The sequence below is a fragment of the Vigna umbellata genome, chromosome 6 (assembly GCF_029865625.1).
Source record: "Vigna umbellata cultivar VRB3 chromosome 6, Vumbellata_1.0, whole genome shotgun sequence".
Lineage (NCBI taxonomy): Eukaryota > Viridiplantae > Streptophyta > Magnoliopsida > Fabales > Fabaceae > Vigna > Vigna umbellata.
The window spans coordinates 40,064,716-40,136,130 of record NC_142170.1 but is presented as its reverse complement, the minus strand read 5'-3'; the positions used below and the strand labels follow the sequence as shown (position 1 = coordinate 40,136,130).

The 71,415-nt window shown below is 44.2% G+C and overlaps 1 protein-coding gene across 4 annotated transcripts; it reads left to right on the top strand.

Moving 5' to 3' along the window:
• Positions 1-45,069: 45,069 nt before the first annotated feature.
• LOC148197469 (uncharacterized) lies at positions 45,070-54,749 on the top strand. 4 transcript variants are annotated; one of them, XM_088092414.1, is made up of 7 exons: positions 45,070-45,543; positions 45,705-46,101; positions 46,210-46,378; positions 46,807-46,898; positions 48,461-48,511; positions 48,986-49,068; positions 49,281-54,749. In XM_088092414.1, the coding sequence occupies exon 7, from the start codon at positions 51,137-51,139 to the stop codon at positions 52,739-52,741; it is 1,605 nt and encodes a 534-aa protein (XP_087948540.1). In that variant the 5' UTR covers positions 45,070-45,543; positions 45,705-46,101; positions 46,210-46,378; positions 46,807-46,898; positions 48,461-48,511; positions 48,986-49,068; positions 49,281-51,136; the 3' UTR covers positions 52,742-54,749. The 4 variants fall into 4 exon arrangements, with proteins under 4 accessions (XP_087948540.1, XP_087948539.1, XP_087948537.1 ...); XM_088092413.1 differs by having other exon boundaries at positions 45,074-45,543; positions 45,943-46,101; positions 48,986-54,749; XM_088092411.1 differs by having other exon boundaries at positions 45,075-45,543; positions 48,986-54,749.
• The last annotated feature ends 16,666 nt before the right edge of the window (positions 54,750-71,415 follow it).

Here is a 71,415-nt window from a genome sequence, read left to right as displayed (position 1 = left end):
ACGAAGTGGAGGAATTGGAGGAAATGGAGGAAGTTGACGAAGTGGATGAAATGGACGAAGTGGACGAAGTTGGCGAAGTTGACGATGTGGAGGATGTGGAGGATATGGAGGAAGTGGAGGAAGTGGACGAAGTTGAAGAAGTGGACGAAGTGGATGAAGTTGATGAAGTGGACGAAGTTGGTGAAGTGGAAGCAGTTGACGAAGTGGACGAAGTGGAGGAAGCGGAGGAAGTGGACTAAGTGGACGAAGTTGACGACGTCGACGAAGTGGAAGACGTTGACGAAGTGGACGAAGTTGACGAAGTGGACGAAGTGAAAGAAGTGGACGAAGTGGACGAAGTTGCGAAGTGGAGGAGGTGGAGGAAGTCGACGAAGTAGACGAAGTTCACAAAGTGGACGAAGTTGACGAAGTTTACGAAGTGGACGAAGTCCAGGAAGTGGGGGAAGTGGAGGAAGTGGAGGAAGTGGAGGAAGTAGACGAAGTTGAGGAAGTTGACCAACTTGATGAAGTGGAGGAAGTGGAGGAAGTGGAGGAATTGGAGGAAGTGGAGGAAGTGGAGGAAGTGGAGGAGGTGGAGGAAGTGGACTAAGTGGAAGAAGTTGATGAAGTTAACGAAGTTGACGAAGTGGTGGAAGTGGAGGGAGTGGACGAAGTTGGTGAAGTGGAGGAAGTGGAGGAAGTGGACTAAGTGGAAGAAGTTGATGAAGTTGACGAAGTGGTGGAAGTGAAGGAAGTGGAGTAAGTGGACGAAGTTGACGTAGTTGAAGATGTTGACGAAGCGGACGAAGTGAAAGAAGTTAACGAAGTGAAAGAAGTTGACGAAGTGGACGAAGTTGACGAAGTTGAGGAAGTGGAGGAAGTCGACGAAGTGGACGAATTTGACAAAGTGGACCAAGTTGACGACGTTTACGAAGTGGACCAAGTCCAGGAAGTGGAGGAAGTGGAGGAAGTTGACGAAGTTGACGAAGTTGACAAAGTTGACGAAGTTGACAAAGTTGACGAAGTGGACGAAGTGGACGAAGTGGAGGAAGTGGAGGAATTGGAGGAAGTTGACAAAGTGGACGAAGAGGACGAAGGTGACGAAATTGGCGAAGTGGACGAAGTTGACGAAGTTGGCGAAGTGGTCGAAGTTGACGAAGTGGACTAGGTGGACGAAGTTGACGAAGTTAACAAAGTGGAGGTAGTGGAGGAAGTGGACGAAGTTGACGAAGTTGAAGAAGTGGACGAAGTGGACGATTTGGATGAAGTGGAGTAGGTGGATGAAGTGCAGGAAGAGGAGGAAGTTGAGGAAGTGAAGGAAGTGGACTAAGTGGACGAAGTTGACGAAGTGGAGGAAGTGGACAAAGTTGAAGAAGTGGACGAAGTTGACGAAGTTGACGAAGTGGACAAAGAGAACGAAGTGGACGAAGTGGAGGAAGCGGAGGAAGTGGACTAAGAGGACGAAGGTTACGAAGTGGACGAAGTGGACGAAGTGGAAGAAGTGGACGAAGTGGCTGAAGTGGACGAAATTGACGAAGTGGACGAAGTGGAAGAAGTTGAGGAAGTTGACGAAGTGGACGAAGTGGATGAAGTGGACGAAGTGGAAGAAGTGGAGGAAGCGGAGGAAGTGGACTAAGTGGACGAAGTGGACGAAGTGTAAGAAGTTGACGAAGTGGACGAAGTGGACGAAGTTCACGAAGTGGACGAAGTTGACGAAGTGGATGACGTGGACGACGTGGCGGAAGTGGAGGGAGTGGACGAAGTGGACGAAGTTGGTAAAGTGGACGAAGTCGACCAAGTGGAGGAAGTGGACGAAGTGGACTAAGTGGAAGAAGTTGACGAAATGGTCGAAGTGATGGAAGTGGAGTAAGTGGACGAAATGGACGAAATTGACGAACTGGATGAAATGAAAGAAGTTGACGAAGTCGACGAAGTTGACGAAATCGACGAAGTTGACGAAATCGACGAAGTTGACGAATTTGACAAAGTGGACGAAGTTGACGAAGTCCAGGAAGTGGAGGAAGTGGAGGAAGTGGAGGAAGTGGAGGAAGTGGGCGAAGTTGACGAAGTGGACGAAGTGGACGAAGTGGACGAAGTGGACGAAGTGGACGAAGTGGAGGAATTGGAGGAAATGGAGGAAGTTGACGAAGTGGATGAAATGGACGAAGTGGACGAAGTTGGCGAAGTTGACGATGTGGAGGATGTGGAGGATATGGAGGAAGTGGAGGAAGTGGACGAAGTTGAAGAAGTGGACGAAGTGGATGAAGTTGATGAAGTGGACGAAGTTGGTGAAGTGGAAGCAGTTGACGTAGTGGACGAAGTGGAGCAAGCGGAGGAAGTGGACTAAGTGGACGAAGTTGACGAAGTCGACGAAGTGGAAGAAGTTGACGAAGTGGACGAAGTTGACGAAGTGGAGGACGTTGACGAAGTTGACGAAGTGGACGAAGTGGACGACGTGGACGAAGTGGAGGAAGTGGATGGAGTGGAAGAAGTGGACAAAGTGGAAGAAGTTGACGAAGTTGATGAAGTGGTGGAAGTGAAGGAAGTGGACTAAGTGGACGAAGTTGGCGAAGTGGTCGAAGTTGACGAAGTGGACTAGGTGGACGAAGTTGACGAAGTTAACAAAGTGGAGGTAGTGGAGGAAGGGGACGAAGTTGACGAAGTTGAAGAAGTGGACGAAGTGGACGATTTGGATGAAGTGGAGTAGGTGGATGAAGTGCAGGAAGAGGAGGAAGTTGAGGAAGTGAAGGAAGTGGACTAAGTGGACGAAGTTGACGAAGTGGAGGAAGTGGACGAAGTTGAAGAAGTGGACGAAGTTGACGAAGTGGACAAAGAGAACGAAGTGGACGAAGTGGAGGAAGCGGAGGAAGTGGACTAAGAGGACGAAGGTTACGAAGTGGACGAAGTGGAAGAAGTGGACGAAGTGGCTGAAGTGGACGAAATTGACGAAGTGGACGAAGTGGAAGAAGTTGAGGAAGTTGACGAAGTGGACGAAGTGGATGAAGTGGACGAAGTGGAAGAAGTGGAGGAAGCGGAGGAACTGGACTAAGTGGACGAAGTGGACGAAGTGTAAGAAGTTGACGAAGTGGACGAAGTGGACGAAGTTCACGAAGTGGACGAAGTTGACGAAGTGGATGACGTGGACGACGTGGCGGAAGTGGAGGGAGTGGACGAAGTTGGTAAAGTGGACGAAGTCGACCAAGTGGAGGAAGTGGACGAAGTGGACTAAGTGGAAGAAGTTGACGAAGTCGACGAAGTGGACGAAATCGACGAAGTTGACGAAATCGACGAAGTTGACGAATTTGACAAAGTGGACGAAGTTGACGAAGTCCAGGAAGTGGAGGAAGTGGAGGAAGTGGAGGAAGTGGGCGAAGTTGACGAAGTGGACGAAGTGGACGAAGTGGACGAAGTGGAGGAATTGGAGGAAATGGAGGAAGTTGACGAAGTGGATGAAATGGACGAAGTGGACGAAGTTGGCGAAGTTGACGATGTGGAGGATGTGGAGGATATGGAGGAAGTGGAGGAAGTGGACGAAGTTGAAGAAGTGGACGAAGTGGATGAAGTTGATGAAGTGGACGAAGTTGGTGAAGTGGAAGCAGTTGACGAAGTGGACGAAGTGGAGGAAGCGGAGGAAGTGGACTAAGTGGACGAAGTTGACGACGTCGACGAAGTGGAAGACGTTGACGAAGTGGACGAAGTTGACGAAGTGGACGAAGTGAAAGAAGTGGACGAAGTGGACGAAGTTGCGAAGTGGAGGAGGTGGAGGAAGTCGACGAAGTAGACGAAGTTCACAAAGTGGACGAAGTTGACGAAGTTTACGAAGTGGACGAAGTCCAGGAAGTGGGGGAAGTGGAGGAAGTGGAGGAAGTGGAGGAAGTAGACGAAGTTGAGGAAGTTGACCAACTTGATGAAGTGGAGGAAGTGGAGGAAGTGGAGGAATTGGAGGAAGTGGAGGAAGTGGAGGAAGTGGAGGAGGTGGAGGAAGTGGACTAAGTGGAAGAAGTTGATGAAGTTAACGAAGTTGACGAAGTGGTGGAAGTGGAGGGAGTGGACGAAGTTGGTGAAGTGGAGGAAGTGGAGGAAGTGGACTAAGTGGAAGAAGTTGATGAAGTTGACGAAGTGGTGGAAGTGAAGGAAGTGGAGTAAGTGGACGAAGTTGACGAAGTTGACGTAGTTGAAGATGTTGACGAAGCGGACGAAGTGAAAGAAGTTAACGAAGTGAAAGAAGTTGACGAAGTGGACGAAGTTGACGAAGTTGAGGAAGTGGAGGAAGTCGACGAAGTGGACGAATTTGACAAAGTGGACCAAGTTGACGACGTTTACGAAGTGGACCAAGTCCAGGAAGTGGAGGAAGTGGAGGAAGTTGACGAAGTTGACGAAGTTGACAAAGTTGACGAAGTTGACAAAGTTGACGAAGTGGACGAAGTGGACGAAGTGGAGGAAGTGGAGGAATTGGAGGAAGTTGACAAAGTGGACGAAGAGGACGAAGGTGACGAAATTGGCGAAGTGGACGAAGTTGACGAAGTTGGCGAAGTGGTCGAAGTTGACGAAGTGGACTAGGTGGACGAAGTTGACGAAGTTAACAAAGTGGAGGTAGTGGAGGAAGTGGACGAAGTTGACGAAGTTGAAGAAGTGGACGAAGTGGACGATTTGGATGAAGTGGAGTAGGTGGATGAAGTGCAGGAAGAGGAGGAAGTTGAGGAAGTGAAGGAAGTGGACTAAGTGGACGAAGTTGACGAAGTGGAGGAAGTGGACAAAGTTGAAGAAGTGGACGAAGTTGACGAAGTTGACGAAGTGGACAAAGAGAACGAAGTGGACGAAGTGGAGGAAGCGGAGGAAGTGGACTAAGAGGACGAAGGTTACGAAGTGGACGAAGTGGACGAAGTGGAAGAAGTGGACGAAGTGGCTGAAGTGGACGAAATTGACGAAGTGGACGAAGTGGAAGAAGTTGAGGAAGTTGACGAAGTGGACGAAGTGGATGAAGTGGACGAAGTGGAAGAAGTGGAGGAAGCGGAGGAAGTGGACTAAGTGGACGAAGTGGACGAAGTGTAAGAAGTTGACGAAGTGGACGAAGTGGACGAAGTTCACGAAGTGGACGAAGTTGACGAAGTGGATGACGTGGACGACGTGGCGGAAGTGGAGGGAGTGGACGAAGTGGACGAAGTTGGTAAAGTGGACGAAGTCGACCAAGTGGAGGAAGTGGACGAAGTGGACTAAGTGGAAGAAGTTGACGAAATGGTCGAAGTGATGGAAGTGGAGTAAGTGGACGAAATGGACGAAATTGACGAACTGGATGAAATGAAAGAAGTTGACGAAGTCGACGAAGTTGACGAAATCGACGAAGTTGACGAAATCGACGAAGTTGACGAATTTGACAAAGTGGACGAAGTTGACGAAGTCCAGGAAGTGGAGGAAGTGGAGGAAGTGGAGGAAGTGGAGGAAGTGGGCGAAGTTGACGAAGTGGACGAAGTGGACGAAGTGGACGAAGTGGAGGAATTGGAGGAAATGGAGGAAGTTGACGAAGTGGATGAAATGGACGAAGTGGACGAAGTTGGCGAAGTTGACGATGTGGAGGATGTGGAGGATATGGAGGAAGTGGAGGAAGTGGACGAAGTTGAAGAAGTGGACGAAGTGGATGAAGTTGATGAAGTGGACGAAGTTGGTGAAGTGGAAGCAGTTGACGTAGTGGACGAAGTGGAGGAAGCGGAGGAAGTGGACTAAGTGGACGAAGTTGACGAAGTCGACGAAGTGGAAGAAGTTGACGAAGTGGACGAAGTGGACGAAGTTGACGAAGTGGAGGACGTTGACGAAGTTGACGAAGTGGACGAAGTGGACGACGTGGACGAAGTGGAGGAAGTGGATGGAGTGGAAGAAGTGGACAAAGTGGAAGAAGTTGACGAAGTTGATGAAGTGGTGGAAGTGAAGGAAGTGGACTAAGTGGACAAAGTTGACGAAGTGGACGAAGTGGACGAGGTGGACGAAGTGGACGAAGTGGACGAAGTTGCGAAGTGGAGGAGGTGGAGGAAGTCGACGAAGTTGACGAAGTTCACAAAGTGGACGAAGTTGACGAAGTTTACGAAGTGGACGAAGTCCAAGAAGTGGGGGAAGTGGAGGAAATGGAGGAAGTGGAGGAAGTAGACGAAGTTGAGGAAGTTGAGGAAGTTGACAAACTTGATGAAGTGGAGGAAGTGGAGGAAGTGGAGGAATTGGAGGAAGTGGAGGAATTGGAGGAAGTGGGGGAGGTGGAGGAAGTGGACTAAGGGGAAGAAGTTGATGAAGTTAACGAAGTTGACGAAGTGGTGGAAGTGGAGGGAGTGGACGAAGTTGGTGAAGTGGAGGAAGTGGAGGAAGTGGACTAAGTGGAAGAAGTTGATGAAGTTGACGAAGTGGTGGAAGTGAAGGAAGTGGAGTAGGTGGACGAAGTTGACGAAGTTGACGTAGTTGAAGATGTTGACGAAGCGGACGAAGTGAAAGAAGTTGACGAAGTGAAAGAAGTTGACGAAATGGACGAAGTTGACGAAGTTGAGGAAGTGGAGGAAGTCGACGAAGTGGACGAATTTGATAAAGTGGACCAAGTTGACGACGTTTACGAAGTGGACCAAGTCCAGGAAGTGGAGGAAGTGGAGGAAGTTGACGAAGTTGACGAAGTTGACAAAGTTGACGAAGTGGACGAAGTGGAGGAAGTGGAGGAATTGGAGGAAGTTGACAAAGTGGACGAAGAGGACGAAGGTGACGAAATTGGCGAAGTGGACGAAGTTGACGAAGTTGGCGAAGTGGTCGAAGTTGACGAAGTGGACTAGGTGGACGAAGTTTACGAAGTTAACAAAGTGGAGGTAGTGGAGGAAGTGGACGAAGTTGACGAAGTTGAAGAAGTGGACGAAGTGGACGAAATGATGGAAGTGATGGAAGTTGAGTAAGTGGACGAAATGGACGAAGTTGACGAACTGGATGAAATGAAAGAAGTTGACGAAGTTGACAAAATCGACGAAGTTGACGAATTTGACAATGTGGACGAAGTTGACGAAGTCCAGGAAGTGGAGGAAGTGGAGGAAGTGGAGGAAGTGGGCGAAGTTGACGAAGTGGACGAAGTGGACGAAGTGGACGAAGTGGAGGAATTGGAGGAAATGGAGGAAGTTGACGAAGTGGATGAAATGGACGAAGTGGACGAAGTGGACGAAGTTGGCGAAGTTGACGATGTGGAGGATGTGGAGGATATGGAGGAAGTGGACGAAGTTGAAGAAGTGGACGAAGTGGATGAAGTTGATGAAGTGGACGAAGTTGGTGAAGTGGAAGCAGTTGACGAAGTGGACGAAGTGGAGGAAGCGGAGGAAGTGGACTAAGTGGACGAAGTTGACGAAGTCGACGAAGTGGAAGAAGTTGACGAAGTGGACGAAGTTGACGAAGTGGAGGACGTTGACGAAGTTGACGAAGTGGACGAAGTGGACGACGTGGACGAAGTGGAGGAAGTGGATGGAGTGGACGAAGTGTACGAAGTTGGTGAAGTGGACGAAATCTACGAACTGGAGGAAGTGGAGGAAGTGGACTAAGTGGAAGAAGTTGACGAAGTTGACGAAGTTGATGAAGTGGTGGAAGTGAAGGAAGTGGACTAAGTGGACAAAGTTGACGAAGTGGACGAAGTGGACGAAGTGGACGAAGTGGACGAAGTGGACGAAGTGGACGAAGTGGACGAAGTTGACGAAGTGCACGAAGTGGACGAAGTGAAAGAAGTGGACGAAGTGGACGAAGTTGCGAAGTGGAGGAGGTGGAGGAAGTCGACGAAGTTGACGAAGTTCACAAAGTGGACGAAGTTGACGAAGTTTACGAAGTGGACGAAGTCCAGGAAGTGGGGGAAGTGGAGGAAGTGGAGGAAGTGGAGGAAGTAGACGAAGTTGAGGAAGTTGAGGAAGTTGACAAACTTGATGAAGTGGAGGAAGTGGAGGAATTGGAGGAAGTGGAGGAAGTGGAGGAAGTGGAGGAGGTGGAGGAAGTGGACTAAGTGGAAGAAGTTGATGAAGTTAACGAAGTTGACAAAGTGGTGGAAGTGGAGGGAGTGGACGAAGTTGGTGAAGTGGAGGAAGTGGACTAAGTGGAAGAAGTTGATGAAGTTGACGAAGTGGTGGAAGTGAAGGAAGTGGAGTAAGTGGACGAAGTTGACGAAGTTGACGTAGTTGAAGATGATGACGAAGTGGACGAAGTGAAAGAAGTTGACGAAGTGGACGAAGTTGACGAAGTTGAGGAAGTGGAGGAAGTCGACGAAGTGGACGAATTTGACAAAGTGGACCAAGTTGACGACGTTTACGAAGTGGACCAAGTCCAGGAAGTGGAGGAAGTGGAGGAAGTTGACGAAGTTGACAAAGTTGACGAAGTTGACAAAGTTGACGAAGTGGACGAAGTGGAGGAAGTGGAGGAATTGGAGGAAGTTGACAAAGTGGACGAAGAGGACGAAGGTGACGAAATTGGCGAAGTGGACGAAGTTGACGAAGTTGGCGAAGTGGTCGAAGTTGACGAAGTGGACTAGGTGGACGAAGTTGACGAAGTTAACAAAGTGGAGGTAGTGGAGGAAGTGGACGAAGTTGAAGAAGTGGACGAAGTGGACGATTTGGATGAAGTGGAGTAGGTGGATGAAGTGAAGGAAGAGGAGGAAGTTGAGGAAGTGAAGGAAGTGGACTAAGTGGACGAAGTTGACGAAGTGGAGGAAGTGGACGAAGTTGAAGAAGTGGACGAAGTTGACGAAGTTGACGAAGTGGACAAAGAGAACGAAGTGGACGAAGTGGAGGAAGCGGAGGAAGTGGACTAAGAGGACGAAGGTTACGAAGTGGACGAAGTGGAAGAAGTGGACGAAGTGGCTGAAGTGGACGAAATTGACGAAGTGGACGAAGTGGAAGAAGTTGAGGAAGTTGACGAAGTGGATGAAGTGGACGAAGTGGAGGAATATGACAAAGTTCACGAAGTGGAGGAAGTGGACGAAGTTGGTGAAGTGGAGGAAGTGGATTAAGTGGAGGAAGTGGAGGAAGTGGACTAAGTGGACTAAGTGGACGAACTGGACGAAGTGGAGGACGTGGAGGAAGTCGAGGAAGTGGACGAAGTGGAGGAATATGACAAAGTTCACGAAGTAGAGGAAGTGGAGGAAATGGACGAAGTTGGTGAAGTGGAGGAAGTGGATTAAGTGCAGGAAGTGGAGGAAGTGGACTAAGTGGACTAAGTGGACGAATTGGAAGAAGTGGAGGACGTGGACGAAGTCGAGGAAGTGGAGGAAGTTGAGGAAGTGGACTAAGTGGAGGAAGTTGACGAAGTGGAGGAAGTGGAGGAAGTTGACGAAGTGGAGGAAGTTGAAGAAGTTGACGAAGATGACAATGTTGATGAAGTTGACGAAGTGGATTAAGTGTACGAAGTGGACGACGTGGACGAAGTGGACGAAGTGGACGAAGTGGACGAAGGGGACGAAGGGGACGAAGTGGACGAAGTTGACGTAGAGGACATAGAGGACGAAGTGGACGATTTGGACGAAGTGGAGGACGTGGATGAATTGGAGGAACAGGAAGAAGAAGAGGGAATGAAGCAAGTGGACTAAGTGAACCAAGTGGACGAAGTTGACGAAGTGGAGGAAGTGGATGAAGTGGAGGAAGTCCACGAAATGAGGGAAGTGGACGAAGTAGACAATGTTGACGAAGTGGACGAAGTAGACGAAGTGGACGAAGTGGACGAAGTGGACGAAGTGGACGAGGTGGACGAAGTGGACGAAGTGGACGAAATGGAAGAAGTTGACGAAGTTGACGAAGTGGACGAAGTTGACGAAGTGGACGAAGTGGAAGAAGTTGACGAAGTTGACGAAGTGGACGAAGTGGAGGAATATGACAAAGTTGGTGAAGTGGACGAAGTGGATTAAGTGGAGGAAGTGGAGGAAGTGGAGGAAGTGGACTAAGTGGACTAAGTGTACGAATTGGACGAAGTGGAGGACGTGGAGGGAGTCGAGGAAGTGGAGGAAGTTGAGGAAGTGGACTAAGTCGAGGAAGTTGACGAAGTGGAGGAAGTGGAGGAAGTTGAAGAAGTAGACGAAGTTGACGAAGATGACAAAGTTGACGAAGTGGACAAAGTGGACGAAGTGGATTAAGTGTACGAAGTGGACGAAGTGGACGAACTGGACGAAGTGGACGAAGTGGATGAAGTGGACGAAGTGGACGAAGTGGACGAAGTAGACGAAGTGGACGTTGAGGGCATAGAGGAAGAAGTGGACGAAGTGGATGAAGTTCACGAAGTGGACGAAGTTGGTGAAGTGGAAGCAGTTGACGAAGTGGACGAAGTGGAGGAAGCGGAGGAGGTGGACTAAGTGGACGAAGTTGACGAAGTGGACGAAGTGGAAGAAGTTGACGAAGTGGACGAAGTTGACGAAGTGGAGGACGTTGACGAAGTTGACGAAGTGGACGAAGTGGACGACGTGGACGAAGTGGAGGAAGTGGATGGAGTGGACGAAGTGTACGAAGTTGGTGAAGTGGACGAAATCTACGAAGTGGAGGAAGTGGAGGAAGTGGACTAAGTGGAAGAAGTTACGAAGTTGACGAAGTTGATGAAGTGGTGGAAGTGAAGGAAGTGGACTAAGTGGACAAAGTTGACGAAGTGGACGAAGTGGACGAAGTGGACGAAGTTGACGAATGGGACGAAGTTGACGAACACTAGTGCAGCGAGGGGCTTTTACCGCGGTTCATTTTCACTATACGTCGCGGTTCTTGAACCGCGGCATATTCAGCCGCGGTAGTAAGTCAGACACTTTAGGCCGCGGTTCTAACCGCGGTATATAGGTTGCGGAATATGCCGCAGTTGTCGAGGGAACCGCGGCCTAAAGCCATTTTTTTAAAAAAAAAAGACACTATATGCCACGGTTCAACCGCGGCAAAAGAGTGTAGAATATGCCGCGGTTAGTGTCAAAACCGCGGCCATATGTCTCGTTTTTTAAAAAAAACTAAAAAAAACGAATCACTATATGCCGCGGTTGTGGTTAGAACCGCGGCATATTCCCCTGCAGTTTTTTAAAATTGCAGGTCTGTTTTTGTGATAACCACTACCACAAAAACAGACCTGCATATAAAAACATGTACAGAAATTCAATTTCAACATAACAAACACATGTTCAAATGTATTTCAACATCAAATAAAGTACAAAGTCTAAGAAAATTCTATCTAATCAAATGCATTGTTTAAATCTAAATCTAAGAGCTATTGTATAATCTAACTATATACTTCGCAGCAGCGTTCCTAATGAATAATAGTGACTTCTCAGGAACTGGTGTAGTAGTCTTGAATCTCTGCAAAAGACAATTCATTTTAATTAGTGTATATGAATTCAACATTTGTTAAAAAATCAAAATTTGTTAAAGTTAAATATTACTGTTTCCCAGCGACTTGTGATGTGAGAACGAACAATATGGGTCATCCAATACATTACATAGTATCCACACTCATATGACCCATTTTGTCTGTTACACTACAATATATCATCACAGTTGATAATAGTTAGTGAATAACATTTGTTATAAAACAATTATAACAAAGTATGACTTTAGCATATGTCAAACCTTGAGAGAAATCCAAGCAATCTTTCTACTATTAACAATTGATCTCCCGTCCATCATCATACTTGCTGGAATAGAACTGTATATAAAAAAAGGTTTTAGCATTCAGTTATATAACAAAGAAAGTCCAAACATTGAGGTTCTTACCAATCAATTGCTTGTTTGAGTTGTGTGGGAGGAGGCCTGTGCAATGAGCAGAACCACAAAGCATAGTTGTCTTGCATAGACATAACAAGAAGTTGCCAATGGCGCCTGAAATTCATAATAACGTAACTATTAAATATTAAAATCACATATGGAACATTATTATGTTAACAAAGTTGACTTACCCGGATATATAAGGCAAAAAGTATATTTTCTTGCCCCTTCGAAAACTGCTTATCAGACTCATGTTGATATGCTCAAAATCATTTGATTGATGAATTGATTGGGGATCAATGAATCCATAATCATCAGAACGCCCCAACTTATTAGTGACCCCTAGACATATACCTGAAATCAAAAATTAACTTTGATATAAGGATACTTGATATATAAATCAATTTTATATATAAATAATTGGTCATAGACTTACATCGTCCATAGTTGAATAATTGAAATATTCAACTCTTGTGTTCCCGACGCAAGCTCACGGACATCTTGGCTATTAAGGTATATTGGGACCTCAGAGCCATGCCCAAATACATTAGCATCATACTGAACCTCCAAAGGCTTATCATCAAGGATGTCAGCAAGTAGATGCAATGAAGAAAGAGGGTCATCCTCAGATAGAGGAATCTTCTGTTGTGCCTGCGTCTGTTGTTACATGAAAAGATAAGATAAGTTTTGACATCAAAAACCTTTAAAATTGAGAAGTGTAAAGAAGAATTTCATACCGAGGGGTCAGAAACTGGTTTAACCAAAAATTTAGGCCAAGTGATAAACGACTTATATGCTTGTTCCACAGTGAAAATCTCTTCCGTGGACAGTGGAACCGAGGCATCTGGCATGATCATTTCATCCACTGAGACCTTCACCTCATCCTCTAATAGTTGCATACCATGACATACAGTCGCTGACCTAAACTCTGTTCCACGAGCTACCAGCACCATCTCAGTATCTTCTAAAATGTATAGCAGACATGGACTACCATCGGATGCTTTTACTTGTAGAAAATTTATTCAACCATGCTGTGCGAGGAACTCCTATTGGATTCGTTGATGTCATGTAATCTGAACAAAACTCGATACTTTCTTCAGCAATATACCTTTCAATCATCGAACCTTCAGGACGATATGGATTTTTAACGTACCCTTTCAAAATCTTCATATAACGCTCAATTGGATACATCCATCTTAAGTATACCGGTCCGCACAACTTGATTTCTCTAACCAAATGAACAAGTAAATGTACCATGATGTCAAAAAAAGATGGAGGGAAAAACATCTCTAGTTGACACAAGATGATAACAATCTCGCCTTGAAGTTCATCTAACTTTGTAGGATCGATGGCTTTACTACATATTGACGAGAAAAATGAACACAACCTGTTTATGGTGTGCCTAACATTTTTGGGCAAAATTCCACGAATAGCCACCGGTAACAACTGTTGCATTAAGACGTGACAATCGTGAGACTTCATGCCAACAAGCTTTAAGTCCTGCATTGACACTAAACTCTTCATATTTGAAGAGTATCCTTGTGGTACTTTGATACTCTTTAAACATACACAAAAACTTATCTTCTCTTGTCTAGACATTGTGTAACATGCAGGGGGCAAATAAGTACGTTTACCAATCTCCTTGGGTGCCAACTCTTCTCGGATATTCATGTCAACCAAATCCAAACGAGCATTCACTCCATCTTTTGTCTTTCCCTGAATGTTGAGTAATGTACCAATCAAGCTATCACACACATTCTTTTCTACATGCATCACATCTATGCAATGTCGAACATCTAACTTTGACCAATATGGAAGATCAAAGAATATTGATTTCTTCTTCCAAGGGGTCGTTACAGATGACTTCTTCGATGTTTTCCCAAATACATGATGTATTTTATTAACTTTTTCAAGAACTTGAAGGCCAGTAAGTGGATTTGGTGCTTCGTCCCTCTCTTGATCTCCATTGAATGCTTTTTTTAACCTTCAATATGGATGATTACGTTTTAGAAATCTCCGATGACGCAGATACACCGTCTTTCTTCCATGTTTCAATTGATGAGCTGCAGTGTTTTCTTCACATATAGGACACGCTTTATGACCCTTGACACTGTATCCTGACAAATTACCATAAGCAGGAAAGTCATTAATGGTGCAAAATAACATTGCACGCATCATACAAGTCTCTGAAGCGAATGCATCAAATATTTCAACCCCATCAACCCACAAAACCTTCAAGTCTTCAACTAGTGGGCTTAGATAAACATCTATGTCATTTCCAGGCTGCTTTGGACCAGATATCATCATAGACAACATCATGTACTTCCTCTTCATGCACAATGCAGGAGATAAGTTGTAAATTATCAATATAACTGGCCAACAACTGTGATTGGTACTCAGATTACCAAATGGGTTCATTCCATCAGTGGCTAAACCAAGCCTAAGATTTCTACACTCTTTACCAAATTCGGGGAATTGTCGATCAATATTTTTCCATTGCTTTGAATCAGCTGGATGACGAAGCAGCCCGTCAATTTTTCTCTCATCTGCATGCCATCTAAGATTTTTAGCATCTTTGGGATTCGCAAACAAACGCTTAAGTCTGGGCACTATTGGAAGGTACCAAACTACTTTCAAAGCAGATCCATTTTTTTCTATCCGACCATTATCTTCACTATTGTTTTTTGACTTGTATCGTGATAAGCCACATTTTGGACACTTTGTCAAAAATTCAAACTCTTTCCTATACAAAATGCAGTCATTGGGACAAGCATGTATCCTTTTATACTCCATACCCATTGGACAAAGAATTTTCTTCGCATCATAATTACGAGTGGGCAGTGTATTTCCATCTGGCAACATTTCATTCAACAACGTCAACAGTTCTGTAAAACTCTTATCAGTCCATCCATTGCTCGCCTTCAAATTCATGAGCCTTAACACCGCTGATAAACGTGTGAACTTAGTTGAACCGACATACAAAGGTGTTTCTGCATCAGTCGACATCGTCTCATACACATGAGCTTTGGCAAAATTTTCTGCTCCAACATCGCGGATCATGTCCTCCAATTTGTCTTCATCCGGTCGATCTTCTTCCATGGTGGAATCAGTAACATTTACACTTTGAGAGTCAGTGGGAAAATCCATTTCTTCGCCGTGCCAGATCCATGTTGTATAGCATCTTAGAAAACCATCACATATAAGATGTTCTCTAATTTGAGTTGCGTTCAACTTTCTCCCATTCAAACAGTTCACACAAGGACATCTAAACTTCACTTCATCATCAGTTCTCCCCTCATTACGTTGCGCAAATTGTATAAATTCCTCTACACCTCTCTCGTACTCAGCACTAATACGTGGTAAATTAATCCAATTTCGATCCATATTCCTAAATATTACATAAATAATATTTTAAGGTTTATAAATAATACAAGAACTACAACACACATTACCAAAACTATAGCAAAAACCATTCCATACATTACCAAAACTATAACAATTTCATGCATTATCAAAATTAAAGCAAAAATTATACCATACATTACCAAAACTATAGAAACTTCATACATTATCAAAACTATAGCATTATGCAAAAACTAATGAAGAAATCACGTTAAGAATGCAAAAGGACATAAATACCTGGAAGAGGAACGGCGGCGGAGAGGGTGAAAAACGCAACACAACGGCGGCGGAGAGGGTGAAAAACGCAACGAAATCACGATTTTGATCGGGTAAAACTCGTTTTTATCGTCAAAAATGAATAATGACCGAACAATCTTGAGTTTAAACGGTGAAAAACGCAATATCTGAGATGATTGGTGGTTCGGAGAAGAAGAAAACGCGAAAACAGTGAGGCACGCGAAGAAGACGATTACTGTTCAAAGTTTTAATTTTTAACTCTGAACGGGGGAATCTACCGCGGTTCACTACTTAACCGCGGTATAATATAGGTATATGCCGCGGTTTCACGCCCAACCGCGGCATATACTGATTAAATAAATAATCCTAAATGGCATTTTTGAAATTATATTCAAACTATATGCCGCGGTTCAGCGGGCAACCGCGGTATATACCTCGAAATATTTCAAATACATATTAAATTAATTTCAGATAGGAGAATATGCCGCAATTGCTCGTAGAACCGCGGCATATACCCCCTGTAACTTTTCAAATTCTCTGACCCAGTCAGCACCTGCAATAAATTGGTAGGGTATATGCCGCGGTTGTGCAGAGAACCGCGGCATATACTCTGTTATTTAATTTTTTATTCATACGTGGCGTCAAAGGCAATGGTTGACTGGAGTATATGCCGCGGTTTGGAGCAGAACCGCGGCGTATATGTTCGATTTATTTACAAAACTGCCACCGCGCACCATTATGCTGCGGTTTTCGTTGAACCGTGGCATAATGTGCGCTGTAAAAACCCAATTTTTTACTAGTGGAAGTGGACGAAGTGGACGAAGTGAAAGAAGTGGACGAAGTTGACGAAGTGGAGGAAGTGGAGGAAGTCGACGAAGTGAAAGAAGTTCACAAAGTGGCCGAAGTTTACGAAGTGGACGAAGTCCAGGAAGTGGGGGAAGTGGAGGAAGTGGAGGAAGTAAACGAAGTTGAGGAAGTTGAGGAAGTTGACAAAGTTGATGAAGTGGAGGAAGTGGAGGAAGTGGAGGAAGTGGAGGAAGTGGAGGAAGTGCAGGAATTGGAGGAATTGGAGGAAGTGGAGGAAGTGGAGGAGGTGGAGGAAGTGGACTAAGTGGAAGAAGTTGATGAAGTTAACGTAGTTGACGAAGTGGTGGAAGTGGAGGGAGTGGACGAAGTTGGTGAAGTGGAGGAAGTGGAGGAAGTGGAGGAAGTGGACTAAGTGGAAGAAGTTGATGAAGTTGACGAAGTGGTGGAAGTGAAGGAAGTGGAGTAAGTGGACGAAGTTGACGAAGTTGACGTAGTTGAAGATGTTGACGAAGTGGACGAAGTGAAAGAAGTTGACGAAGTGGACGAAGTTGACGAAGTTGAGGAAGTGGAGGAAGTCGACGAAGTGGACGAATTTGACAAAGTGGACCAAGTTGACGACGTTTACGAAGTGGACCAAGTCCAGCAAGTGGAGGAAGTGGAGGAAGTTGACAAAGTTGACGAAGTTGACAAAGTTGACGAAGTGGCCGAAGAGGACGAAGTGGAGGAATTGGAGGAAGTTGACAAAGTGGACGAAGAGGACGAAGGTGACGAAATTGGCGAAGTGGACGAAGTTGACGAAGTGGGCGAAGTGGTCGAAGTGGACGAAGTGGACTAGGTGGACGAAGTTGACGAAGTTAACAAAGTGGAGGTAGTGGAGGAAGTGGACGAAGTTGACGAAGTTGAAGAAGTGGACGAAGTGGACGATTTGGATGAAGTGGAGTAGGTGGATAAAGTGCAGGAAGAGGAGGAAGTTGAGGAAGTGAAGGAAGTGGACTAAGTGGACGAAGTTGACGAAATGGAGGAAGTGGACGAAGTTGAAGAAGTGGACGAAGTTGACGAAGTGGACAAAGAGAACGTAGTGGACGAAGTGGAGGAAGCGGAGGAAGTGGACTAAGAGGACGAAGGTTACGAAGTGGACGAAGTGGAAGAAGTGGACGAACTGGCTGAAGTGGACGAAATTGACGAAGTGGACGAAGTGGAAGAAGTTGACGAAGTGGACAAAGTTGACGAAGTGGAGGAATATGACAAAGTTCACGAAGTGGAGGAAGTGGCCGAAGTTGGTGAAGTGGAGGAAGTGGATTAAGTGGAGGAAGTGGAGGAAGTGGACTAAGTGGACTAAGTGGACGAACTGGACGAAGTGGAGGACGTGGAGGAAGTCGAGGAAGTGGACGAAGTGGAGGAATATGACAAAGTTCACGAAGTAGAGGAAGTGGAGGAAGTGGACGAAGTTGGTGAAGTCGAGGAAGTGGATTAAATGCAGGAAGTGGAGGAAGTGGACTAAGTGGACTAAGTGGACTAAGTGGACGAATTGGACGAAGTGGAGGACGTGGACGAAGTCGAGGAAGTGGAGGAAGTTGAGGAAGTGGACTAAGTGGAGGAAGTTGACGAAGTGGAGGAAGTGGAGGAAGTTGACGAAATGGAGGAAGTTGAAGAAGTTGACGAAGATGACAATGTTGACGAAGTTGACGAAGTGGATTAAGTGTACGAAGTGGAGGAAGTTGACGAAGTGGACGAAGTGGACGAAGTGGACGAAGTGGACGAAGTGGACGTAGTGGACGAAATGGACGAAGTGGACGAAGGGGACGAAGTGGACGAAGTTGACGTAGAGGACATAGAGGACGAAGTGGACGATTTGGACGAAGTGGAGGACGTGGATGAATTGGAGGAACAGGAAGAAGAAGAGGGAGTGAAGGAAGTGGACTAAGTGGACTAAGTGGACGAAGTTGACGAAGTGGAGGAAGTGGATGAAGTGGAGGAAGTCCACGAAATGAAGGAAGTGGACGAAGTAGACAATGTTGACGAACTGGACGAAGTAGACGAAGTGGACGAAGTGGACGAGGTGGACGAAGTGGACGAAATGGAAGAAGTTGACGAAGTGGACGAAGTTGACGAAGTGGACGAAGTGGAAGAAGTTGACGAAGTGGACGAAGTGGAGGAATATGACAAAGTTGGTGAAGTGGACGAAGTGGATTAAGTGGAGGAAGTGGAGGAAATGGAGGAAGTGGAGGAAGTGGACTAAGTGGACTAAGTGTACGAATTGGACGAAGTGGAGGACGTGGAGGGAGTCGAGGAAGTTGAGGAAGTGGACTAAGTGGAGGAAGTTGACGAAGTGGAGGAAGTGGAGGAAGTTGAAGAAGTAGACGAAGTTGACGAAGATGACAAAGTTGACGAAGTGGACGAAGTGGATTAAGTGTACGAAGTGTACGAAGTGGACGAACTGGACGAACTGGACGAAGTGGACGAAGTGGACGAAGTGGACGTTGAGGACATAGAGGACGAAGTGGACGATTTGGACGAAGTGGAAGACGTGGATGAAGTGGAGGAACAGGAGGAAGTGGAGGAAGTGAAGGAAGTGGACTAAGTGGACGAAGTTGACGAAGTGGAGGAAGTGGAGGAAGTTGAGTAAGTGGAGGAAGTTGAAGAAGTAGACGAAGTTGACGAAGATGACAAAGTTGACGAAGCGGATTAAGTGTACCAAGTGGACAAGTGGACGAAGTGGACGTAGCGGACATAGAGGACGAAGTGGATGATTTGGACGAAGTGGAGGACGTGGATGAAGTGGAGGAAGTGGATGAAGTGGAGGAAGTCCACGAAATGGAGCAAGTGGACGAAGTAGACAAAGTTGACGAACTGGACGAAGTGGACGAATTGGACGAAGTTGGCGAAGTGGTCGAAGTTGACGAAGTGGACTAGGTGGACGAAGTTGACGAAGTTAACAAAGTGGAGGTAGTGGAGGAAGTGGAGGAAGTTGACGAAGTTGACGAAGTTGAAGAAGTGGACGAAGTTGACGAAGATGACAAAATTGACGAAGCGGATTAAGTGTACCAAGTGGACAAGTGGACGAAGTGGACGTAGAGGACATAGAGGACGAAGTGGATGATTTGGACGAAGTGGAGGACGTGGATGAAGGGGAGGAACAAGAGGAAGTGGAGGAAGTGAAGGAAGTGGACAAAGTGGACGAAGTTGACGAAGTGGAGGAAGTGGATGAAGTGGAGGAAGTCCACGAAATGGAGGAAGTGGACGAAGTAGAGAAAGTTGACGAACTGGACGAATTGGACGAAGTTGACGAAGTGGACGAAGTGGAAGTAGTTGACGAAGTGGACGATGTTGACGAAGTGGACGAAGTGGAAGAAGTTGACGAAGTTGACGAAGTGGACGAAGTGAAGGAAGATGACAAAGACGACGAAGTGGAGGAAGTGGAGGGAGTGGACGAAGTTGGTGAACTGGACGAAGTGGATTAAGTGGAGGAAGTGGACTAAGTGGACGATTTGGACGAAGTGGAGGACGTGGACGAAGTTGACAAATTGGACGAACTTGACGAAGTTGACCATGTTGACGATGTGGAGGAAGTAGAGGAAGTGGAGGAAGCGGAGGAAGTGGACTAAGTGGACGAAGTTGACGAAGTGGACGACGTTGAGGAAGTGGACGACGTGGACGAAGTGGAGGAAGCTGAGGAAGTGGCCTAGGTGGACGAAGTTGAAAAGGTGGACGAAGTGGAGGAAGTTGAGGAAGTGGAGGAAGTTGAGGAAGTGGAGGAAATCCACGAAGTGGAGGAAGTGGACGAAGTTGACGAAGATGACGAAGTGGACGAAGTGGACGAAGTAGACATAGTGGACGAAGTGGACGAAGAGGACGAAGTGGACGAAGTTGACGAAGTTGACGAAGTTGACGAAGTGATAAAGTGAACGAAGTGGAGCAAGTGGAGCAAGTGGAGGAATCGGAGGAAGTGGACTAAGTGGACGAAGTTGACGAAGTGGACGAAGTGGAAGAAGTTGACGAAGTGGACGAAGTTGACAAAGTGGACGAAGTTGACGAAGTGGACGAAGTGGACGAAGTGGAGGAATATGACAAAGTTGATGAAGTGGAGGAAGTGGAGGAAATGGACGAAGTTGGTGAAGTGGATTAAGTGGAGGACGTGCAGGAAGTGGACTAAGTGGACGAATTGGACGAAGTGGAGGACGTAGGGGAAGTGGAGGAAGTGGAGGAAGTGGAGGAAGTTGAGGAATTGGACGAAGTTGAGGAAGTGGAGGAAGTGGAGGAAGTTGACGAAGTGGAGGAAGTTGAAGAAGTAGACGAAGTTGACGAAGATGACAAAGTTGACGAAGTGGACTAAGTGGACGAAGTGGACGTAGAGGACGTAGAGAACGAAGAGGACGAAGTGGAAAAAGTTGACGAAGTTGACGAAGTGGATGAAGTGGAACAAGTTGACGAAGTTGACGAAGTGAAGGAAGTGGACTAAGTTGACGAAGTGGAGGAAGTTGACGACGTGGAGGAAGTCCACGAAGTGGAGGAAGTGGACGAAGTAGACGAAGTTGACGAAGAGGACGAAGTTGACAAAATGGACGAAGAGGACGAAGTTGACGAAGTTGACGAAGTTGACGAGGTGGACAAAGTGAACGAAGTGGAGCAAGTGGAGGAATCAGAGGAAGTGGACTAAGTGGACGAAGTTGACGAAGTGGACGAAGTGGAAGAAGTTGACGAAGTGGACGAAGTTGACAAAGTGGACGAAGTTGACGAAGTGGAGGAATATGACAAAGTTGACGAAGTGGAGGAAGTGGAGGAAATGGACGAAGTTGGTGAAGTGGATTAAGTGGAGGACGTGCAGGAAGTGGAGGAAGTGGACTAAGTGGACGAATTGGACGAAGTGGAGGACGTAGGGGAAGTGGAGGAAGTGGAGGAAGTGGAGGAAGTTGAGGAACTGGACAAAGTTGACGAAGTGGAGGAAGTGGAGGAAGTTGACGAAGTGGAGGAAGTTGAAGAAGTAGACGAAGTTGACGAAGATGACAAAGTTGACGAAGTGGACTAAGTGGACGAAGTGGACGTAGAGGACGTAGAGAACGAAGAGGACGAAGTGGAAAAAGTTGACGAAGTTGACGAAGTGGATGAAGTGGAACAAGTTGACGAAGTTGACGAAGTGAAGGAAGTGGACTAAGTTGACGAAGTGGACGAAGTTGACGACGTGGAGGAAGTCCACGAAGTGGAGGAAGTGGACGAAGTTGACGAAGAGGACGAAGTTGACAAAATGGACGAAGAGGACGAAGTTGACGAAGTTGACGAAGTTGACGAAGTTGACGAGGTGGACAAAGTGAACGAAGTGGAGCAAGTGGAGGAATCGGAGGAAGTGGACTAAGTGGACGAAGTGGACGAAGTGGACGAAGTGGAAGAAGTTGACGAAGTGGACGAAGTTGACGAAGTGGACGAAGTGGAAGAAGTTGACGAAGTTGACGAAGTGGACGAAGTGGAGGAATATGACAAAGTTGACGAAGTGGAGGAAGTGGAGGAAATGGGTGAAGTTGGTGAAGTGGACTGATGAGTCAATATTTTATTCACTTCACTTAGTTTATTGTACCGAATTTAATCGGGGAATTGTGCTTAATTGTCCGGTATTTTCCCGTTTTTGCTAATTGTGCTTAATTTGACCAAAAATTCTTATTTTGGTTAATTTGAATTATCTAAGCTAATTATTTGCATTATAAATTTCAGGAAAATTTTGAAAATATATTTTGGGACAGTTGAAGGGTTTTTGGCTTAAAAAAATGAGGTACCATGCTGTCACGGATGAGGGGGATTTTGAGGTCCAGCAAGTGAAGGGGTTACGAAAAGAAGAAAAGCATTGCTGGACCCATTTTGGGTTTGAACGGAAGCGGTGCAAGAATGAGAAAAGAAGGAGAATTGAAAGTGCTGATTTCATTTTGAGAAAGCAATGTTACGGGAAGCAAAGGAGAAAAAGGGAAGTGGTGTTACGGCCCACAATTGAAAGGGCAGCCCATGAGCATTAGGTTGTTACGGTGCTTCAAAAAGCAATGGGCTGGAGTGTCATAGCTTGGGCTGGAAGGAAGCAGGACACGCTGCTGTCTCACGTCCAAGTAATCACACGGTGCTGGAAGGAAAGAGAAGCCACGGCCCAGCACACTCCACACACACATACATGGCAGCAGAGAGAAGCCTTCACGATCCAACAATGCACGGAGTTGAGGGAGTTCTCGGTCCAACTTGAAGCACAGCACATGGAAAAGAAGTGGCAAAGAGAAGAAACATCCAGCAGCAACACGGACAGCCCATGACAATTTTTACGGAGCATCCAACAAGGGCAGGTTTTAGTTGGCTTTTAGGAGGACGTTACAGGTGTGCTGTTGGGAGGATGGTGACCTAGGACGTGGGGGTTACGAGAGAACAGTGAGTAGCCACTCACCCTGGGTCTCGACCCCTTTAGTTTTGGGGGACTATTGTAGTTTAGAGGAAAAAAAGAAAAAATGCTTCTGAGGGGGCTGGACGTGTGATGAGTAGCCGCCACCCTCACGGAACTTGAACTGGTTTTATTGAAAATGAAAGCTTTTGCTGCTGAAGTTCTCTGCAGAAAAGAAAACAATTTGGTTGGAGAGCAAGGGAGGAGAATTGCGTTAGCTGCTACTGATGCAAGAACTTCTGGTGGAATCTCTGTCAGCACAATGTGGAATGGAGCTTAGCTTGAATAGGTTCTGCTGTATCTTGAACAAAAAAAAAAAACAATCATCTTATTATTATTCTACATGTTGGATAGCTTTGTTCAATTGCTGTTACCGTTTTCTTCCTATGCCATTTCTACTTTGCCTTGCATTTAATGTTTAGTTTATTCCTTGCATCTTTACTATTCCATAAGCTTTGTCTTTGCACGGTTACATCCAAAAAAAAATTGCTACAATGGAAAGAATATAATATTTGTCAATTTGCTTTAAAGAAAGACTAGGTCTTTGGTTTTGCTTGAAGTGTAGTACGGTGACGAGACAGGGAGTGGTCATGGAAAAGCACATTTCATTCTATTAAAATTAGAAAAAGATGGTCTAGGAGTGTCACACGCCGTGATGGATTAAAAATTGTAGGTGGAGATTAGATTGGAGTAGGTGTCACGGTTTTGGGGGGAAGAAGTACTTTTATATTCCATTTATTTCTCATGATGCAGCACGTAATGGGTAGAGCTTCAATTGTTTATTTTATCTCTTTCTTAGTGATGTACCAGCTGCAACGTGGTGGTAGTTGCCACTTGGAAGAAGTTCAATTGTTGGGTAAAAAGAAATGCTGAACGGAGATTAAGGGAAGAGATTAATATTTTATTCCATTTCTTTTAGCCAAGCACATTTCTTTTACGGCTGATTTCTCTCAACAAAGAAGCTTACATTTTTTTTAGGAGAAGATCATAACCATCACGCTGGCTGTACTGCACACGGTTTACTCACAAAATTTCTTTTCTTTTCTTCCTTTCTTAGCATGGACCGAGACACATTATTCATTAAGCATTTATTTCTTTTTAATCATTAGTACTCTGATGAATAATATTTCAAGTAAGTGTTTTCTTTTGCATTGTTGATCATCATTTTTCGGCTTAAGTAACTGAGTGTTTCAAATTTGAATTAAAGTTTATTAGCTAAGTGTGTTTCTTTATTTTCACTGTAGTGAGCATTTTAATTATTAGCCAAACTTTGTTTCTTTTATTCCCGAGACTTTGTGCTTCAATTGGTCAGCATTCTTGTTTCTTTTAATTTATATTCCAAGTGCATTTCATTCTTAATTTAGTCCTTTCCGAATCACAAAAACACAATCAAAACCCCCCCACTACGTGTTAGATCTGAGACTGAACCACATTTGGTCCTTGTGAGACGACCTAGGAGTCACTTCCTAGCACTATACTGCATTCTTTTATGCATAACTTTTGTGGGAGGTGCGACCCTCTCATCATGGACGAAGAGGATTAAGTGGAGGACGTGCAGGAAGTGGAGGAAGTGGAGGAAGTGGACGAAGATGACGAAGTGAATGAAGTAGACATAGTGGACAAAGAGGACGAAGTTGAAAAAGTTGACGAAGTTGACGAAGTTGACGATGTGGACGAAGTGGAGGAAGTGGAGGAAGTGTAGGAAGTGGACGAAGTTGAAGAAGTGGACGAAGTTGACGAAGTGGACGAAGTGGAGGAATCGGAGGAAGTGGACTAAGTGGACGAAGTTGAGGAAGTGGACGAAGTGGAAGAAGTTGAGGAAGTGGACGAAGTTGACGAAGTGGACGAAGTGGAAGAAGTGGACGAAGTGGACGAAGTGGAGGAATATGACATAGTTGACGAAGTGGAGGAAGTCGAGGAAGTGGGGGAAGTGGAGGAAGTGGACGAAGTTGAAGAAGTGGACGAAGTTGACGAAGTGGACGAAGTGGAGAAATATGACAAAGTTGACGAAGTGGAGGAAGTGGACGAAGTTGCTGAAGTGGATGAAGTGGATTAAGTGGAGGAAGTGGAGGAAGTGGAGGAAGTGGACTAAGTGGACGAATTGGATGAAGTGGCGAACGTGGAGGAAGTGGACGAAGTGGAGGAAGTGGAGGAAATTTAGGAAGTGGACTAAGTGGACTAAGTGGACGAAGTGGACCAAGTTGACGAAGTGGAGGAAGTTGACGAAGTATAGGAAGTTGAAGAAGTAGACGAAGTTGACGAAGATGACACAGTTGACGAAGTTGACGAACTGGACTAAGTGGACGAAGTGGACGAAGTGGACGTAGAGGACGTAGAGAACGAAGAGGGCAAAGTGGACAAAGTTGACGAAGTGGACGAAGTGGATGAAGTGGAAGAAGTTGACGAAGTTGACGAAGTGAAGGAAGTGGACTAAGTTGACAAAGTGGAGGAAGTTGACGAAGTGCAGGAAGTCCACGAAGTGGAGGAAGTGGAGGAGGTTGACGAAGATGACGAAGTGGACGATTTTGACAAAGTGGAGGAGGTGGATGAAGTGGAGGAAGAGGAGCAAGTTGAGGAAGTGAAGGAAGTGGACTAAGTGGACGAAGTGGAAGAAGTAGAGGAAGTGGACGATGTTGAAGAAGTGGACGAAGTTGACGAAGTGGACGAAGGGAACGTAGTGGACGAAGTGGAGGAAGCGGAGCAAGTGGACTAAGTGGACGAAGTTGACGAAGTGGACGAAGTGGAAGAAGTTGACGAAGTGGACGACGTGGAGGAAGATGACAAAGTTGACGAAGTGGAGGAAGTGGAGGAAGTGAACGAAGTTGGTGAAGTGGAGGAAGTGGATTAAGTGGAGGAAGTGGAGGAAGTGGAGGAAGTGGACTAAGTGGACGAATTGGAGGAAGTGAAAGACGTGGAGGAAGTCGAGGAAGTGGAGGAAGTTGAGGAAGTGGAAGAGATGGAAGAAGTTGACGAAGTGGAGGAAGTGGACGAAGTTGGTGAAGTGGACGAAGTGGATTAAGTGGATAAAGTGGATAAAGTGGAGGAAGTGGAGGAAGTGGACTAAGTGGATGAATTGGACGAAGTGGAGAACGTGGAGGAAGTGGACGAAGTCGAGGAAGTGCAGGAAATTGAGGAAGTGGACTAAGTGGACGAAGTTGACGAAGTGGAGGAAGTGGAGGAAGTTGACGAAGTATAGGAAGTTGAAGAACTAGACGAAGTTGACGAAGATGACAAAGTTGACGAAGTTGACGAACTGGACTAAGTGGACGAAGTGGACGAAGTGGACGTAGAGGACGTAGAGAACGAAGAGGACGAAGTGGACAAAGTTGACGAAGTGGAGGACGTCCACGAAGTGGAGGAAGTCGACGAAGTTGACGAAAATGACGAAGTGGACGATTTTGACGAAGTGGAGGAGGTGGATGAAGTGGAGGAAGAGGAGGAAGTTGAGGAAGTGAAGGAAGTGGACGAAGTGGAGGAAGCGGAGGAAGTGGACTAAGTGGACGAAGTTGACGAAGTGGACGAAGTGGACGAAGTGGACGAAGTGGACGAAGTGGACGAAGTGGACGAAGTGGACGTAGAGGACGAACGTGACGAAGTGAAGGAAGTGGACTAAGTTGACGAAGTGGAGGAAGTTGACAAAGTCGAGGAAGTTGAGGAAGTGGAAGAAGTCTACGAAGTGGAGGAAGTGGACGAAGTAGACGAAGTTGACGAAGATGACGAAGTGGACGTAGTGGACGAAGTGGACGAAGTAGACATAGTGGACGAAGTGGACGAAGAGGATGAAGTGGACGAAGTGGAGGAAATGGAGGAAGTGGACGAAGTTGAAGAAGTGGACGAAGTTGAAGAAGTGGATAAAGTGGAAGAGGTTGACGAAGTGGACGAAGTCGAGGAATATGACAAAGTTGACGAAGTGGAGGAAGTTGGTGAAGTGGACGAAGTTGATTAAGTGGAGAAAGTTGAGGAAGTAGAGGAAGCGGAGGAAGTGGAGGAAGTGGACTAAGTGGACGAATTGGACGAAGTGGAGGACGTGGAGGAAGTGGAGGAAGTGGAGGAAGTGGAGGAAGTTGAGGAAGTGGACTAAGTATACGAAGTTGACGATGTGGAGGAAGTTGAAGAAGTAGACGAAGTTGACGAAGATGAGAAAGTTGACCAAGTTCACGATGTGGAGAAAGTAGAGGAAGTGGAAGAAGTGGAGGAAGTGGAGGAAGTGGAGGAAGTGGATGAAGTTGAAAAGTTGACGAAGTGGATGACATGGAGGAAGTGGAGGACGTGGACGAAGTAGAGGAAGCGGAGGGAGTGGACTAAGTGGACGAAGTTGACAAGGTGGACGAAATGGAAGAAGTTGACGAAGTGAAGGAAGTGGACTAAGTTGACGAAGTGGAGGAAGTTGACGAAGTGGAGGAAGTTGAGGAAGTGGACGAAGTTGAAGAAGTGGACGAAGTTGACGAAGTGGACAAAGTGATCGAAGTGGACGAAGTGGACGAATCGGAGGAAGTGGACTCAGTAGACGAAGTTGACAAAGTGGACGAAGTGGAAGAAGTTGACGAATTGGACGAAGTTGACGAAGTGGAGGAAGTGGACGAATTGGACGAAGTTGACGAATTGGACGAAGTTGACGAAGTGGACGAAGTGGAAGAAGTGGACGAAGTGGAGGAATATGACAAAGTTGACGAAGTGGAGGAAGTGGACGAAGTTGGTGAAGTGGAGGAAGTGGATTAGGTGGAGGAAGTGGAGGATGTGAAGGAAGTGGAGGAAGTGGAGGAAGTGGACTAAGTGGACTAAGTGGACGAATTGGACAAAGTGGAGGACGTGGAGGAAGTGGAGGAAGTTGACGAAGTGGACGAAGTTGAAGAAGTAGACGAAGTTGATGAAGATGACAAAGTTGATGAAGTTGACGAAGTGGACTAAGTGGACGAAGTGGACGAAGTGGACGAAGTGGACGAAGTGGACGAAGTGGACGAAGTGGACGAAGTGGACGAAGTGGACGAAGTGGACGAAGTGGACGAAGTGAACAAATTGGACGAAGTGGACGAAGTGGACGAAGTGGACGAAGTGGACGAAGTGGACGAAGTGGACGAAGTGGACGTAGAGGACGAACGTGACGAAGTGAAGGAAGTGGACTAAGTTGACGAAGTGGAGGAAGTTGACAAAGTCGAGGAAGTTGAGGAAGTGGAAGAAGTCTACGAAGTGGAGGAAGTGGACGAAGTAGACGAAGTTGACGAAGATGACGAAGTGGACGAAGTGGACGAAGTAGACATAGTGGACGAAGTGGACGAAGAGGATGAAGTGGACGAAGTGGAGGAAATGGAGGAAGTGGACGAAGTTGAAGAAGTGGACGAAGTTGAAGAAGTGGATAAAGTGGAAGAGGTTGACGAAGTGGACGAAGTCGAGGAATATGACAAAGTTGACGAAGTGGAGGAAGTGGAGGAAGTTGGTGAAGTGGACGAAGTTGATTAAGTGGAGAAAGTTGAGGAAGTAGAGGAAGCGGAGGAAGCGGAGGAAGTGGAGGAAGTGGACTAAGTGGACTAAGTGGACGAATTGGACGAAGTGGAGGACGTGGAGGAAGTGGAGGAAGTTGAGGAAGTGGACTAAGTATACGAAGTTGACGATGTGGAGGAAGTTGAAGAAGTAGACGAAGTTGACGAAGATGAGAAAGTTGACCAAGTTCACGATGTGGAGAAAGTAGAGGAAGTGGAAGAAGTGGAGGAAGTGGAGGAAGTGGACGAAGTTGAAAAGTTGACGAAGTGGATGACATGGAGGAAGTGGAGGACGTGGACGAAGTGGACGAAGTAGAGGAAGCGGAGGAAGTGGACTAAGTGGACGAAGTTGACAAGGTGGACGAAATGGAAGAAGTTGACGAAGTGAAGGAAGTGGACTAAGTTGACGAAGTGGAGGAAGTTGAGGAAGTGGAGGAAGTTGAGGAAGTGGAGGAAGTCCTCGAAGTGGAAGAAGTGGACAAGTAGAAGAAATTCACGAAGTGGACGAAGTGAACGAAGTAGACATAGTGAACGAAGAGGACGAAGTTGACGAAGTTGACAAAGTTGACGATGTGAACAAAGTTGAGGAAGTGGACGAAGTTGAAGAAGTAGACGAAGTTGACGAAGTGGACAAAGTGAACAAAGTGGACGAAGTGGAGGGAGCGGAGGAAGTGGACTAAGTGGACGAAGTTGACGAAGTGGACGAAGTGGAAGAAGTTGACGAAATGGACGAAGTTGACGAAGTGGACGAAGTGGACGAAGTGGACGAAGTGGAAGAAGTTGACGAAGTGGACGTAGTGGAGGAATATGACAAAGTTGACGAAGTGGAGGAAGTGGACGAAGTTTGTGAAGTGGACGAAGTGGATTAAGTGGAGGAAGGTGAGGAAGTGGACTAAGTGGACGAATTGGACGAAGTGGAGGACGTGGAGGAAGTGGAGGAAGTTGAGGAAGTGGACTAAGTGGAAGAAGTTGACGAAGTGGAGGAAGTGGAGGAAGTTGACGAAGTGGAGGAAGTTGAAGAAGTATACGAAGTTGCCGAACATGACAAAGTTGACGTAGTGGACTAAGTGGACGAAGTGGACGAAATGGACGAAGTGGACAAAGTAGACGAAGTGGACGAAGTGGACGTAGAGGACCCAGAGGAGCAAGGGGACGAAGTCGACAAAGTTGACGAAGTGGATGAAGTGAAAGAAGTTGACGAAGTTGACGAAGTGAAGGAAGTGGACTAAGTTGACGAAGTGGAGGATGTTGAGGAAGTGGAGGAAGTTGAGAAAGTGGAAGAAGTCCACGAAGTGGAGGAAGTGGACGAAGTAGACGAAGTTCATGAAGATGACGAAGTGGACGAAGTAGACATAGTGGACGAAGTGGACGAAGAGGATGAAGTGGACGAAGTTGACGAAGTTGACGAGGTGGACGAAGTGGAGGAAGTGGAGGAAGTGGACGAAGTTGAAGAAGTGGACGAAGTTGAAGAAGTGGACGAAGTTGAAGAAGTGGACAAAGTGGAAGAGGTTGACGAAGTGGAGGAATATGACAAAGTTGACGAAGTGGAGGAAGTGAAGGAAGTGGACGAAGTTGGTGAAGTGGACGAAGTTGATTAAGTGGAGAAAGTGGAGGAAGTGGAGGAAGCGGAGGAAGTGGAGGAAGTGGACTAAGTGGACGAATTGGACGAAGTGGAGGACGTGGAGGAAGTGGAGGAAGTTGAGGAAGTGGACTAAGTGGAGGAAGTTGACGAAGTGGAGGAAGTTGAAGAAGTAGACGAAGTTGACGAAGATGAGAAAGTTGACGAAGTTGACGAAGTTGACGAAGTTGACGATGTGGAGGAAGTAGAGGAAGTGGAAGAAGGGGAGGAAGCGGAGGAAGATGACTAAGTGGATGAAGTTGACGAAGTGGACGATGTGGAGGAAGTGGAGGACGTGTACGAAGTAGAGGAAGCGGAGGAAGTGGATTAAGTGGACGAAGTTGACAAGGTGGACGAAGTGGAAGAAATTGATGAAGTGGACGAAGTTGACGAAGTGGACTAAGTTGACCAAGTAGAGGAAGTTGACGAAATGGAGGAAGTCCACGAAGTGGAGGAAGTGGACAAGAAGACGAAATTGACGAAGTGGACGAAGTGAACGAAGTAGACATGGTGGACGAAATGGACGAACTTGACGAAGTTGATGAAGTTGACGATGTGAACAAAAGTGGAGGAAGTGGACGAAGTTCACGAAGTGGACAAAGTGAACGAAGTGGACGAAGTGGAGGGAGCGGAGGAAGTGGACTAAGTGGAAGAAGTTGACGAAGTGGACGAAGTGGAAGAAGTTGACGAAGTGGACGAAGTTGACGAAGGGGACGAAGTTGACGAAGTGGACGAAGTGGAAGAAGTTGACGAAGTTGACGAAGTGGACGAAGTGGACGAAGTGGACGTAGTAGAGGAATATGACAAAGTTGACGAAGTGGAGGAATTGGAGGAAGTGGATTAAGTGGAGGAAGTGGAGGAATTGGACTAAGTGGACTAGGTGGACGAATTGGACGAAGTGGAGGACGTGGAGGAAGTGGAGGAAGTTGAGGAAGTGGACTAAGTGGACGAAGTTGATGAAGTGGAGGAAGTGGAGGAAGTTGACGAAGTGGAGGAAGTTGAAGAAGTAGACGAAGTTGACGAAGATGACAAAGTTGACAAAGTGGACGAAATGGACGTAGAGGACATAGAGGACGAAGAGGACGAAGTCGCCAAAGTTGACGAAGTTGACGAAGTGGACGAAGTGGATGAAGTGGAAGAAGTTGACGAAGTGGACGAAGTTGACGAAGTGGACGAAGTTGAGGAAGTGGACTAAGTGGACGAAGTTGAGGAAGTGGACTAAGTGGACGAAGTTGACGAAGTGGAGGAAGTGGAGGAAGTTGACGAAGTGGAGGAAGTTGAAGAAGTAGACGAAGTTGACGAAGATGATAAAGTTGACGAAGTGGACGAAATGGACGTAGAGGACGTAGAGGACGAAGAGGACGAAGTCGACAAAGTTGACGAAGTGGACGAAGTGGATGAAGTGGAAGAAGTTGACGAAGTGGAGGAAGTTGACGAAGTGGAGGAAGTTGAGGAAGTGGAAGAAGTCCACGAAGTGCAGGAAGTGGACGAAGTTGACGAAGTTGACGATGTGGACGAAGTGGAGGAAGTGGAGGAAGTGGAGGAAGTGGAGGAAGTGGAGGAAGTGGAGGAAATGGATGAAGTTGAAGAAGTGGACGAAGTTGAAGAAGTGGACAAAGTGGAAGAGCTTGACGAGGTTGACGAAGTGGACGAAGTGGAGGAATATGACAAAGTTGACGAAGTGGAGGAAGTGGAGGAAGTGGACGAAGTTGGTGAAGTGGACGAAGTTGATTAAGTGGAGAAAGTGGAGGAAGTAGAGGAAGTGGAGGAAGCGGAGGAAGTGGACTAAGTGGACGAATTGGACGAAGTGGAGGAAGTGGACGAAGTGGAGGAAGTTGAGGAAGTGGACTAGGTGGACGAAGTTGACGAAGTGGAGGAAGTTGAAGAAGTAGACGAAGTTGACGAAGATGAGAAAGTTGATGAAATTGACGATGTGGAGGAAGTAGAGGAAGTGGAAGAAGTGGACAAAGTTGACGAAGTTGACGAAGTAGAGGAAGTGGACGACGTGGACGAAGTAGAGGAAGCGGAGGAAGTGGACTAAGTGGACGACGTTGACGAAGTGAAGGATGTGGACTAAGTTGACGAAGTGGAGGAAGTTGAGGAAGTGGAGGAAGTCCACGAAGTGGAGGAAGTGGACAAGTAGACGAAATTGACGAAGTGGACGAAGTGGACGAAGTAGACATAGTGGACGAAGAGGACGAAGTTGACGAAGTGGACGAAGTTGACGAAGTTGACGATGTGAACAAAGTGGAGGTAGTGGACGAAGTTGAAGAAGTGGACGAAGTTGACGAAGTGGACAAAGTGAACGAAGTGGACGAAGTGGAGGGAGCGGAGGAAGTGGACGAAGTGGACGAAGTGGAAGAAGTTGACGAAGGGGACGAAGTTGATGAAGTAGACGAAGTTGAGGAAGTCGAGGAAGTTGGGGAAGTGGAGGAAGTCCACGAAGTGAAGGAAGTGGACGAAGTGCACGAAGATGACGAAGTGGAAGGAGTGGACGAAGTGGACGAACGGGACGAAGTTGACGAAGTGGACAAAGTTGACGATGTGGACGAAGTGGAGGAAGTGGAGGAAGTGGACGAAGTGGACAAAGTTGAAGAAGTGGACGAAGTTGACGAAGTGGACGAAGTTGAGGAAGTGGACTAAGTGGACGAAGTTGAGGAAGTGGACTAAGTGGACGAAGTTGACGAAGTGGAGGAAGTGGAGGAAGTTGACGAAGTGGAGGAAGTTGAAGAAGTAGACGAAGTTGACGAAGATGACAAAGTTGACGAAGTGGACTATGTGGACGAAGTGGACGTAGATGACGTAGATGACGAAGGGGACGAAGTCGACAAAGTTGTCGAAGTTGACGAAGTGGACGAAGTGGATGAAGTGGAAGAAGTTGACGAAGTTGACGAAGTGGACGAAGTTGACGAAGTTGACGAAGTTGACAAAGTGGACGAAGTCGAGGAACTGGACGAAGTTGGTGAAGTGGACGAAGTTGATTAAGTGGAGAAAGTGGAGGAAGTGGAGGAAGCGGAGGAAGTGGTGGAAGTGGACTAAGTGTACTAAGTGGACGAATTGGACGAAGTGGAGGACGTGGAGGAAGTGGAGGGAGTGGAGGAAGTTGAGGAAGTGGACTAAGTGGACGAAGTGGAGGAAGTTGAAGAAGCAGACGAAGTTGACGAAGATGAGAAAGTTGACGATGTGGCGGAAGTAGAGGAAGTGGAAGAAGTGGACGAAGTGGATGAAGTGGAACAAGTTGACGAAGTGGACGAAGTTGACGAAGTGGAGGAAGTGGCCTAAGTTGACGAAGTGGAGGAAGTTGACGAAGTGGAGGAAGTTGAGGAAGTGGAAGAAGTCCACGAAGTGGAGGAAGTGGACGAAGTAGACGAAGTTGATGAAGTGGACGAAGTAGACGAAGATGACGAAGTGGACGAAGTGGACGAAGTAGACATAGTGGACAAAGTGGACGTTGAGGATGAAGTGGACGAAGTTGACGAATTTGATGAAGTTGATGATGTGGAGGAAGTGGAGGAAGTGGAAGAAGTGGACGAAGTGAAGGAAGTGGATAAAGTGGAGGAAGTTGACGAAGTGGAGGAAGTGGATGAAGTGGAGGAAGTCCACGAAATGGAGGAAGTGCACGAAGTAGACAAAGTTGACGAATTGGACGAAGTGGACAAAGTTGACGAAGTTGACCAAGTTGACGATGTGGAGGAAGTAGAGGAAGTGGAAGAAGTGGACTAACTAGACGAAGTTGACGAAGTGGACGAAGTGGACGAAGTGGACGACGTGGAGGAAGTTGAGGACGTGGACGAAGTGGAGGAAGCGGACTAAGTGAACGTAGTTGACAAGGTGGACGAAGTGGAAGAAGTTGAAGAAGGGGACGAAGTTGACAAAGTAAAGGAAGTGGACTAAGTTGACGAAGTGGAGGAAGTTGACGAAGTGGGGGAAGTTGACAAAGTGGAGGAAATTGAGGAAGTGGAGGATGTCCACGAAGTGGAGGAAGTGGATGAAGTTGACGAAGATGACGAAGTGGACGAAGTGGACGAAGTGAACGAAGTAAACATACTGGACGAAGAGGACGAAGTTGACGAAGTGGACAAAGTTGACGATGTGTAGGAAGTGGAGGAAGTGGACGAAGTTGATGAAGTGGACGAAGTGGACGAAATTGGTGACCTGGTGATGGACAAATTTATGAACACCAAATTATGATGTCACAAACTTGTTTTCAATCGGCAAGTATGACCGAATCGTTCAAGTAATAAACTTGGTTAGACCAAGTATCGTTCTTCCCAAAGGACTCACGGCCTAGTTTAGTTATGTGGTTTCTTGATTAACTAAGACTTACAAACGAAATATTTGGGGTTTAAAATGCAAGACAGAAAATAAACATGTATGCATGAATTTTGATCAATGGCAAAAAGCAAAAGATAAACACTTTCAATGAAATATAGATATGAATATGTTGTTGGGGGTCAATTTCATCTTATCCACTCTCATATATTTTTAGGAATTCAACAGTCAAATCATCATTGTTAATGCCACTCTCTAATGTACCTTTCCAGAAGGCTTCTCCCTAATCAAGAGTTCATACAATTCCTAGCATTCCTAATGATCAGTTCATAAGTGCAGGAGCTTAATGACAACCAATATAAAATTGGGAGAAATTCCCCGGATCTAGACTTCCCCGTACGTGCCCGTATCGACAAAACCAATAATCATGCATCGAATGAGTTAAACAATGCAAGCATTAAGCAAAGAGGAAAAACCCTAACTAATGATGAAAAGAAAGCATATGTCTTAATTAAAAGATGTAAAAACAGATTCCATATATGAGAGTTTCACAAGATTACATTGATTCCCCAACAAACATACAGAGTTTAGTTCACCATATTCATGGTGAACCTAGATGAATTACAATGAAAGAATGAAAGAATAAACCCTAAAAAGGTGAAGAGGAAGCCTCAGCATCCAAGATCCTCCTTCAAAGGGGTGGAAGAGAGAGTGTTTTCTTCGTTCCAGCCAGAGATGCCTAACCCTAGGAAACCCTAAAGCTTATATATCATTCGTAAATTACAAAAAGTCAAATCCAAGCCCATTAAAGTGCCGCTCAGCGCTGAGTGCGTGACTTGTTTTCTCCCCTCAGCGGCCATTTTGCCCCTCAGCGGATCTCCCGTGAGTGCCTGAGTGCCGCTCAGCGGTAAAATACCGCTGAGCGGTGACTTCGGCTTCTCCTTTTTGCACTTTTTGTTGTCTTTTCTGATTTCAATGCTCTCCTTCTTCACTTCTTTCACCAAATTCACCTTAAAACCTGCACAAAAACACTGAAATCAAGCATAAACCTGTCCAGCTCTCTTATTTCCAAAAATATAAAGAAAAGCATGATTTCAAGCTAGTTTCTAAGTGTAAAGGTTGCTTTTAGTGTCAATTTTAATCATAAAAATAACAGTTTTTCAACTGTTATCACCTGGAAGAAGTTGACGAAGTGGAAGAAGTGGAGGAAGCGGAGGAAGTGGACTAAGTGGACGAAGTTGACGAAGTGGACGAAGTGGAAGAAGTTGACGAAGTGGAGGAAGTTGACGAAGTGGACGAAGTTCACGAAGTGGACGAGGTGGACGACGTGGAGGAAGTGGAGGGAGTGGACGAAGTGGACTAAGTGGAAGAAGTTGACGAAATGGTGGAAGTGATGGAAGTAGAGTAAGTGGACGAAATGGACGAAGTTGACGAACTGGATGAAGTTGGCAAAGTTGACGATGTGGAGGATATGGAGGAAGTGGAGGAAGTGGACGAAGTTGAAGAAGTGGACGAAGTGGATGAAGTTGACAAAGTGGACGAAGTTGGTGAAGTGGAAGCAGTTGACAAAGTGGACGAAGTGGAGGAAGCGGAGGAAGTGGACTAAGTGGACGAAGTTGACGAAGTGGAAGAGGTGGAAGAAGTTGACGAAGTGGAGGAAGTTGACGAAGTGGAGGACGTTGACGAAGTTGATGAAGTGGACGAAGTAGACGACGTGGACGAAGTGCATGGAGTGGACGAAGTGTACGAAGTTGGTGAAGTGGACGAAATCGACGAAGTGGAGGAAGTGGAGGAAGTTGACTAAGTGGAAGAAGTTGACGAAGTTGAGGAAGTGGTGGAAGTGAAGGAAGTGGACTAAGTGGACAAAGTGGACGAAGTGGACGAAGTTGACGAAGTTGACGAAGTGGACGAAGTGGACGAAGTGAAAGAAGTGGACGAAGTGGACGAAGTGGACGAAGTTGACGAAGTGGAGGAAGTCGACGAAGTTGACGAAGTTCACAAAGTGGACGAAGTTGACGAAGTTTACGAAGTGGACGAAGTCCAGGAAGTGGGGGAAGTGGAGGAAGTGGAGGAAGTAGACAAAGTTGAGGAAGTTGAGGAAGTTGACAAAGTTGATGAAGTGGAGGAAGTGGAGGAAGTGGAGGAAGTGGAGGAAGTGGAGGAATTGGAGGAAGTGGAGGAAGTGGAGGAGGTGGAGGAAGTGGACTAAGTGGAAGAAGTTGATGAAGTTGACGAAGTTGACGAAGTGGTGGAAGTGGAGGGAGTGGACGAAGTTGGTGAAGTGGAGGAAGTGGAGGAAGTGGAGGAAGTAGAGGAAGTGGACTAAGTTGAAGAAGTTGACGAAGTTGACGAAGTGGTGGAAGTGAAGGAAGTGGACGAAGAGGACGAAGTTGACGAAGTTGACGAAGTGGACGAAGTGGACGAAGTGGACGAAGTGAAAGAAGTTGACGAAGTGGACGAAGTGGACGAAGTTGAGGAAGTGGAGGAAGTCGACGAAGTGGACGAATTTGACAAAGTGGACGAAGTTGACGACGTTTACGAAGTGGACCAAGTCCAGGAAGTGGAGGAAGTGGAGGAAGTTGACGAAGTTGACAAAGTTGACAAAGTTGACGAAGTTGAAAAAGTTGACGAATTTGACGAAGTTGACAAAGTTGACGAAGTGGACGAAGTGGATGAAGTACACGAAGTGGAGGAAGTGGAGGAATTGGAGGAACTTGACAAAGTGGACGAAGAGGACGAAGGTGACGAAGTTGGCGAAGTGGACGAAGTTGACGAAGTTGGCGAAGTGGTCGAAGTTGACGAAGTGGACTAGGTGGACGAAGTTGACGAAGTTAACAAAGTGGAGGTAGTGGAGGAAGTGGACGAAGTTGACGAAGTTGAAGAAGTGGACGAAGTGGACGATTTGGATGAAGTGGAGGAGTTGGATGAAGTGCAGGAAGAGGAGGAAGTTGAGGAAGTGAAGGAAGTGGACTAAGTGGACGAAGTTGATAAAGTGGAGGAAGTGGACGAAGTTGAAGAAGTGGACGAAGTTGACGAAGTGGACAAAGAGAACGAAGTGGACGAAGTGGAGGAAGTGGAGGAAGTGGACTAAGAGGACGAAGGTTACGAAGTGGACGAAGTGGAAGAAGTGGACGAAGTGGACAAAGTGGCTGAAGTGGACGAAATTGACGAAGTGGACGAAGTTGAAGAAGTTGACGAAGTTGACGAAGTGGACGAAGTGGAGGAATATGACAAAGTTCACGAAGTGGAGGAAGTGGAGGAAGTGGACGAAGTTGGTGAAGTGCAGGAAGTGGATTAAGTGGAGGAAGTGGAGGAAGTGGACTAAGTGGACTAAGTGGACGAACTGAACGAAGTGGACGACGTGGAGGAAGTCGAGGAATTGGACGAAGTGGAGGAATATGACAAAGTTCACGAAGTAGAGGAAGTGGAGGAAGTGGACGAAGTTGGTGAAGTGGAGGAAGTGGATTAAGTGCAGGAAGTGGAGGAAGTGGACTAAGTGGACTAAGTGGACGAATTGGACGAAGTGGAGGACGTGGAGGAAGTGGAGGAAGTTGAGGAAGTTGAGGAAGTTGACTAAGTGGAGGAAGTTGACGAAGTGGAGGAAGTCGAGGAAGTTGACGAAGTGGAGGTAGTTGAAGAAATAGACAAAGTTGACGAAGTTGACGAAGTGGATTAAGTGTACGAAGTGGACGAAGTGGACGAAGTGGACGAAGTGGACGAAGTGGACGAAGTTGACGTAGAGGACATAGAGGACGAAGTGGACGATTTGGACGAAGTGGAAGACGTGGATGAAGTGGGGATACAGGAAGAAGAGGAGGGAGTGAAGGAAGTGGACTAAGTGGACGAAGTTGACGAAGTGGAGGAAGTGGATGAAGTGGAGGAAGTCCACGAAATGGAGGAAGTGGACGAAGTAGACAATGTTGACGAACTGGACAAAGTAGACGAAGTGGACGAAGTGGACGAAGTGGACGAAGTGGACGAAGTGGACGAAGTGGACGAAATGGAAGAAGTGGACGAAGTGGACGAAGTTGACGAAGTTGACGAAGTGGAAGAAGTTGACGAAGTGGTCGAAGTGGAGGAATATGACAAAGTTGGTGAAGTAGACGAAGTGGATTAAGTGGAGGAAGTGGAGGAAGTGGAGGAAATGGAGGAAGTGGAGGAAGTGGACTAAGTGTACGAATTGGACGAAGTGGAAGATGTGGAGGGAGTCGAGGAAGTGGAGGAAGTTGAGGGAGTGGACTAAGTGGAGGAAGTTGACGAAGTGGAGGAAGTGGAGGAAGTTGACGAAGTGGAGGAAGTTGAAGAAGTAGACGAAGTTGACGAAGATGACAAAGTTGACGAAGTGGACGAAGTGGATTAAGTGTACGAAGTCGACGAAGTGGACGAAGTGGACGTTGAGGACATAGAGGACGAAGTGGACGATTTAGACGAAGTGGAGGACGTGGATGAAATGGAGGAACAGGAGGAAGTGGAGGAAGTGAAGGAAGTGGACTAAGTGGACGAAGTTGACGAAGTGGAGGAAGTGGAGGAAGTTGACGAAGTGGAGGAAGTTGAAGAAGTAGACGAAGTTGACGAAGATGACAAAGTTGACGAAGCGGATTAAGTGTACCAAGTGGACAAGTGGACGAAGTGGACGTAGAGGACATAGAGGACGAAGTGGATGATTTGGACCAAGTGGAGGACGTGGATGAAGTGGAGGAACAGGAGGAAGTGGAGGAAGTGAAGGAAGTGGACGAAGTTGACGAAGTGGAGGAAGTGGATGAAGTGGAGGAAGTCCACGAAATGGAGGAAGTGGACGAAGTAGACAAAGTTGACGAACTGGACGAAGTGGACGAATTGGACGAAGTTGACGAAGCGGACGAAGTGGAAGTAGTTGACGAAGTGGACGATGTTGACGAAGTAGACGAAGTGGAAGAAGTTGACGAAGTTGACGAAGTGGACGAAGTGGAGGAAGATGACAAAGACGACGAAGTGGAGGAAGTGGAGGGAGTGGACGAAGTTGGTGAAGTGGAGGAAGTGGATTAAGTGGAGGAAGTGGAGGAAGTGGAGGAAGTGGAGGAAGTGGAGGAAGTGGACGATTTGGACGAAGTGGAGGAGGTGGACGAAGTTGACAAAGTGGACGAAGTTGACCATGTTGACGATGTGGAGGAAGTAGAGGAAGTGGAACAAGTGGAGGAAGCGGAGGAAGTGGACTAAGTGGACGAAGTTGACGAAGTGGACGACGTTGAGGAAGTGGAGGACGTGGACGAAGTGGAGGAAGCTGAGGAAGTGGCCTAGGTGGACGAAGTTGACAAGGTGGGTGAAGTAGAGGAAGTTGAGGAAATGGAGGAAGTCCACGTAGTGGAGGAAGTGGACGAAGTTGACGAAGATGACGAAGTGGACGAAGTGGACGAAGTGGACGAAGTAGACATAGTGGACGAAGAGGACGAAGTTGACGAAGTGGACGAAGTTGACGATGTTGACGAAGTTGACGAAGTCGACAGTGAACGAAGTGGATGAAGTGGAAGAAGTTGACGAAGTGGATGAAGTTGACGAAGTGGACGAAGTGGAGGAATACGACAAAGTTGACGAAGTGGAGGAAGTGGAGGAATTGGACGAAGTTGGTGAAGTGGACGAAGTGGATTAAGTGGATGACGTGCAGGAAGTGGAGGAAGTGGAGGAAGTGGAGGAAGTGGAGGAAGTGGACTAAGTGGACGAATTGGACGAAGTGGAGGACGTAGGGGAAGTGAAGGAAGTTGAGGAAGTGGACTAAGTGGACGAAGTTGATGAAGTGGAGGAAGTGGAGGAAGTTGACGAAGTGGAGGAAGTTGAAGAAGTAGACGAAGTTGACGAAGATGACAAAGTTGACGAAGTGGACTAAGTGGACGAAGTGGACAAAGTGGACATAGAGGACGTAGAGAACGAAGAGGACGAAGTGGAAAAAGTTGACGAAGTGGATGAAATGGAACAAGTTGACGAAGTAGACAAAGTTGACGAAGTGAAGGAAGTGGACTAAGTTGACGAAGTGGAGGAAGTTGACGAAGTGGAGGAAGTGGACGAAGTAGAAGAAGTTGACGAAGAGGACGAAGTTGACGAAGTGGATGAAGAGGACGAAGTTGACGAAGTGGACAAAGTGAACGAAGTGGAGCAGGTGGAGGAATCGGAGGAAGTGGACTAAGTGGACGAAGTTGACGAAGTGGACGAAGTGGAAGAAGTTGACGAAGTTGACGAAGTGGACGAAGTGGAGGAATATGACAAAGTTGACGAAGTGGAGGAAGTGGAGGAAATGGGCGAAGTTGGTGAAGTGGACGAAGTGGATTAAGTGGAGGACGTGCAGGAAGTGGAGGAAGTAGAGGAAGTGGACTAAGTGGACTAAGTGGACGAATTGGACGAAGTGGAGGACGTAGGGGAAGTGGAGGAAGTGGAGGAAGTTGAGGAAGTGGACTAAGTGGACGAAGTTGACGAAGTGGAGGAAGTTGAAGAAGTAGACGAAGTGGACGTAGAGGACGTAGAGGAAGAAGTGGACGAAGTGGACGATTTGGACGAAGTGGACGATTTGGACGAAGTGGAGGACGTGGATGATGTCGAGGAACAGGAGGAAGTGGAGGAAGTGGACGAAGTGGAGGAAGTGGATGAAGTGGAGGAAGTCCACGATTTGGACGAAGTGGAGGAAGTTGACGAAGTGGACGAAGTTGACCCGGTTGACGATGTGAAGGAAGTAGAGGAAGTGGAAGAAGTGGAGGAAGCGGACGAAGTGGAGGAAGTGGACGAAGTTCACGAAGTGGACGACGTGGAGGAAGTGGAGGACGTGGACGAAGTGGACGAAGTGGAGGAAGCGGAGGAAGCAGACAAAGTCGACAAAGTTGACAAGGTGGACGAAGTGGAACAAGTTGACGAAGAAGAGGAATCTGACGAAGTGGAGGAAGCTGACGAAGTGGAGGAAGTTGAGGAAGTGGAGGAAGTGGACGAAGTTGACGAAGTGGACAAAGTGGATGAAGTGGAGGAATCGGAGGAAGTGGACTAAGTGGACGAAGTTGAGGAAGTGGACGAAGTGGAAGAAGTTGAGGAAGTGGACGAAGATGACGAAGTGGACGAAGTGGAAGAAGTGGAAGAAGTGTACGAAGTGGAGGAATATGACATAGTTGACGAAGTGGAGGAAGTCAAGGAAGTGGAGGAAGTGGACGAAGTTGAAGAAGTGGACGAAGTTGACGAAGTGGACAAAGTGAACGAAGTGGACGAAGTGGAGGAATCGGAGGAAGTGGACTAAGTGGACGAAATTGACGAAGTGGACGAAGTGGACGAAGTGGAAGAAGTTGAGGAAGTGGACGAAGTTGACGAAGTGGACGAATTGGAGAAATATGACAAAGTTGACGAAGTGGAGGAAGTGGACGAAGTTGGTGAAGTGGATGAAGTGGATTAAGTGGAGGAAGTGGAGGAAGTGGAGGAAGTGGACTAAGTGGACTAAGTGGACGAATTGGACGAATTGGAGAACGTGGAGGAAGTGGACGAAGTGGAGGAAGTGGAGGAAATTGAGGAAGTGGAGTAAGTGGACGAAGTGGACCAAGTTGACGAAGTGGAGGAAGTGGAGGAAGTTGACGAAGTATAGGAAGTTGAAGAAGTAGACGAAGTTGACGAAGATGACACAGTTGACGAAGTTGACGAACTGGACTAAGTGGACGAAGTGGACGAAGTGGACGTAGAGGACGTAGAGAACGAAGAGGACGAAGTGGACAAAGTTGACGAAGTGGACGAAGTGGATGAAGTGGAAGAAGTTGACGAAGTAGACGAAGTTGACGAAGTGAAGTAAGTGGACTAAGTTGACAAAGTGGAGGAAGTGGATGAAGTGGAGGAAGTCCACGAAATGGAGGAAGTGGACGAAGTAGACAAAGTTGACGAACTGGACGAATTGGACGAAGCTGATGAAGCGGACGAAGAGGAAGTAGTTGACGAAGTGGACGATGTTGACAAAGTGGACAAAGTGGAAGAAGTTGACGAAGTGGACGAAGTGGAAGAAGTTGACGAAGTTGACGAAGTGGACGAAGTGGAGGAATATGACAAAGTTGACGAAGTGGAGGAAGTGGAGGAAATGGGCGAAGTTGGTGAAGTGGACGAAGTGGAATAAGTGGAGGACGTGCAGGAAGTGGAGGAAGTGGAGGAAGTGGACTAAGTGGACTAAGTGGACGAATTGGACGAAGTGGAGGACGTAGGGGAAGTGGAGGAAGTGGAGGAAGTTGAGGAAGTGGACTAAGTGGACGAAGTTGACGAAGTGGAGGAAGTGGAGGAAGTTGACGAAGTGGAGGAAGTTGAAGAAGTAGACGAAGTGGACGTAGAGGACGTAGAGGATGAAGTGGACGAAGTGGACGATTTGGACGAAGTGGACGAAGTGGACGATTTGGACGAAGTGGAGGACGTGGATGATGTCGAGGAACAGGAGGAAGTGGAGGAAGTGGACTAAGTGGACGAAGTGGAGGAAGTGGATGAAGTGGAGGAAGTCCACGAAATGGAGGAAGTGCACGAAGCAGACAAAGTTGACGAACTGGACGATTTGGACGGAGTGGACGAAGTGGAGGAAGTTGACGAAGTGGACGAAGTTGACCAGGTTGACGATGTGAAGGAAGTAGAGGAAGTGGAAGAAGTGGAGGAAGCGGACGAAGTGGAGGAAGTGGACGAAGTTCACGAAGTGGACGACGTGGAGGAAGTGGAGGACGTGGACGAAGTGGACGAAGTGGAGGAAGCGGAGGAAGCAGACAAAGTCGACAAAGTTGACAAGGTGGACGAAGTGGAACAAGTTGACGAAGAAGAGAAAGCTGACGAAGTGGAGGAAGCTGACGAAGTGGAGGAAGTTGAGGAAGTGGAGGAAGTGGACGAAGTTGACGAAGATGACGAAGTGGACGAAGTGAACGAAGTAGACATAGTGGACAAAGAGGACGAAGTTGACGAAGTGGACGAAGTTGACAAAGTTGACGAAGTTGACGATGTGGAGGAAGTGAAGGAAGTGGAGGAAGTGGACGAAGTTGAAGAAGTGGACGAAGTTGATGAAGTGGACAAAGTGGATGAAGTGGAGGAATCGGAGGAAGTGGACTAAGTGGACGAAGTTGAGGAAGTGGACGAAGTGGAAGAAGTTGAGGAAGTGGACGAAGATGACGAAGTGGACGAAGTGGAAGAAGTGGAAGAAGTGGACGAAGTGGAGGAATATGACATAGTTGACGAAGTGGAGGAAGTCAAGGAAGTGGAGGAAGTGGACGAAGTTGAAGAAGTGGACGAAGTTGACGAAGTGGACAAAGTGAACGAAGTGGACGAAGTGGAGGAATCGGAGGAAGTGGACTAAGTGGACGAAATTGACGAAGTGGACGAAGTGGACGAAGTGGAAGAAGTTGAGGAAGTGGACGAAGTTGACGAAGTGGACGAATTGGAGAAATATGACAAAGTTGACGAAGTGGAGGAAGTGGACGAAGTTGGTGAAGTGGATGAAGTGGATTAAGTGGAGGAAGTGGAGGAAGTGAAGGAAGTGGACTAAGTGGACTAAGTGGACGAATTGGACGAATTGGAGAACGTGGAGGAAGTGGACGAAGTGGAGGAAGTGGAGGAAATTGAGGAAGTGGACTAAGTGGACGAAGTGGACCAAGTTGACGAAGTGGAGGAAGTGGAGGAAGTTGACGAAGTATAGGAAGTTGAAGAAGTGGACGAAGTTGACGAAGATGACACAGTTGACGAAGTTGACGAACTGGACTAAGTGGACGAAGTGGACGAAGTGGACGAAGTGGACGAAGTGGACGTAGAGGACGTAGAGAACGAAGAGGACGAAGTGGACAAAGTTGACGAAGTGGACGAAGTGGATGAAGTGGAAGAAGTTGACGAAGTAGACGAAGTTGACGAAGTGAAGTAAGTGGACTAAGTTGACAAAGTGGAGGAAGTGGATGAAGTGGAGGAAGTCCACGAAATGGAGGAAGTGGACGAAGTAGACAAAGTTGACGAACTGGACGAAGTGGACGAATTGGACGAAGCTGATGAAGCGGACGAAGAGGAAGTAGTTGACGAAGTGGACGATGTTGACGAAGTGGACAAAGTGGAAGAAGTTGACGAAGTGGACGAAGTGGAGGAAGATGACAAAGACGACGAAGTGGAGGACGTGGAGGGATTGGACGAAGTTGGTGAAGTGGACGAAGTGGATTAAGTGGAGGAAGTGGAGGAAGTGGAGGAAGTGGAGGAAGTGGAGGAAGTGGAGGAAGTGGACTAAGTGGACGATTTGGACGAAGTGGAGGACGTGGACGAAGTTGACAAAGTGGACGAAGTTGACCATGTTGACGATGTGGAGGAAGTAGAGGAAGTGGAAGAAGTGGAGGAAGCGGAGGAAGTGGACTAAGTGGACGAAGTTGACGAAGTTAACGAAGTGGACGACGTTGAGGAAGTAGAGGACGTGGACGAAGTGGAGGAAGCTGAGGAAGTGGCCTAGGTGGACGAAGTTGACAAGGTGGACGAAGTGGAGGAAGTGGAGGAAGTCCACGAAATGGAGGAAGTGGACGAAGTTGACGAAGATGACGAAGTGGACGAAGTGGACAAAGTAGACATAGTGGACAAAGTGGACGAAGAGGACGAAGTTGACGAAGTGGACGAAGTTGACGAAGTTGACGAAGTCGACAAAGTGAACGAAGTGGAGCAAGTGGAGGAATCGGAGGAAGTGGACTAACTGGACGAAGTTGACGAAGTGGACGAAGTGGAAGAAGTTGACGAAGTGGATGAAGTTGACGAAGTGGACGAAGTTGACGAAGTGGACGAAGTGGAGGAATATGACAAAGTTGACGAAGTGGAGGAAGTGGAGGAAATGGACGAAGTTGGTTAAGTGGACGAAGTGGATTAAGTGGAGGACGTGCAGGAAGTATAGGAAGTGGAGGAAGTGGACTAAGTGGACGAATTGGACGAAGTGGACACTACAAGAAAAATGTTATTTACATACGGATTATTATATACGGATTTTGATCCGTAGATAAAAATTTTATTATATACGAATTTTATATATGGATAAATTAAATATGGATTTTTCCGTATATAATAATAAAAATATTTATATACGAATTTTTTGTATATAAAATTGGTATGTAATGATAACGTTTTTTGGCGAAAATTTTACCAAAATAAATCCATGTATAAATTCAGTACGTAATTAGGTTCTCTAGTTATATACGGATTTTATAATAAATAATAAAAAAAATTAAAAAACTAAACCTAGAAAACGTAAGAGTCAGAATCAATACTCCAAATTTCTCTTCGACTCCTTCTTCCCTCTCGTCGAGCCATCGAGCCCCTCTTCTTCCTCACGAGCTCTTGTTCTTCCCTCTCATCGAACCATTTTTATCCATCCCTTCTTTTCTAGCCTCCATTGAAATCCTAACCTCCACTGCAAACGCCTCTTTCGTGTTACCCTCTCCTCGAACCCTAGCCGCTACCCCGTGCTCCATTACAAGGTTGAGGGGACTGGAGACCGCTCCACCAGTCATGCCTCCTCGTTGGCTCTCCCCTTGGAACCCTAACTCATTCTTAGACTCACGTGGAGACGACTGGAATGGTAGCGTCGAAGTCTCGCTCACGCTCACTCAAAGAGAAGAAGTTCGTCCATTCTTCTCGTGTTCACTCACCTTCTCCGGAGAGTTATTCTTTCAATCGGTAAGTTTCTTCGTTCAAACCTTCTTCTTTGCTCGTCCCCTAAATCCCTAAATCCAAGTCCATAAATCCCTATCTTCTCTGTTGAGATTGATGCAAAATGGTCCGTTGTGGGGTTTGCGCAAAGATTCACCGAATATATTCTTTTGTTCTTGAATATGTAGTTGATTTTGATGCATAGAGCTTCTGAAATGTGAAAGACGGTGATGGAATTATTCCTAGGCCAAACCATGGAAGTGAGAGTGCAAAAGAAGAAGAGAGAGACCGGAGAGTGGGTCGTCGTTGATGCCAAGACCAATCCCCTCTTGGAGCTCCAAACCCCTTTTGTTGATTTGAACTTAGAATACAAATGTTCACTTCAATACTTAAGTATTTGTGGTTTGATCATATATATATTTGCAGGTTGAAGGTGAGGTCCAGCGATTAAATGTTGCAAAGTCAGTAAGATGAAACATTTGATGTTTAAGAGGCAGAATGAGCTTAAAGAATTTTACAGAGGAGTTCACATGGATTTCGATAGTGAATTTGCAAGACAGATTTTGACTAGTCTCATTGAATGTGGTACAAAACTTGTCCTATTATCTCCTTTATATAGTTTTTAAATCTCTCTTTCTTTATATCGCCCAGCATAGGCTTCAGGACCATAATGACTGAACCTTGTGATGTAAGGATTAGGTTAATGAGGCTTTAAAGAGAAAGAGTGGAGACAATTTGTTTGCAGTTGTGATTTGCTTCCAGCAGCAACTTCCTTGCAACTTAGTGGCCCCTCGCTCTAGAGTGCACCGGAGCTTCTCTACTTATGGTTTGAAGGAATTACAGAGTTTCCTTGATAACTTGGGTAATTGAGTTCCCTCAATTTTCTTCTTTTTGAGGATTAAGATTCATTTGTAAGTGTAGGTGTAGTATGCTTGAGAGAAAACTTTGACTATAACATATGCCATCTAGTCGACATTTAATTTAGTTCTTGGATGTTTACAATCACTGCCACTGTCTCTAAATCATTCTTGTTATATTTCTGCATAATCAGTACGCATGGTTATGTGATGCATTTCAACAATCTTGTTCTTTTTAATAGGAGTATTACATGGTTCAGATAAACTTTTATGTAAAACAGATCATTTTTTAATTTCATCTTGCTTATCATGTTTAAGTTTTTTGTATACATTACATTATTAGTTCTAAGACATCCTCATAAGAGAACTTTATGGCTTGTATAACTTCACTCTGATGTTGGTTCTTTCAACACTCTGCTTGGCATGGGAATAGGTAGTTGCACTGAACATGGCATGGACCTTTCGGGTTCTCCTTCCTCCGTGCTTAGTCTCTTTTTGTGTTCTCCTTCCTCTCTATTTGTTAAGGTACACAACCATGGAATCTTATTCTTCTCTTACCAAATTGTATCCCTTTAGTTTTGTTCTCATCTTGTATATTTGTTGTCTCTGCTTCCATTTTTATATCACTAGCGTTACTATTTAATGTGATCATTATATGTGATAATAATAAACAACATTTCCACATGAGGTTGGAGATGTATGAAGTGGTGCGAAGATGCAACTTATATCTGCACTCATAAGATAGGTGGGAATGGACACGTTAATTTTCTAATTAGGCAGATGATCCAAACATCCTGAAACAAGTTATAGTTTAGTGATCTATAGCACTTGATACTTAACTTTGTCTGCTTGCAGTTATGGGTATAAAACTTTTTATTTGTAAACAACACAAATAGTTCAGACATTTAAAGTAAACCTGAATTTAACAGTAGTGCCTCAAAGTGAAACAAGGTTAGTATGATTGTATATCTGGTATAATTGGATAAGGTATGATTGTATATCTGGTATAATTGGATAAGGTATGATTGTATATCTGGTATAATTGGATAAGGTATGATTGTATTTATTTTTGGTCTAATAGAAGGATAAATGAATGGGGTTCTGGTGTTAATAAACTCTTGCAATTTTTATTTTAATGAATATTAAAATGACAATTTGCTCCTCTGATAAATACTAAATTGATTCTGATGTTAATAACTTTAACTACTTTATAAATTTTTGCTATTTTTGTTATTATATCACGCATTACTATATTATAAAATTGTGACTTATAAATACTTAATTTGAAAATTTATTTTCTCTTATGGTGTGACAGGATATAATTCATTACTAGCAAAAAATAAATAATAATTTATACTAATAGTCATTCAAGACATGAATTGCATACTAGGTAGTAAATACTAGTTTCTAAACCATTTTCATGTGGGCCATTCCAATAGAACGTTCAGTAAAGAATAATAATTTTATTCAATTACTTTTTTACAGTAATGATTTCACCATTTGGAAGGATGCTTGGCTAATACTTTGATAATGTTAATTAGTGTCCTTACAAGTGAAAGGATTCCTTGTCAAGATATTTTCTACACACGGTTTTACTTTATCAATTCCCATCTCATTCGATTTTTCTAGGCATTCCATGGCTCCCACTTTTATCTATTATTGTTTTTAATAAATTTACAAGTCATGGCATATAGGCAAAAATGACTTCAATAACTCCACCCCTGTGCATAACCTCATTAAATGTTTACTAATTTCCATTTAAAAGTGTTATTTCTATTTATGTACCTTGATTATCTATGATTCTATATATTTCTAGTCCATTTGTGTTTGTTAATTAAAAGTTTTTATTGAGTATTCCAGTCTTATCGGTATCAAGTCAGGTTACTAATTTGTGGTTTTATTTACTATCTACAAAAGAAAAGATGAACCAGGGCCATAAAAAATTTGCCAAAACATATATTGTATTGTCATTCTTTAAATATTTTGACAAGATAGGATTGCTAGCAAGGGTAAGAATGTTGCGGGAATGAATAGACATGCTGGGCAACATGGAATTAGAAATAATACGTTTTCTTGACATTTCACAGGCAGAATTGAATATGCAAGATCTTAAAAGTGTCCTAGTGCATAATCTTTTGGTAAGTTATTTCTTTTTTTTATCCTATGATAATATATTATGAGCATGGATACAAAAGCTTACATGTTTCTCTAATTTGTATACATTCTCAAATCTTGCTTGTGTAATTTGATTAATGTTTAACTGGTACATTGAATTCTTTGTCACAACATCATCTTCTTTTAAACAAAGTTGGTAGACTAATTATATGGTTAATAGTTTGTGTTAATCAAGCTTGTGGTTAAACCTGCTTTGTAACAGGGCCAAGGTTTTTCAATCTATATCTATCAATATATATAATTAATTCTAGTTGTTCTGATAAACACAATTTTTTTAAGGTATGAGCAAAGCATAGATAAGATTAACGGTTATATTTTTTTTCCTATAAGTTTAAAAACTCTTACTAAGTCTACCAAGTACAATAACTAGATAAACTTTTATTATTAATGAGTAGTGTAAACATTTCTAATAGTGTTAAATGATGTGTTACTCTCAGGAGAAGAGCATGGTGGAAAGAATGAGAAGTGTTCCTCAGCAAAAGTTTTCGAACTTGGCTTCACATTTTTGCAACAATGGCAGGCATTGCCACAAGGCCTTTACAATCAAATGCATCATTGATGAGTCGTTATTTCTTGAATTATATTTAGTTTATTGCACTTGAATAAACCAGGGAATTGTGTTTAATTGTTTGTTATTTCCCCGTTTTCCGAATTTTGCTTAATTTGGTCGGAAATTTGTAATTGTGCTAATTTGGGTTTTCTGAGCTGATTAAGTACATTTTTGAAGTGCAGGAAAATTTCGGAAATACATTTTGGGACATCAGGAAGAATACCGAATAAATTCAAGACTTTCCACATAGACAATTTTGAATTAATTAAATTGTAATTCAGTAGTTTAGAATTTTTGAATCAACTCTTATATTTTGGGTCAATTTTTGGTAAATTAGAGTAGACCCAAAAATTAGAAGTTAGTGACTTGGACCTAGGGTTTTATTTGTGGACCCCATCCCTATTAAAGGGAGGACACACGTCCTTAGAGGGGTGCCCTAGCCGCCACCCTCACGGACCCGTTTTTTTTTTTGGCTCGAATGTTTCTTTTGTTGGGGGGAACCTTTTCTTGGGGCTGGAATGGAGGAATGAAGGGTTAAATTGTTATTCTTTTTGCTGAATGTTGATGGCATTTTTTTTATTTTTGGTTTTATGCACTTTGAAAGTTTATCCCATGATTTCACGCCCTGGAAGCACGGAAAGAGACTAGAATTGAGATGGAGGAAGGAAGCAACAATACGTAGGTGCCACGGTGGTAGGGGTCATGCAGGAAGAAATGAGTGGTGAGCATTGCTGCAGCTTTGAGAATGAAAATGTTGATTTGATGGGAGTAGGTAGTGGGAACACATGTGATTCACGGCTGCCACATTCACTTGATTTTCTTTCTTTAGCTTTTCAACATTTCATTTTGTAATAGAAGCTGCTGCCACCTAAGTGAAATTCATTTCCTTTTGGCTTGAGAAAGGGTGTACACGGTAAAGAAGGGCAGTGCTGCACATGATGGTGTGCTGTCACGGATGGGAGGGTGCACAAGCTCACATTTTGACTTTTGATTAAAGCTTTTTAATGTTTCTTTGCTGGAACGGAGAAGGTACCATGATTGAGTGTTTAATTACTTTGCTTTTCAATTGAAGAATGAGAAATGAAGAGTAGATTAGGTGGGAAAATGATGGGACGTTGATGGCTTATGTGGAGCGGGAGAAGAGAAGCACTTTACAGCTGGTTTGTTTTGGTCTATGAAGAAGTTCATTCACGTGAAGGAAGAGGTGGCCCACGGTCATTGATACAATTCTTTATCTTTTAAGAATGAATGATAACTTAGATAGGAGAAGCAAAAAAAAAGTGGCAGTGGTTGGTGGTGAATTACGTGAAGAAAGAAGAAGCATTCTAAGGATTTAAATTTTCTTTAAAGAGAAGCCCGAGACAGTGATTTAAAATGAATGTGTGGTGCACGGTGACGGAAGGGAGCTGCTGCCACGTCCAGAGAGCTCCAAGGGTCTACTTTTATATTATTTTAAATGCTTAATCTTGCACTTAATTAGGTTACAATTTTCATATTGCATACACTTAGGTTTGAATGCTTGCTAATTTTTAAGTGATCTTTGCTTGATTACCATATTCTCCTTTCAATGTTAATCATCACAGTTAATTTTCACTCCTTTAATTTAAATGTAATGTTAGCTTTAGTGACCAACCGCTTTAATTTTGTAATTGAGACCATTTTTATATTTCCGTTGCATTAGTGTCTTATTTAAGTTTAGTTGCATTCACAAAAAAAAAATCTTTCAAAACCCCCCCCCACTATGTGTTTGATCTGAGACTGAACCACATTTGGTCCTTGAGAGACGACCTAGGAGTCACTTCCTAGTCTATACTGCATTCTTTTATGCATAACTTTTGTGGGAGGTGCGACCCTTACATCAAAATGGCGCCGCTGCCGGGGACCAATGGTTCGGTCTTAGGTTTTTGTTGTGTTTGTGTGTGTTGTGTTTTGTCTTGTGTTGTGATGTGATGTGATGTTCTGTTTTGTGTGTGCGTGTTGCATGTATAAATGTGTTGTGTTTTATTAGTTTCGTGATTTTTAGTATTCTTCTTTTTCCATGTCTACCTATTTTGATTTTGTGAATACTGCTTATTTTGCTAGTGCCTCTGATCATGATTCTCCTTCTGCATGTTACTCTGATTGTAATTCTGCTGATTTTTATGCTGAGAACAATGTGGCTCATCCTCAAATTTTTGAGAGCTCTCTTTGGGAGCCGGTTCCACCTAATGAGGATGGTGATCATTTAGTTCTCACCACTGGACTGATGAATTTGTTGCCCAAGTTTTATGGTCTTGCAGGTGAATGCCCACATGAACATTTGGATAGGTTTTATCGAATTTGCTCTTTAATGAAACTTCCAAATGTCCCGGACGATCTAGTTTTCTTAAGAGCATTCCCGCACTCATTAGAAAGAGCACCAAAAGATTGGAAAGACTCTCTTCCTCCAGGATCCATTACCAGATGGGAAGATCTTGAGCATAAATTTCTGAGTAAATTCTCCCATGTGCAAGATGGATACGACAACGATCTTGGATGGAATGACCCTACCTTGGGATGGTACAATGCTCCACAACATCAATATCAAGAACCACCATTCCAGAGTACCTTCATGCCTCCACCAGTCCAGCAATATCAGAGTCAGCAATATGATGCTTCTGCCGAAACAGCTCCTCAGCCTTCTACTTCTGAGCCTACATTGCAGGAGTTGTTGGAGCAGATGACCATGCAGAACCTTCAGTTTAGGCAAGAGAACATGCAGTTCCAGCAAGAAATAGGAGCTGCCATTCAGAGTATGACTGATCAGATAGGGCAGATGGCCACTCAACTCACTGAGGAACAGTCTCAAGATTCAGAGTTACCATTTCAGACTGTTCAGATTCCAGATGATGATGATAGTGGCATCAACATAGAAGATGGGGAGAAGAGTCATGAACTTACTATTGTGCCATCTACTTTCCCATCATCCTATGTCCCTACTCTTGCACCTGAGGAGAGTGATGAGTATTTTGAGGAGCAGGCAGAAATAAGCAGTAACCCTGAACCAGGTAGACCACCTTCATCTTCCCACACTTTAGCAATCTTCAAGGAAGAGGAGGTAAACATACCTCAATTTGATTATGTTGATGATTATGTTGTTGAGGATTATGTTGATGATTGTATTGTTGTTGAGTCTGATTTTAATTTTCCCTATATGCATGATGAGAACAAATTTTTGCTCTCGCATCCGAATGTTTATTCTCCATGCATTGAACATGAATCTGAGTCTGTAGTTGATATTGCTTGTGATTTTGAAATTGATTCATGTTCTGAGGATGTATCTGAGGTTCAGTCTGATAAATTGGGATTGGGTGTTGTACCTCTACATGTCATTTCCTTGGAGCCACATTGCACTAACCATGTTGCAGGAGGTACACATGAATTTGATAGACAAACACCCACAGTGGAAAATAAAGGTGCTAACACTGACAAAAGCTTCAAGATCAATAGGCACCAGCTGAACCTGCTCATCAACAATCTTTGCTTCTTAAATCCAGCTGTGGATGATATCTCCCTGCTAGATCAAATCTGGAGGATGAAGCAGTTCGTCCTCAAAACCTTCTTGCTGGATACTGTGGTGGAAGACATCTCCCTGAAAGTCCAAAATTGGCAACTGCCACCATGATCAGGGGAGTTTTCTTTTTCTCTTCTCCCCCTTTCCCTACTTTTATTGCACTTGTCCATGATCTGTTGACTGTTCTGATTGTTTGATCTGCTGATTGTGACACATTGAGGACACTGTGTAGTTTAAGTGTGGTCTATTGGGGGAGATTCTGATTTTTCTTTGATAGTTTTTGTTTTCCGTGTTAAATTTTTTCTTTTCTAGGTAGTTTTTGTTTTGTTTTGTGTACAGTTTTACATGTTTCTCTTGATTTCTGGACTTTGTTTGGGTTGTAAATATGTCTTCCACTTCATTGATACTCTGATTGGTTGGAAATCCTTGCTTTTCTCTGCTTGGAAGATGATTATGATTTTTGAGAGTTGAATTGATTGTGACAGAATTACCCTGTGTGAGATTTGAGCCACTTTATGTTCTTTCTTGTGTGTGATATGTCTCTTGATTGCTTGCGCATATGCCTTGGCTTGACTCTTGTTGATAACTCTTGATTGATATGCATGTTTGGAAGTGATAAAGGCAGTTTTGTTTTTTAGCCTCTCTAGCCGAATAAGCTTACCCTGCTCTGATTCTTTGAAAACCCTTTTTGAGCCTATACTTTCCCCCATTTCTTTATTTCGAATGCTCATACACTAGCCCTAAGTGAAAAACCATGATTACCTTAACCTTAGGGAATTTTGGAGCTTTGGAAGTGTTTTGGGAACAAGTGTGGTCTCTTGGGGGTTTCTGATGAGTTGGCTAGTTGGTTCCTCTTCTTGTTTTGTTTTGGTAAATATATGTGTATCTTGTCTTTTACAGTTTTGTTTTGAAAAGAGAGAAAAGAAAAGAGACAAGATGAAAAAAAAAGAAGAGCAGAAAAATAGTGAAAAAAAAATGTGAATAATGGAGTCAAGAAGAGGATGGAGTTAGAGGTTGTGGGTGTGTTTGAATGTGTTTACACTTGTTCCCCATTGCTCCTCTGTTCCTTATGGTTTGTAGCTTCTTATCCAGATATATCATGCCTTGTCCTTGGCCCCATTACAACCATGAAAAGACCTTTTGATTTAAACATGCGTATGTGCTTGAGTGTTGATATTAGAGGCTTGCCAAGTCTGTTTGTGATTGCTTTCTTGAGTGCATTGAGTGACATTGATTTACCTTAAACACTTGAGAGAAACACTGATTGTGTGCACCTGTGAGGCTCTGTTGCTTTTGATTCATCTCTTGAACTGATTGATAATTTTGCCATGCTTGGAAGTGCTTGGATGATTTCATGAGTATCTGATTTCCTTGATTTTGTGTTGGATATTGTCTACTTCCTTTCTTGGTCCAGATTCTTGGAGAACTGTGTAATTCTGTTTCTGTCTTTGTTGAGTCTTTGTTGTCTATCTGTCGAGTCTGTGTCAGCTTCCTGATGTTTGAGTAGTTCCCTGGTTTTCGTCTTGGTTTTGCCCAGGAGTGCAAAAGACTAAGTGTGGTCTATTTTGATGAGTCGTTATTTCTTGAATTATATTTAGTTTATTGCACTTGAATAAACCAGGGAATTGTGTTTAATTGTTTGTTATTTCCCCGTTTTCCGAATTTTGCTTAATTTGGTCGGAAATTTGTAATTGTGCTAATTTGGGTTTTCTGAGCTGATTAAGTACATTTTTGAAGTGCAGGAAAATTTCGGAAATACATTTTGGGACATCAGGAAGAATACCGAATAAATTCAAGACTTTCCACATAGACAATTTTGAATTAATTAAATTGTAATTCAGTAGTTTAGAATTTTTGAATCAACTCTTATATTTTGGGTCAATTTTTGGTAAATTAGAGTAGACCCAAAAATTAGAAGTTAGTGACTTGGACCTAGGGTTTTATTTGTGGACCCCATCCCTATTAAAGGGAGGACACACGTCCTTAGAGGGGTGCCCTAGCCGCCACCCTCACGGACCCGTTTTTTTTTTTGGCTCGAATGTTTCTTTTGTTGGGGGGAACCTTTTCTTGGGGCTGGAATGGAGGAATGAAGGGTTAAATTGTTATTCTTTTTGCTGAATGTTGATGGCATTTTTTTTATTTTTGGTTTTATGCACTTTGAAAGTTTATCCCATGATTTCACGCCCTGGAAGCACGGAAAGAGACTAGAATTGAGATGGAGGAAGGAAGCAACAATACGTAGGTGCCACGGTGGTAGGGGTCATGCAGGAAGAAATGAGTGGTGAGCATTGCTGCAGCTTTGAGAATGAAAATGTTGATTTGATGGGAGTAGGTAGTGGGAACACATGTGATTCACGGCTGCCACATTCACTTGATTTTCTTTCTTTAGCTTTTCAACATTTCATTTTGTAATAGAAGCTGCTGCCACCTAAGTGAAATTCATTTCCTTTTGGCTTGAGAAAGGGTGTACACGGTAAAGAAGGGCAGTGCTGCACATGATGGTGTGCTGTCACGGATGGGAGGGTGCACAAGCTCACATTTTGACTTTTGATTAAAGCTTTTTAATGTTTCTTTGCTGGAACGGAGAAGGTACCATGATTGAGTGTTTAATTACTTTGCTTTTCAATTGAAGAATGAGAAATGAAGAGTAGATTAGGTGGGAAAATGATGGGACGTTGATGGCTTATGTGGAGCGGGAGAAGAGAAGCACTTTACAGCTGGTTTGTTTTGGTCTATGAAGAAGTTCATTCACGTGAAGGAAGAGGTGGCCCACGGTCATTGATACAATTCTTTATCTTTTAAGAATGAATGATAACTTAGATAGGAGAAGCAAAAAAAAAGTGGCAGTGGTTGGTGGTGAATTACGTGAAGAAAGAAGAAGCATTCTAAGGATTTAAATTTTCTTTAAAGAGAAGCCCGAGACAGTGATTTAAAATGAATGTGTGGTGCACGGTGACGGAAGGGAGCTGCTGCCACGTCCAGAGAGCTCCAAGGGTCTACTTTTATATTATTTTAAATGCTTAATCTTGCACTTAATTAGGTTACAATTTTCATATTGCATACACTTAGGTTTGAATGCTTGCTAATTTTTAAGTGATCTTTGCTTGATTACCATATTCTCCTTTCAATGTTAATCATCACAAAGTTAATTTTCACTCCTTTAATTTAAATGTAATGTTAGCTTTAGTGACCAACCGCTTTAATTTTGTAATTGAGACCATTTTTATATTTCCGTTGCATTAGTGTCTTATTTAAGTTTAGTTGCATTCACAAAAAAAAAATCTTTCAAAACCCCCCCCACTATGTGTTTGATCTGAGACTGAACCACATTTGGTCCTTGAGAGACGACCTAGGAGTCACTTCCTAGTCTATACTGCATTCTTTTATGCATAACTTTTGTGGGAGGTGCGACCCTTACATCAATCATCATCAAGACTTTTCTATACACTTGGTAAATCTTGTACTCAACAATACAAGAATTGAAGATTTTCTCTATTTGGGGTTTAGAGCCATTGCCTTGATGATAAATGACTAGTTAGTGGTGTTTCAAACACTGGTGGAACAATTCTTAGATAGTTTTTCACATATAACTAATTGTATAAGTAGTTTAATTTACTATTACATTTGCCATATTATGAATTGTACTATTTATTTATGACTATTATACATTTTATAAATTTAATTCACAGTCATGATTTTGTAATATTATAATATATTTGACTTTTAAATGTGAAAGACTTGTGTAATATGATCTTTGACTGAATGAATGGTGTAATACTATAATGGATTAAACAAACATCACATTTTAATAAAAACTGACAGATATTTGGTATTATTTTTTTACAATTTGGCAGTTTTATTTTATTTTTATCAGTATATGAAACTATTAGTTATTGGATATAGATGTGAGATCATTTAATTTTTTTTTATAAAATTAGTTATATACGGATTTATCCGTATGTAATTTACATACGAATTTTATATACGGATTTATCCGTATGTAATTTATATACGAATTTATCCGTATGTAATTTATATACAGATTTTATATACGGATTTTTCCGTATATAATTTACATACAGATATAACCATATATAAGTTATATACGGATATATCCGTATATAAAGTAGCTACGACAGTTTTATATACGGATTTTTGTCCGTATGTAAGTCGTATGTAATCAAGTGTTATATACGGATTTTGGGCCTTATATACGGATTTTGGTTGTATGTAATTCAATTTTTTCTTGTAGTGGGAGGACGTAGGGGAAGTGGAGGAAGTGGAGGAAGTTGAGGAAGTGGACTAAGTGGACGAAGTTGATGAAGTGGAGGAAGTGGAGGAATTGGAGGAAGTTGACGAAGTAGAGGAAGTTGAAGAAGTAGACGAAGTTGACAAACATGACAAAGTTGACGAAGTGGACTAAGTGGACGAAGTGGACAAAGTGGACGTAGAGGACGTAGAGAACGAAGAGGACGAAGTGGAAAAAGTTGACGAAGTGGATGAAGTGGAAAAAGTTGACGAAGTAGACAAAGTTGACGAAGTGAAGGACGTGGACTAAGTTGACGAAGTGGAGGAAGTTGACGAAGTGGAGGAAGTGGACGAAGTAGAAGAAGTTGACGAAGAGGACGAAGTTGACGAAGTGGACGAAGAGGACGAAGTTGACGAAGTCGACGAAGTTGACAAAGTTGACGAAGTGGACAAAGTGAACGAAGTGGAGCAAGTGGAGGAATCGGAGGAAGTGGACTAAGTGGACGAAGTTGACGAAGTGGACGAAGTGGACGAAGTTGAGGAAGTGGACGAAGTTGAGGAAGTGGACGAAGTGGAAGAAGTTGACGAAGTTGACGAAGTGGACGAAGTGGAGGAATATGACAAAGTTGACGAAGTGGAGGAAGAGGAGGAAATGGGCGAAGTTGGTGAAGTGGACGAAGTGGATTAAGTGGAGGACGTGCAGGAAGTGGAGGAAGTGGAGGAAGTAGAGGAAGTGGACTAAGTGGACGAATATGACGAAGTGGAGGACGTAGGGGAAGTGGAGGAAGTGGAGGAAGTTGAGGAAGTGGACTAAGTGGACGAAGTTGACGAAGTGGAGGAAGTGGAGGAAGTTGACGAAGTGGAGAAAGTTGAAGAAGTAGATGAAGTGGACGTAGAGGACGAAGTGGACGATTTGGACGAAGTGGAGGACGTGGATGATGTCGAGGAACAGGAGGAAGTGGAGGAAGTGGACTAAGTGGACGAAGTTGACGAAGTGGAGGAAGTGGATGAAGTGGAGGAAGTCCACGAAATGGAGGAAGTGCACGAAGTAGACAAAGTTGACGAACTGGACGATTTGGACGAAGTGGACGAAGTGGAGGAAGTTGACGAAATGGACGAAGTTGACCAGGTTGACAATGTGATGGAAGTAGAGGAAGTGGAAGAAGTGGAGGAAGCGGACGAAGTTGACGAAGTGGACGACGTGGAGGAAGTGGAGGACGTGGACGAAGTGGAGGAAGCGGAGGAAGCAGGCAAAGTGGAAAAAATTCACAAGGTGGACGAAGTGGAAGAAGTTGACGAAGTGGACGAAGTTGACAAAGTGAAGGAAGTGGACTAAGTTGACGAAGTGGAGGAAGCTGACGAAGTGGAGGAAGTTGAGGAAGTGGAGGAAGTCCACGAAGTGGAGGAAGTGGACGAAGTTGACGAAGATGACGAAGTGGACGAAGTGAACGAAGTAGATATAGTGGACAAAGAGGACGAAGTTGACGAAGTGGACGAAGTTGACGAAGTTGACGATGTGGAGGAAGTGGAGGAAGTGAAGGAAGTGGAGGAAGTGGACGAAGTGGACGAAGTTGAAAAAGTGGACGAAGTTCACAAAGTGGACAATGTAGATGAAGTGGAGGAATCCGAGGAAGTGGACTAAGTGGACGAAGTTGAGGAAGTGGACGAAGTGGAAGAAGTTGAGGAAGTGGACGAAGATGACGAAGTGGACGAAGTGGAAGAAGTGGACGAGGTGGACGAAGTGGAGGAATATGACATAGTTGACGAAGTGGAGGAAGTCGAGGAAGTGGAGGAAGTGGAGGAAGTGGACGAAGTTGAAGAAGTGGACGAAGTTGACGAAGTGGACAAAGTGAACGAAGTGGACGAAGTGGGGGAATCGGAGGAATCGGAGGAAGTGGACTAAGTGGACGAAATTGATGAAGTGGACGAAGTGGAAGAAGTTGAGGAAGTGGAAGAAGTTGAGGAAGTGGACGAAGTTGACGAAGTGGACAAAGTGGAAGAAGTGGACGAAGTTGACGAAGTGGACGAAGTGGAGAAATATGACAAAGTTGACGAAGTGGAGGAAGTGGACGAAGTTGGTGAAGTGGATGAAGTGGATTAAGTGGAGGAAGTGGAGGAAGTGGAGGAAGTGGACTAAGTGGACTAAGTGGACGAATTGGACGAAGTGGAGAACGTGGAGGAAGTGGACGAAGTGGAGGAAGTGGAGGAAATTGAGGAAGTGGACTAAGTGGACGAAGTGGACCAAGTTGACGAAGTCGAGGAAGTGGAGGAAGTTGACGAACTGGACTAAGTGGACGAAGTGGACGAAGTGGACGTAGAGGACGTAGAGAACAAAGAGGACGAAGTGGACAAAGTTGACGAAGTGGACGAAGTGGATGAAGTGGAAGAAGTTGACGAAGTAGACGAAGTTGACGAAGTGAAGTAAGTGGACTAAGTTGACAAAGTGGAGGAAGTTGACAAAGTGCAGGAAGTCCACGAAGTGGAGGAAGTGGACGAGGTTGACGAAGATGACGAAGTGGACGATTTTGACGAAGTGGAGGAGGTGGATGAAGTGGAGGAAGAGGAGGAAGTTGAGGAAGTGAAAGAAGTGGACTAAGTGGACGAAGTTGACGAAGTGGAGGAAGTGGAGGAAGTGGACGAAGTTGACGAAGTGGACGAAGTGATGGACGAGTCCTGAGGAGTTCGAACCGACGGAGGCAGCAGAAGACGATCCGGATCCTCGAAGCCTCTTCGACGAGTGAAGACGCAGCGGAATGGAAAGGAAACGCGAGATTGAAGGGGAGAACGATATCGAATACTGGAAAATCTAGGATCTAGGGTTTAATCGGTAGAAAACCTAGAGATTGAAGGAAAACGCGAATCGGACCGATTAAACGGTGATAAATGAAGATTGAACGGTGGAAAAGGGTTTGATCGGAGCAAAGGAGGGTTTAGTTGGTGGAAATCGAAAACAAATGGTGATAATGGCAGGAAAAGACAAAAAATGATGAAGAAACCCTAGGTCTAGATGTGGTCAGGAGATGCGGAAAAAGAGAATGCAAACCAGAGAAGAATATATGAGTGTTGAAGCTTACGGTGATGAAAGCAGAAGGCTCGCGAGGATGAGCTCTCGAGAAAGAATTAGACGAGAGACGTGGTTCTGTGAAAGAGAAGTGTTGAGAAATGATGTATTCCTCGTGGCAGTGAAATGAAGAGGCAGTGACGTTGTATGCGAGACAAAGGAGGACGTGTGGCTTAGGCGCTGACGCCACTGAAGCAATGGAGGTGTTGTGTGATGAGAGAGAAGCACCGTGGAAATGGAAAAATGAAAGAATGACAGTGTGCTTGGAAGGTGGCTAGAGGGAGTCTTTGGACTCTATGGCCTATGACTTTCAAGAGAGAATTATTCTGATTTCAGAAATATAATTCTCATTAATCTCAAAAGTGCCAATACAAGAGAGGAGTTGGGTATTTATAGTAACTCATACTCCTTAAGAGCTAAGCTAGGAAAAGTAAAAAAACAAAAGGAAGACTAAGCCCAGTAGGATTCCATCATGCCCTCCCTCTTAAGAAAAGATTTGTCCTCAAATCTGGCAATCGCCTTATGAAGAAGCTCCACACCATCTTTGGGAGCATGGCCATCTTAGAATGACCTTATTCTTTTAGATCTAGTTTTCTTCCTCCTGGATCAAACACGAATCTGCAATACACATCAAATATATCTTCGGTTAATATCAATCCAAGAAAGAATTTTTCTTTAAAAACAAGAGAATAAGAACTTCTAATACTTTGATTAGTAATCTTTGAAAATCTTAGAAGTCCAAATTCAATTTTATCTTGAGTTAATTGTTTTCTTAAAGATAACAATAACTCAAGATTTGAATTGTCATATTTTGAAAATGTTTTCATGACAATTGGTTTGAAAGAGAAGTCAAAAATTGAAAAGTAATCAATTATTGGAAAAGAAGTAAAGATTTGGAAACCTTCCCTTTTAGGTTCCACAGTCTTTGAAAGAATAGGATTTGTCATCAGTAACAATTTCTCCATTTCTTTCTTCTCTCTTTCTTGCCTTTCTCTCTTCTCTTCTTCTTTCCTTTCTTCCTTTTCTTTTCTCTCAATCTCTTTTTCTCTTTTCTTATCCTTGATCTCCTTAAGTCTTGCCCCAAATTCTAATTCTCTACGAAGAAACCCATGATCCTTTAAACTCTCAAGAAAAAGTTTTCCATCATCAATGCAATCCCTAATTAATTCTAGGTTTCTTTTAATGCTTGAAGGCACAAACTTTCTTCTCATGCAAGCTTTTAAATCATGCCAATCACGTATGGAGGACTTTCTACCTTTCCTAACATGATATTGTCTTTCATCCCACCACTCACTTGCATGCACTTCCAACTTAGAGAGATATATACTAAGAACATAATATTCACTCTCTTCATAAAACCAAGGATTTATTTTATCAATTTCTTTCTCCCAAGCTAGGTATGTTAATGCACCTATGTCTTTACCAAATGATGGAAGATTCCTAGCTTTTTTAAACATTTCATCAACTTTATCTATCCTAGAAGATCTATATGAACCATAAGAAGACATCTTTGTTTTTAAAAGTTTTCTTAATCTAAAGGGTTCAAAACTTTCACTTAGACAAGTCCCAGGTAAGAGAGGTGAGCTAAAGAGCTGCTTAAGTACCAAGTCTTGCCTTGCCAGAAATGTCTTAGGCTACTAACTAATTACCCCTTAAACTAAAATCACCTTTAGAAACAAAGTACACAACTCAAACAATTAAGCACAAATAAAAGACTAGACTCTCGGACTCTAATGTGAAAAGGCTTAGAGTTTAATCCCTTTTAGCCTAAATCACCCCTAAACGTAAAACACAAAACAAATCAATATTAAAGTCTACTCCTATGGTGAAGCTTGTAGCTTTGGCTAACAAGACACATTCACCTGTCTAGCTATGCTAAAAATAAAAGCAAATAAAGTTGCCAAGAGTTTGAAAGAGCACCAAAGACTCTTCCAAAGAACTTGGACTTTATAAAAGGCCCTTTTACACAACAAAAATGAAACTAACAGTAGGCTAACACAAGCCTATTACAAACAAATTAAAGGAAAGCTGACACAAAAAACCTATTACACATAAAAATGAAGAAAACAATTTACAAAAAGATTCAAACAGCTGCCACGGTCTGGTCTGGGTCAGCTACAATCCACTTTTAATGCCAAGTCTTTGTGCCAAAAAATGTACACTCCTCCTGTTGCTGGTTCGGCCAACTTTGGCCCCTTTTCTAGTTTCTGGTTTATCCTATAATCACAAATGCACAAACTGCTGTGAGTATTCACTTAGTTAAAACAGATTGCAAAAGAATATACAGAGCAGTAAGAACTTCCCTTTCTCATGGCTGCACAATCTTTCTAAACTTTCAATTAAAATTCTGCGGCTGCTCAATTAAAATTGTACATAAATTGAATTCCAATGAAAGCAAATCTGCACAGATAATTCACACTAAATCAGCAGATCATGCAATCCAACAATGAACAATTTAAGTCCAAAACAGTTTAAACAGTCAGAAGCAATTAAACTAAATAATTCCCTTTAGTTCAAAGCTTCCACATTAAGTGCTTAGGTTGCTATTTTCTCAGTAAATTTCTGCTCAAGCTAAACTCTCAAGTATCAGCTCTGCACACATTAAAATCAAACCAGATTCCAATTCAGCAAATCACAACATCCAACAAATTACAAGCTATAACACAAACAGTTTAAACAAATAGAAGCAATATAGCTAAGCAACTTCCCTGATTAATGCTATTTCTAGTTGTTGTTTTTAGTGGACTTTGTTGTATTTTCTTCCTTGTGCTCAACTAATCAGCAGATTCATTCTTCACTTTCTCCCTGCACTGATTCGGTTTAGATCTGCTCACAGAAATTACACCAACTCCAGCAAAATACACAAGGACATGGATATTAAACCAGATGCAATGGGTGTAATTCAAAGCTGAACTAAACTGATTTAAACAACCAGTCAATTCTAATTTAAATTTTGATCAATCCAATGGGTAAAAAGAATTATGTGCTTAGTTCAACCACAACGTCAGAATTGGAAATTAAGTGCTTTAGTCACTTCTTCAAATGGAATGATGCTTTGGCAGTTAAAACAAGTTCATGCACAAGCCTAATTACTCCAAGCAAATCAATTCATGCATAAATCAGTTCATGAACAACTAACTAGGTGGCATGCAAGGTATTCAATCAATCAATCTGAACAAAACTGAAATCTGCATGTGATTAATACCAGGAAAATATTTTCTATATGCATTTGGAAAAATTGATCTCAACAACGAAAGAATGATGGTGCTAATAAGTATCCAACAGATTTCAACAATTGTAAGCAAACCATGAAATCAGTAATCACATTCAGACATATAATATCTCAATGATTTCAGCAAGCAGTTTATAATCCAAAATGAATGCAATGTCAGTTTAAGCAAACCACAACTGATCCAATCTAATTGATCCAATTTCTTTTCCTGCACAATGAACAATCACAAAACAGTTAGATTAACAATGAATTCTCTATTTCAAAGTGCCAAGGAATTAGGCCAAATCAGCCTTACAAAACTCACAACACTCAGGCTTCTTTTTAAAAGCTTAAAGCACTCAAAATGGAAAGGTTTGGAAGGGAGATTCTCCCTTGGCAGTACACAGCTGGAGAATCTTTCAGACCACCACCACCTAAGATGCTACCAAGCACACAAACCTCTTTCAAACTCCATAAACCAAAGTGTAAAAACTTCTCAATTTTAGACAAGGCTATGCTAAGGCAAAGTAATGGACAGACAGGTAGAACAGAACAGAACAGCCACTAAAGCAAAGGAATTGACAGCACAATACAATAACCACTGTAGACAGACTCTAGATTAGATTATGAAAGCAACAAAAGCTTCAAATTAAGAACAGCAGATCAGAGTTCACATGCATTGAGACAAAACCAGGAAATTCAATTAAGACAAACAAGAAACAAAGCTTTGATCAAAGTAAGCACAACAAATAGAACCTAAGGAATAGAACTAGAACAGATGAGTAAAGCAAGAAAAGGGACTTAAGTTGAACCAATACTGAACAGATTTGATTTATAAATTGGCATACCAAACTGTTTGACATTGTGCCTCAGAGAAACTTGTTTTATTTTTCATATTCGATGTTATGAATTAGAGGCAGCTATTGTGAATTGCACTAAGTCCTTCAACTCTTTTTTTTTTTTTTTAACTTGTAACAGTAGGATTAATCCTTAATTGCTTCAAATGTTATTGACTTACAGCTCTTGCTACAATCCACAATAGACTAATATCAATGTAGTTTACAAATCAGCACTTTACTTGCATCAGATTAATGGTTCAACTTAATAAAAAAGAAAACACATAATTGGTTTCATTGATAACTTTTGACTCTAGCATCAAATTTCACTCTTAACCAAAACTGTAGAAATTGAACTTGAATAACAAAACAGCAAACACAAATGACTCTTGAATATGATTGAACTAGAAGCTTAGCAATGAACTAATACCAAGCAGAACAAACACACACTCAAAACATTAACACAGACTTCAAAGAAAAACCAGTTCGGTGTAGCTGGCCAAAAGAGAGGCTGATGCTGCTGTAAGCATCTTGCACCCAAGCTCAATGCAACATTTCATAGCTTAATTGGTGTGCATTTGCTATCCACAAGCAGATTCAACTTTCAGCTCACAGAATTTCAGAAATGCAATACAATTACATGTAATAGTCAGCATCAAAAACTCAACAGCTTCAGATAAATGAAATGACATTAAAACTGCTGTTGAAGTCTGTCATCAAGCTCATTCAATTGAATGTCACTGCTTATGATGATGGACAGATCTTACTCAAAGCAAAAATTCAATTGAATCAGTTAAACTCAGATTTAATTGACAATTAAAACAAAGTAACATGACATAGACAAAACAGAAATGGATTTTCAAATTAAAAGACTCAAACAAATTGGATTCACCGAATAAAATGATAAAAAAAACATTGACTCAAGGCACAGACGAACACAAAATCAGAAAATGAGTTCAACATCAAACCAGAAAACACCTGGAATTGATTCAATGAAGACACAAACCAGATCACAAGACAGTAATAGAAAATGATGAACAAATCAGAAATTAAAAGAACAGCACAAATTGCTCAGAATCAAAAGCAAACCGAGACAAAATAAGATGAATGAACACCACGTAAATGAAGAAAAACGCAACAGAGATGCGAAACAGAAAAAGAAACTCAGAATCAAGATATCACAGACACAGATTCAACAGAAGACTTGAATCAACATTTCGTGAATCAGAGAAAAAAAATGAATCACAAACAAGAACAAACCAAAAACAAACAAACGCAAAGCAAATGAGAAAAAACATTCAGAACAGATAGAACAACTTATCTGTTGACGCGTGCTCGAACCTTGCTCTGATACCACTTGATGGACGAGTCCTGAGGAGTTCGAACCGACGGAGGCAGCAGAAGACGATCCGGATCCTCGAAGCCTCTTCGACGAGTGAAGACGCAGCGGAATGGAAAGGAAACGCGAGATTGAAGGGGAGAACGATATCGAATACTGGAAAATCTAGGATCTAGGGTTTAATCGGTAGAAAACCTAGAGATTGAAGGAAAACGCGAATCGGACCGATTAAACGGTGATAAATGAAGATTGAACGGTGGAAAAGGGTTTGATCGGAGCAAAGGAGGGTTTAGTTGGTGGAAATCGAAAACAAATGGTGATAATGGCAGGAAAAGACAAAAAATGATGAAGAAACCCTAGGTCTAGATGTGGTCAGGAGATGCGGAAAAAGAGAATGCAAACCAGAGAAGAATATATGAGTGTTGAAGCTTACGGTGATGAAAGCAGAAGGCTCGCGAGGATGAGCTCTCGAGAAAGAATTAGACGAGAGACGTGGTTCTGTGAAAGAGAAGTGTTGAGAAATGATGTATTCCTCGTGGCAGTGAAATGAAGAGGCAGTGACGTTGTATGCGAGACAAAGGAGGACGTGTGGCTTAGGCGCTGACGCCACTGAAGCAATGGAGGTGTTGTGTGATGAGAGAGAAGCACCGTGGAAATGGAAAAATGAAAGAATGACAGTGTGCTTGGAAGGTGGCTAGAGGGAGTCTTTGGACTCTATGGCCTATGACTTTCAAGAGAGAATTATTCTGATTTCAGAAATATAATTCTCATTAATCTCAAAAGTGCCAATACAAGAGAGGAGTTGGGTATTTATAGTAACTCATACTCCTTAAGAGCTAAGCTAGGAAAAGTAAAAAAACAAAAGGAAGACTAAGCCCAGTAGGATTCCATCACGAAGGGAACGAAGTGGACGAAGTGGAGGAAGCGGAGAAAGTGGACTAAGTGGATGAAGGTGACGAAGTGGACGAAGTGGAAGAAGTTGACGAAGTGGACGAAGTGGAGGAAGATGACAAAGTTGACGAAGTGGAGGAAGTGGAGGAAGTGGACGAAGTTGGTGAAGTGGACGAAGTGGATTAAGTGGATTAAGTGGAGGAAGTGGAGGAAGTGGAGGAAGTGGACTAAGTGGACGAATTGGACGAAGTGGAGGACGTGGAGGAAGTCGAGGAAGTGGAGGAAGTTGAGGAAGTGGACGAAGTGGAAGAAGTTGACGAAGTGGACGAAGTGGAGGAATATGACAAACTGACGAAGTGGAGGAAGTGGACGAAGTTGGTGAAGTGGACGAAGTGGATTAAGTGGATAAAGTGGAGGAAGTGGAGGAAGTGGACTAAGTGGACGAATTGGACGAAGTGGAGAACGTGGAGGAAGTGGAGGAAATGCAGGAAATTGAGGAAGTGGACTAAGTGGACGAAGTGGACGAAGTTGACGAAGTGGAGGAAGTGGAGGAAGTTGACGAAGTATAGGAAGTTGAAGAAGTAGACGAAGTTGACGAAGATGACAAAGTTGACGAAGTTGACGAACTGGACTAAGTGGACGAAGTGGACGAAGTGGACGTAGAGGACGTAGAGAACGAAGAGGACGAAGTGGACAAAGTTGACAAAGTGGACGAAGTGGATGAAGTGGAAGAAGTTGACGAAGTAGACCAAGTTGACGAAGTGAAGGAAGTGGACTAAGTTGACGAACTGGAGGAAGTTGACGAAGTGGAGGAGGTCCACGAAGTGGAGGAAGTGAACGAAGTTGACGAATATGACGAAGTGGACGATTTTGACGAAGTGGAGGAGGTGGATGAAGTGGAGGAAGAGGAGGAAGTTGAGGAAGTGAAGGAAGTGGACGAAGTGGAGGAAGCGGAGGAAGTGGACTAAGTGGACGAAGTTGACGAAGTGGATGAAGTTGACGAAGTGGACGAAGTGGACGAAGTGGACGAAGTGGACGAGGTGGACGAAGTTGACGAAGTGGACGAAGTGGAGGAATATGACAAAGTTGACGAAGTGGAGCAAGTGGACGAAGTTGGTGAAGTGGACGAAGTTGATTAAGTGGAGAAAGTTGAGGAAGTCGAGGAAGCGGAGGAAGTGGAGGAAGTGGACTAAGTGGACTAAGTGGACGAATTGGACGAAGTGGAGGACGTGGAGGAAGTGGAGGAAGTTGAGGAAGTGGACTAAGTATACGAAGTTGACGAAGTGGAGGAAGTTGAAGAAGTAGACGAAGTTGGCGAAGATGAGAAAGTTGACCAAGTTCACGATGTGGAGGAAGTAAAGGAAGTGGAAGAAGTGGAGGAAGCGGAGGAAGTGGACGAAGTTGACGAAGTTAACGAAGTGGATGACGTGGAGGAAGTGGAGGACGTGGACGAAGTGGACGAAGTAGAGGAAGCGGAGGAAGTGGACTAAGTGGACGAAGTTGACAAGGTGGACGAAATGGAACAAGTTGACGAAGTGGACGAAGTTGACGAAGTGAAGGAAGTGGACTAAGTTGACGAAGTGGAGGAAGTTGACGAAGTGGAGGAAGTTGAGGAAGTGGAGGAAGTCCACGAAGTGGAGGAAGTGGACAAGTAGACCAAATTGACGAAGTGGACGAAGTGAACGAAGTAGACATAGTGGACGACGAGGACGAAGTTGACGAAGTGGACGAAGTTGACGAAGTTGACGATGTGAACAAAGTTGAGGAAGTGGAGGAAGTGGACGAAGTGGACGAAGTTGAAGAAGTGGACGAAGTTGACGAAGTGGACAAAGTGAACGAAGTGGACGAAATGGAGGAAGCAGAGGAAGTGGACTAAGTGGACGAAGTTGACGATGTGGACGAAGTGGAAGAAGTTGACGAAGTGGACGAACTTGACGAAGTGGACGAAGTTGACGAAGTGGACGAAGTGGAAGAAGTTGACGAAGTGGACGTAGTGGAGGAATATGACAAAGTTGACGAAGTGGAGGAAGTGGACGAATTTGGTGAAGTGGACGAACTTGATTTAGTGGAGGAAGGTGAGGAAGTGGACTAAGTGGACTAAGTGGACGAATTGGACGAAGTGGAGGACGTGGAGGAAGTGGAGGAAGTTGAGGAAGTGGACTAAGTGGACGAAGCTGACGAAGTGGAGGAAGTTGAAGAAGTAGACGAAGTTGACGAAGATGACAAAGTTCACGAAGTGGACTAAGTGGACGAAGTGGACGAAGGGGACGAAGTGGACGAAGGGGACGAAGTCGACAAAGTTGACGAAGTGGATGAAGTGGAAGAAGTTGACGAAGAGGATGAAGTGGATGAAGTGGACGAAGTTGACGAAGTTGATGAGGTGGACAAAGTGGAGGAAGTGGACGAAGTGGACGAAGTTGAAGAAGTGGACGAAGTTGAAGAAGTGGACAAAGTGGAAGAGGTTGACGAAGTGGAGGAATATGACAAAGTTGACGAAGTGGAGGAAGTGAAGGAAGTGGACGAAGTTGGTGAAGTGGAGGAAGTGGACTAAGTGGACTAAGTGGACGAATTGGACGAAGTGGAGGACGTGGAGGAAGTGGTGGAAGTTGAGGAAGTGGACTAAGTGGACGAAGTTGACGAAGTGGAGGAAGTTGAAGAAGTAGACGAAGTTGACGAAGATGAGAAAGTTGACGAAGTTGACGATGTGGAGGAAGTAGAGGAAGTGGAAGAAGGGGATGAGGCGGAGGAAGTTGACTAAGTGGACGAAGTTGACGAAGTGGACGATGTGGAGGAAGTGGAGGACGTGGACGAAGTAGAGGAAGCGGAGGAAGTGCACTAAGTGGACGAAGTTGACAAGGTGGACGAAGTGGAAGAAATTGATGAAGTGGACGAAGTTGACGAAGTGAAGGAAGTGGACTAAGTTGACGAAGTAGAGGAAGTTGACAAAGTGGAGGAAGTGGACAAGTAGACGAAATTGACGAAGTAGACGAAGTGAACGAAGTAGACATAGTGGACAAAAAGGACGAACTTGACGAAGTGGATGAAGTTGACGATGTGAACAAAGTGGAGGAAGTGGATGAAGTTGAAGAAGTGGACGAAGTGGACGAAGTGGACAAAGTGAACGAAGTGGACGAAGTGGAGGGAGCGGAGGAAGTGGACTAAGTGGACGAAGTTGACGAAGTGGACGAAGTGGAAGAAGTTGACGAAGTGGACGAAGTTGACGAAGCGGACGAAGTTGACGAAGTGGACGAAGTTGACGAAGTGGACGAAGTGGAAGAAGTTGACGAAGTTGACGAAGTGGACGACGTGGACGAAGTGGACTAAGTGGACGAAGTGGACGAAGTGGACGAAGCGGACGTAGAGGATGTAGAGCACGAAGGGGACGAAGTCGACAAAGTTGGCGAAGTCGACGAAGTGGACGAACTGGATGAAGTGGAAGAAGTTGACGAAGTGGACGAAGTTGACGAAGTGAAGGAAGTGGACTAGGTTGACGAAGTGGAGGAAGTTGACGAAGTGGAAGAAGTCCACGAGGTGGACGAAGTGGAGGAAGTAGACGAAGTTGATGAAGTGGACGAAGAAGACGAAGATGACGAAGTGCACGAAGTGGACGAAGTAGACATAGGGGACGAAGCGGACGAAGAGGATGAAGTGGACGAGGTGGACGAAGTTGACGAAGTTGATGATGTGGAGGAAGTGGAGGAAGTGGACGAAGTGGACGAAGTTGAAGAAGTGGACGAAGTTGAAGAAGTGGACAAAGTGGAAGAGGTTGACGAAGTTGACGAAGTTGACGAAGTGGAGGAATATGACAAAGTTGACGAAGTGGAGGAAGTGGAGGAAGTGGACGAAGTGGGTGAAGTGGACGAAGTTGATTAAATGGAGAAAGTGGAGGAAGCGGAGGAAGTGGAGGAAGTGGACTAAGTGGACTAAGTGGACTAAGTGGACAAAGTGGACGAATTGGACGAAGTGGAGGACGTGGAGGAAGTGGAGGAAGTTGAGGAAGTGGACTAAGTGGACGAAGATGACAAGGTGGTCGAAGTGGAAGAAGTTGACGAAGTGGACGAAGTTGACGAAGTGAAGGAAGTGGACAAAGTTGACGAAGTGGAGGAAGTTGACGATGTGGACGAAGTGGAGGGAGTGGAGGAAGTGAAGGAAGTGGAGGAAGTGGAGGACGTGGACGAAGTTGAAGAAGTGGACGAAGTTGAAGAACTGGACAAAGTGGAAGAGGTTGACGAAGTTGACGAAGTGGAGGAATATGACAAAGTTCACGAAGTGGAGGAAGTGGAAGAAGTGGACGAAGTTCGTGAAGTGGACGAAGTTGATTAAGTGGAGAAAGTGGAGGAAGTGGAAGAAGCGGAGGAAGTGGAGGAAGTGGACTAAGTGGACTAAGTGGACGAATTGGACAAAGTGGAGGACGTGGAGGAAGTTGAGGAAGTGGACTAAGTGGACGAAGTTGACGAAGTGGAGGAAGTTGAAGAAGTAGACAAAGTTGACGAAGATGAGAAAGTTGACGAAGTTGACGATGTGGAGGAAGTAGAGGAAGTGGAAGCAGTGGAGGAAGCGGAGGAAGTGGACTAAGTGGACGAAGTTGACAAGGTGGACGAAGTGGAAGAAGTGGGCGAAGTGGACGAAGTTGACGAAGTGAAGGAAGTGGAATAAGTTGACGAAGTGGAGGAAGTTGAGGAAGTGGAGGAAGTCCACGAAGTGGAGGAGGTGGACAAGTATGCGAAATTGACGAAGTGGACGGAGTGGACGAAGTGAACGAAGTAAACATAGTGGACATAGAGGACGAAGTGGACGAAGTGGAACAAGTTGACGAAGTTGACGAAGTGGACGAAATTGACGAAATGGACGAATTTGACGAAGTTGACGAGGTGGACGAAGTGGACGAAGTGGAGGAGGTGGACGAAGTCGACGAAGTGGACAAAGTGGACGAACAGGAAGAAGTGGAGGAAGCGGAGGAAGTGGACTAAGTTAACGAAATTGAAGAAGTTGACGAAGTGGACGAAGTGGAGGTAGTGGAGGAAGTGGACGAAGTGGACGTAGAGAACGTAGATGACGAAGGGGACGAAGTCGACAAAGTTGACGATGTGAAGTGGATGAAGTGGAAGAAGTTGACGAAGTTGACGAAGTGGACGAAGTTGACGAAGTGAAGGAAGTGGACTAAGTTGACGAAGTGGAGGAAGTTGAGGAAGTGGAGGC

Bases quoted from the DNA above. Each gene is read 5' to 3' on its own strand.
- LOC148197469 (XM_088092414.1), top strand. From the start codon at position 51,137: ATGTCTACCTATTTTGATTTTGTGAATACTGCTTATTTTGCTAGTGCC.